General features: G+C 35.5%; 1 long non-coding RNA gene across 1 annotated transcript; it reads right to left on the bottom strand.

Moving 5' to 3' along the window:
• Positions 1-23348: 23348 nt before the first annotated feature.
• LOC136021840 (uncharacterized) lies at positions 23349-66243 on the bottom strand. The gene is made up of 3 exons (XR_010615920.1): positions 66112-66243; positions 32685-32727; positions 23349-23430 (listed from the first exon to the last, which is right to left on the bottom strand). It is a non-coding gene; the product is annotated as an uncharacterized LOC136021840 (long non-coding RNA).
• Between the last annotated feature and the right edge of the window lie 5846 nt (positions 66244-72089).

Genomic DNA, 72089 nt, shown 5'->3' with positions numbered 1-72089 from the left:
GCCTTTAACAACCCACTGCTGAAACAGGCAAAAAGAAACTTGATTGGTCAGTTGCATTAACAATATTGTAAAAACCACATCAAAGAATTGAGCTGACGGACAAGGCACTTTAAAATAAAAAGAAACAATTAGAAAGTAATTTTAGAAAAGTTCTTTCTAACCGTATCTTATAGAGAACAAAAAACTTCTGAGGAGAAATTTTGCAAAAATTATTTTATGGCTTGATTATGGGCTTTGTTTAAAGCCCATTTACAACCAGCAACAGGTTTTCAGCTCACTTCAGCAGTTTCAGAGCACTGTGCATTTTGCTGAAAGAAGAGAGATACAAAAATATCTCCTCTTAATTTCTGTTATTAAATGTTAGAACTGTGGAATGGTGAGTATCATCTTCGGTGTTTGCTTTTCGTTTTTTTTTTTTTTTTTTTCAAGGCATTGGTTTTAATTATCTATAATTTCAACAAAGTAGAATCATTAAGGATGAATTTTCCCATGCAAGTTTACTTTAATTTTTTTTCTCCTTGATTTTAGTAAAAACAGTTTATAGAGAGCATGTTGTTCCCTAATACTAAAAGAAATTCATATTGATGATTGTTTCTCATCAACTAGTAGCTGGAATTCTATAGAAATCCTGTAATTTCCGATCAGCAGTTAAAATACAGCAGGAAATGTTCTTACAGGAAGCATGAGCTAGCCATGCCTGTGGAATTCAGCCCAAATTATATGCTTTTACAAGTACAATATTCATATGCTTAGAAAAGACAGCTTTACTGTAACTGACAAATTTCTTTTGTACTAGGAATGCTTCAGACTGAGGCCAACAGGTATTTTCCTGGAAGCATCTGAGGATCATGTAGGATCCAATTTTACTTATTAACACCAAAAATATTAGCCAGTCTTCTCAGTCTCAGTTATTTTCTTCTTCCTTCCCCAACCTCAGCTTTCCTAGAATAAATTTGGGATTATAGCAACAAACCAGAAACAACCTCACAATTAAAGCAGCTGAAGGAAAATCCATAAATATAAATCATATTTTCATTTAATTCCTATGTGCTAATGGGCAAATCATTTAAAATAAATTGTTCACAGGCAGCCATTAAATACAGATACATAATTAGTGATCATCTGATTCGCAACCTATGATCCTGATATGCAGACATGCCGAAGAATAACATCTGTGACAGAAGTCAACAAGAGTTTTGCTTTAAATTACTATACCACTGAGCTATTTGTAATGCTGAATAGTCTGGAAAGCAAGTCATGGGTAGCTTAGTTTGTGAACAAAATTGAACATCATTTTGACATTAATCTCCATGTATGACAGTATATGACAGTATGTAACTTTCTCATATTACAAGGAAATATGAAAACAGATATTTTTGAAACAAACGTAGCAGGGATGTTTGCCACAGAAAAGCAAGGAAAGATATTGCTGAAAATTCTGGAGTTGGAATAGGTTGATACGATGCAAATGGAAGCAGAGAAAAGTGAAAAGAAATTCAGAACTTCATCTATGGAATGCAAACCCATTTTAAACCTTTGACTCTTCAAGACAAGCGAATAAAATTAAATGCTCTGTGCATTTTTATAATGCGAAGGTGGATTGAATGATTGTTGTGGTTTAAATCCTGCCACACAGTTCATTCTCTCACTCCCCCTCTTCTTTCCCTCCCTCTACTCCTGGAGGGATGGAGAGGAGAATTGAAAACAATGTAACTCCCACAGGTTGAGATAAGAACAGTTTAGTAACTAAGGTATAACACAAATCACTACTGCTACCACCAATAATAATGATGATAAAGGAAATAACAAGGGGAAAGAATACAACACCTCAACACCAGCCAACCGATAACTCGCCCCACCCCACCCGACCAAGCACCGACTGATACCTTGTCCAAACCTGCAGTCCCTAGCCCTTCTGGGTAACTCCCCGTTACATCCTGGGCATGACGTGCTGTGGTATGGAATACTTTGGCCAATTTGGGTCAGGTGTCCTGTCTCTGCTTCCTCCCAGCTTTCCCTCCTCCCTGGCAGAGCATGAGGCTCAGAAAGTCCTTGGCCAGACCAAATATTTGAGCAGCAACTAAAAACATCGGTGTTATCAGCACTGTTCCCAGGCCAAAAATCAAAAACACAGCGCTGCACCATCCACCAAGGAGAAAAAAAATGACTGCTACTGCTGAACCCAGGACAATGATTAAGAATCTAGAGGTTATTTCCTTCCTGAAGTTCACAACTGAAGACACATCAATGAAAAAATTAAGAAAAACAAACCCACAAACCCAGGAAAAAGGTTCCAATTCAACTCTATGTACTGGGATGGGAATGTCTAGAATATAGAAAGAGAACTCACTCTCATTCTTCTACCTCTCTCCAGAGTATAACACCTAGAAGACCTTTGATCTCTATTTAACTGCTGCTTATTCACACATATTTGAACCTCCTATAAATGACTGATGTAAATATGGGATTTGTTACTCTGTTAACTAGTATTGTTTATAGCTATGGTTGTTAGAAACTAAATATGAAGCAGATTCAATATGTCATTTAAAATGAAATTCTAATTCCTGCAGTAATGGAAGTGAATTTATTTTTTTTTTCCTCTCTGTAGTAATTCTGCTCATCTTTTAAATCTAGGCTCAGAGAATTTTTTGTGCATACCTGTCGCTGGGAACAGCTTTTTTTAAAAATAATAAAAAAAAAAAAAAATACAGGTTCTCTTAATTTTCTTTCTCCTGTTCCTTTTACCTTCTCTCGTTCATTATACCCAAGATCCTTTTCTTTGGGGTGCTGGGAAATACAGACTACCATTAAATGTTATTTCATGACTCAATTTACTGAGTTAACTGTAAAGTTTCCTGCTACAGTTCAGATGGCAGTTTTTGGAACTGCAGGAATCTGAGCAGGATCATTCTTCTTGCTCATTGGTTAAAATCAGCAATTGTTGCCCTTTCGTGTCAACAAATCTAAGCTTTCAATTGTTTTCCAAGGGTTTTGCCAGAAGAGATTAATCTAAACTTCGGTCAGCAGCAAAATCTCAGATTACTTGAGGTAGATACAATACTGCGTTTCACAAGAATGATTAAGAAACACCCCAGTCAAGGCAGATGATAGCACATCTGTAATGTGTTCAAAGCACTACGTTTCGCTCTTACAGTGAGTTTGCTTCAAAAATGGATATATAAAGGGAAAATACATAATTGACAAAGCTGCAAATCAAAATTAATCAGGTCATTAGTTCAGAAACCCAAAGGAGAGCTTAATTAGATATAAATTATCTAATAATTGTAAGTACCTCTGATGTACATTTGTTTGGACACCTATTAATAAGGATCCCTATTGTTGTTCTAACCCTACAGATAAATTCAGGAACAGCCCCTTTGAGCCCTACATTGGCTTCCAGCTACCTACATACTGTATTCAAATTCTTAGCTGTTAATGTGAATTTCAACAGAGCCGAGTTCTTTTTAAAAAAAATCTGCCAAATTTCTAGCTGTTGTATTTCTCGTTTTCAAGTAAGTTTGGTTTGAACAACTTTGACTCTACATCTTTTGACGTCTTGCATCAAGGAGATTACTTACTCCTGTCCCTGATTATTTTGGATAATATCAATATCTTTTCATTCTGACACTAGACAGAAAGCTTGTTCTTTCTATGTCTACGCTAAATGCTCCCAGGCATAGCAAAATTTCACCTTATTTTTAGCTTTTCACTAGCACTTCTCTGCCTGACATAAAATCTAACTTCAAACCCAGAATACTGACAAATTTCAACACAGTATATATGAATATAAGATATAAATATGCACAATAGCTTTTATATAGCCAACTAATACATCTTTGCTCATTAGGCTCTGAATTTACCACATCCAGGATCCAGGTATGTCATTAAAAGGAAGAACTTGTAAGTTATCCTTCTATGAAGAGTAAGTTATACACGCAAGCTATGAATTTAGATTAAAAAAACAACTTGGATAACTAGAGGTAGAAATCTACCTCTGTATTTATGGTACTTGTCTAACTAAATGCCTGAATTTCAGCGTTCAAAATTGTTATGTAGGGAAAATATGATAGTGCTACTTACTTATCAAATACAGATTTGTGATCTGAATGTTTAAAAACATTAAAAGCAGCATTTTTTCCTAGAGACAAGAAGAAATATAATTCAATTTTCCTCAAAAGACATATTTATAAATAGATCAGACAAGAACTTGTAACTATAGCAGGCAGATATATAAGACCTTTCAGGGTCTCCAACAACAATAAAATTCAACTTTTTCTAATTTTACATGTATCTTATATTGCAATTTTTGCCTCTTTTTCATCTGCAGGACAATTAAATCTATTGCAATGAAGTAATCAAATCAAAGACAGTGCTTGAACAGTAAGTTTTTTATGGTACGTATAGCACATGGACAGGCATACCAAATGCCTGTGCTAGACAAGTGACCTGTATTCTACCGCACTGAAAATTGAAAGGAGAGAAAGTGAGGCTGAAAAGAAAAACAAACAAACAAAAAATATTTTTTCTTAAATTGAGATGAGATGTTAAGCAGAAATCAAACTGGAACTTAGTTGAACTTTTCTGTCTAAATCAATACAGGAGTAGTCTGTCTTTGCAGTGATAAGATATGAAGATTCAGCCTTTCTATTGGGCCCAAGGCAGAAGTCACTAGTTGAAGTGTAATCAAAAATTATCTCCTAGCTCTTTATACCTCTTTTTATTTTTTTCCCCCCTCCAAGAGATGAAGCTTCAATCGATGGTCTCAGAGCTTCAGATTATCTGTCAGACAGAGAAAAGCTGTCTCAAGCAGCGAGGACTTCTAATCAAATATTGACAGATGAGATGTTCTGGGTGATAAAAATAGATTTAAAAACCAAAGTGACATTTTTTGATTAGAATCATAAGCTGTTGAAGTAATGATATAAGATAAATGATGCAGAATAAGCCTTCCAATCAATTCATTGCATTTCCCAAGCAAAATGCAATGAGATTCCTACTTAAGCCAAGGTCAAACCCCCACAAATTAACTTGAATAGTACCATATTTTTCTCTAGATTGGTAAAAAGACATCTCTTCATGATATAAAAAACTTCTACTTGATTTGAAAAAGTTACGTTTTAAAAATACATAGAGAGAATAGAAAATATTGGTAGAAATGATCATACTCAACAACATTAACTACTATGCCATTCTAATTGAACCCATGGTAACAACGTAGCATTTAACAGCTCACCTAAAGAAATTCCTACAACTAGAAAGCATCAATCAGCTTCAAAGCTCAGTTAAAGCGTCACTTAAATTAATGCAGAAATTACATATTTCATAGGAATACATTAGGTAACATAGAAAAAAACCACAACTAAACCAGAAAAAACCTGCCACCAACTGACCACCAAAAATTCAATAAAAATTAAGACAATTCTATCCACTCAGAGTTAGATGGTTTAATATAAATTCAGTTTGAACTGAGGGACACACATAGCATAAGCCTACTAAGAGATGCTACTAGTGGAGGAAAAAAAGGGAGAAGCATGTCTTCAAATAAACCCTCTTGTATAAATCCAATATCATGCATGAATTAAAGTGGTTTAAACTAATATGAAAATGTTACCCTTAACATGGCAATGATGACTTTGATGCTGTTTTGTTACAAAATTATTCAAGCCTGAGCACGAAACACTTTAAAAGAAGGAAAAAAAAAAAAAAAAAAGAGGCTAAAAATCATACACATTATTCCTATATTTGCCTTTAGAGTCTTGAAGACCACAGACACTAACAAAGGGGAGTTCATAAAATCTGCTTCAGTGTAGGAATCAAGGAGAGGTGGAGAAGGAAGATGCCAGGATATAATTTTTTGTACAGACACATCACATACCTGCACACAGTGTTTCAGTCCAGGAATCATCTTTCCCAGACAAGTTATCATTGTCTGAATGATACATCAGCCAAGGCTGACATAGAGCAGCATATCCAGAAAAGAGTGAGTGTTAAAGAAAAGAGGTAGCTTATGCCTGGAATGAGGACATGGTCAATTGTGTGGTGCAGAGAGCCCAAACAGTGTAATAAGTTGAGGATTTATAATAGGCAGTAACAGCAACCAATTAGGAGGTGTGTGGCACCACACACATACCACAGTATCTTGCTTGTCATTTGATGTACCTCTGTAATACTGGTATACAGGGGAACTGAAAAATGCACAGGCTTCTGTGACTGATTTTATAAATACTGCTAGAAGAAATGAGAGTAACAAAAAGGAATTTCAGGGTAAGACAAAAGTACAATGAAGCTGTGTTCTGGAGTCATGGAACAAAAGTCAGTGTAGATCAATATCTTGAGGCCATACTAATCTGCCAATACTAAGACTAAAACCCAACTGTGATTCAATACAGCTATTATTTTGGTTTTATTGGCTGAATGTATTATAGAGCACAAAGAAACTTAAAATGGAACCTTTTTTTTGGATATATGAAGAATTTTCAAAGCACTGTGGTAATCTACTTCTTATGAGAAAATTCAATAGCAGACTAACTTTCTAGACCATTAAAATGGTATGTAGAATAGACATCTATATTTTCATGCAATGATACGCTAACTCAAACTCAGTATCTGCTAACCTTGGATATAATATAATAAACTTGACCTTTCCAATTTTATCCCCCTAAAATATTTTGGCATAAACATTGTGCAATAAAAATTAAACATTACAAGCAATTATTATATAGTTTGTATCGGATTTATATATCCATTACATGTGTATAAGAATATATAAAAATTCAGCTCAAAACTATATAAACAATAATTTAAATGAAAGATTATTTCAGTTATTAAAGTACAATCAAAAGTGTATAATGAAAATCATCAGGGCTGAACTACTACCGCTAATAATAATCCTATTATGTGACACTAGGGCAGTACCAGCATTTAACAATCCTGAGGAGAAATATATTCTCCTCTCCAGTCTCCTTACAACATCCAAATAAAAACTTACCAAGATAAAAAAAAGCTTTCTAACACCAGCACAGAAGACAGTTCCCTGTTTTTTCACTGTCATTCTTCAAGGATAATATTTTTAATAGTATCAAAATAATTCTGGCAAGGCATGACTTGCAATTTAGTGCACATGCAAAATTTCACTATACAATTTGGCCTGAGATTTCTCCCTTGCAACACTCATCAACATTTTCTCTGCTTTAGCTGTTTATAGGCTTTGTTGTTACAAGAACCTCATGCTCCCTATAAGCAAAATATACCAATTAAGTCTCACAGCATCCATTTCAAGCAGAAAAATGACATCCAGTTTACAGATAGGGAATTTCAGAAGTTCTCCAAAGTCAAATCAAGGTCATACAGCTGTAGAACTGCCACTGAATTCAAGATTAATCGAAAACTACAACAAAGCTCGTGTTAAACTGAGAAGAAACAAGTTTTACTTCAGTTTCCAGATTCACAGTGCTGGGCACTAACTTTTAGCTACAATTGAATTAACATTGGCTTGGTGAGTTGTTTTTTTTTCTTCATATAATTGTTGGTTGCCAACACTGCTTAGTTTGAGAAATAAACCAGTGACTGTAAAAGGATTAAGAAAAAGAAAAATAAAATTAACACAGGGGTTAAACTAAACTACTCTGGTTCTCATCAGAGCAATTCCACAGTGTGGTTGCTTTGACAACTGCATCCATTGCATAGAGATTTATTTCATTTATTTCACTACATTTCATCTGCATTGTATCCGGTCTTATTCTGTCATTTTCCACAGTGTAAACTAGTTAGATTAAGACCAATTGAGGCAGAAGCCTACCAGTTGGATGATCTTTATCTACCCAGGATTCAAAGGACTAATGTTACAGAAATATATATTTTAAACATTTCAAAGTCTATAAATTATATGTTTTCTAAATTTTTTTCATCCAGTGAAGAAACACTAATTTTCACACTTCTGTTATGCATGCAATAAATCACGTGGGTGTGCAAAAGTATTTTGCTGTTTTACTAGCTAGCCTACATCCAGTAAAGAAAGAAAGTTCAGTCTGTGGTCGAAACAAAACAGTTGGTTGGTCTTTTTTCTTTTTCCTGCTTTTTTCGTTTTTCTTATGTAATTGTACTTAAAACATGCACTGTAAACATGCACTTGCTTTTTCCTGCATGAACATTTAGACAGACACACAGTGAAAATTTGCTGATGCTAGTGTTAATTTTCTATAGTTCCAATTTTGATAGTTTTGCTTTAACATGTTACGTTTACAGTCTAAGGTACACCTTTCTTAAAATGAGATGTCATATAAGCAGGAACTTTTTATTCACATTCAGATTCAAAAGGCATTTGTAATTGACTTTAATTCATTCAACAGCTTTAATGTTTTACGCAAAATGCATTTTTATTAAGAGGTGCTAGCAATCACCTTTCTCCAGCATTATTTTGTATTTTTTCCCAAACCATGTGTTTATTTAGAAGGGTGCATTTACTAAGACTTCAAGTAAATGCTAAGAATATAAATTCCTCCAGTGTACAGAAATTGTCCATGTAGTGATCAAAACTCATAATTAGATTTCATGTATGGAAAGTTTTGTAAGATTTTTAAACATAAGCACATTTGGAATGCTCTTTGTTAATAACCCCAAACAGGCAGGTTTGATTAGTCCCAAAACAGTACTGTGTTCACTGTCCCACAGCTTCACTATATTACTGGACCATGCAGACCAGTAAGCTTCAATGTTTCATTATGCTGACTTGTATTATACACTTTAGTTTCTCGCTACATAGTGTCTACACGTGTATACAGGCTATTGACAACCAAGTTTGATACCTGCCCTAGCAGGTATCTTCTGCTTACCTGGCTATCTTCTGCTTATCTTCATTATCTGAGTCCTTATCAGTGTGTTTCTGCTGGAAGATGGCATTTAGACACTTGCTTGTATTCCCATTTGAACAGCAAGCAAACTAAAACCTAACTCCTTTGTGTGGATGATTAGGTTGAGGTAAGTTCTAACCCAGCAAAGTGTCTAGTTAATCTTGCAGTGGAAACATGCTACTAAATATCAGTATCAATAAGAAAGCCACTTGCAAACACTAGCTGATTTTTTCCCACTGCTGATAAAGGATTTGGAGCTGTTCTAACTTAGATCCTGACAGATAGCAGAGTAAGGTAAACAAACAGAAGAAGGTTTTTAGATTTCTTTCAAAGACACACAAAACCACCTCTTCATACCTACATGTCTTTCTGTCAAAAAATTAATTGTGTTATTTAAATTGATACAAATAAATAGCACAGAAGACTGAAAGGACATTCACTTAATTAAACAAGGGCTTGTTTTATAAACCACACTTCAGTTCAGTTTAAGTGAATCCAAACCAATTAGAATTGGTGTATTTCCTATATTTATATAAGAACCTGGATACCTCTGAGAAGCTCCTTACCTACGATCTCTGGGTATGACACATTACCTGATTTAGCTATGGGCCATATTGTTTCAAGAAGTTTTAAGCAGAACGCTGCATAAGCCATTATGAAAAGATCTGCTTAGAAAAAAAATCACAATGCTACCATATGACTGATGACCATACCTTTCATGAAGACTTGAAGATAATTCTTTATTTATTCCTGTTGGACAACACAATACTTATGATATTTTGGCCCAGTCTAGCAATTTCTGCTACAAAGCATTCCTTTTTGTTTCACCTTCATAGATAACTCATTTGCAGGCAGCAACAAACATCTGAATGGTTACACAGACACGGTTTAAGCTTTCACAAGTTAATACAGCTCTTGGGTTAACTTTTTCCCCATGAAAGCAAAGCTATACAATAGTACTACACTTCTATGGGCAACTTAGACTCTTTTCTTTACATGAGCAACCAAGTTGTTTCTTGTTTTTTTTCTTTCTTTTTTTATTTTTTAAGAACAATTTTAAGATGACAGAAGTCAGATGTTCAACAAAGACAATAACAAAATGAAGTTGGCCCATAATTTTTTAACATTTGGAAATGCTGCTCTCACAAATTCAACATGTGTCAAAATACCAGGGTATCCAGAGCTCAGACTGGCTTACAATGATTTATTATAAGCAATAATTCTGCATTCCTAGCAGTTGTTAGGGCAAGGCTGTGCTTGAGGCCTGTGCACGTACATATTGGAATTAATGGAGCAGCAGTTTATGCTGCTGCGAACAGCTGGGGGTGTTTAACTTGTTTTTCTCTAAAGAATTTTTGGATTTCATTTGTTTGTAGCAATTATGGAATGCAATAAAAGGAAGAATGGTGAACAAAGAGAGAGGTATGTAAAGCAGGGAAATCTGGACCTAGGTCAGCAAAATATGCTCCTCTGATAATGCAGGTAAATTTATTTTTATATTTGACACTGTTTTATCTGGTCTTGCCTTCCCTTAAAGTGCTTTATTTGGTGTCAGTAAGATTAAAGATAGCTGTGAACATGTCTACAAAATGCACCAAGCAGCATTCAGACCTTCAACCTCTTGCTGATCAAGTCTGCTCAAAACCAGAAGGAAAATAAGAATGGGCTTTTAGCTGGGACAGTGTGTTGCCAATTTGGCTGTATTGTTTCTAGACTTCTACTACTACTATTTCCAGGGCTCTTAAACAAAAAAAATGACACTGCACTAGGCTGTTAGAATATGTCACCTTTGGAACCTCTTTTCTCCAGAATCCACTGTTACACTTCAATTGTACTCACAACAGCAATGCATTTGTGACAGCTACTTTGCTCAGCTCTACAGGTCCAGCATATTCTTAGGGCAAATTGTATGGTCTTGTTTTTTAAGGTATTAGGAAAAGAAATAAATAAAAAGAAATAAATAAAATAAAAAGAAAAATAGGAGCAGTAAATGTAAAACAGTGCACTTGAAAATGGATTTTACTAGCACTGCATCTGATTGCTGCTGAGCATGGAAACAGTCCTGAGCTGCTGCTCGCAAGCATTCATTAGGATCAAAAAGAGGGAGGCAAAGATGCATGTTTCAGCAGCTGAAGAGAGGCTGAAGGGCAGCTGCAGAAGTGGAAAGTATGTAATGCTTCATGCAGAGACAGCGGGTTCTGCAGCTGCTTAATTCCCTGTGGAACATCCCTTCTATCATGAATATTCCTTTATTCACTGTATCTCCTCCGAAGGGGTTGGCAACACCACATCACAGGATCCTGTCTAGTACTCTTCAGGGTCTAACTTGCTATTGCTTTTTAAGTCAGCCAGAGCTCTGAAATGACTGCTATTGCTGGGGCTCTCCTGTCTTCCTTAGGCTATTCAAATGAAGGCAGCAGCTGCATTTTGCTATTCACAGTCATTTACGCCTAAAGGCTCATGTTTGCTGTCAAAAGCTGGAACCAGTGATTGTATATAATTTTTGTTCTTTAGTTGAATAGTACATCACTGATATATTTTCATAGCATTTCCCATCTAGTAATGACTTTATTGATCCACTTTTCAGTCTTTCATCTTTCCATGCATCTAAGCACATTGTAACAAACTTCAACTGATCATTCTGTACCTTAAATTGCACACAAATATATATTATAGAGCTATTCAATAATCACTCAAAATCAACAGGCTTACTACACAAGGGCCCAGGACAGAGCCAGGCATCCTCAACTGTTGCTGGAAATAACCAGAGCTAAAAAGGAACAGAACTAGTTTGATACCGTCTGCTTGGTCTGTTTCCCATTGCAGAATCAAAATGAAAATAAAAGAAAGAAATGCAAAATTTAAGATAACATGAAAGAAAAAGAAGTCTATGACCACAACAGCAAACTAAAATAAAACCTCCCTTTCTTTTTTCTTAATAAAAAAATTTATGTGCAGTGATTTTAATCTTTAAATTTATGTTTGTCAAAACATATTTTTGACAATTAAAAAGTTTATGCTTTTACATTCTAGACATCCTCATTAAGTTAAACTAATGATATCTAAATATGAACAGTAATATCTAAAATTACTTACTTTTCTCTGATATATTGTCCTTTTTTCCTCTCGTTCCAACGAATAAAAGATATATGTGTTGAAATGAAAGCTTCTTCTACTGCATCCACGCTTTCAGTTTCTATCAGATTCTACTGCTACACAGCCCACAGTGCTGGATTTCTAATATTGCTAATATCACTTCCATAGCAACACACTAAGATATCATAAACTTGGCATTATGGCTTTGTTCCTAGATTAGGTTTAAGGAGGGGCTGATTTCAAAAGACAGCTCTTATTAAAGCATACATGTACATAATAATCAAAAGTATTTGCCAGTGGGGTACAGACAATGGCTTTCAGAGTACTGTATATCAGTCTTACAAAGAAGTTGCCCCTCTTCAAATCTGACCAAGAACAAAGAACATGTTTTGTTAGTGATATTTAGAATATATTTCCCCAGCCTTCCTCAAAGAGAGTAGCATATAATCACAGCTATTCAATTTCTAAGAAAGATAATATTACTGGAGTTTTTCACATGCTGGATTCAGTGCAGTGGGCAGCGAAAATGAGGGCAAGTTTTATGTCCATCTTTTAAGTGGCAAGTATTAAGAATACACAAACAACAGATGAATAAACGAGAAGAAATTCAACTACTAGCAAAATTTTTTTTTCAATAAATCTTTTTACTTTTAAGCACAAATTGTAACATACTAAGTAGAACACATCATTTTATCAGCTTTCTACACATCTTATATAATGACTAAGGACAAATGAGCTCCACTTCTTACTTCCTGGCTGGAATCCTAAGTAAAATTTTAAGAGGAGGATAATTCAGGCAACCATATACAGGTTGTATTACCACATGCTTTGCAAATGGCTGAATATCTCAGAAATAAAAGATGTCATTTTATGAGGAGTTTTACTCTGTGCGTTTTTTTTTTTATTGCCAACAGCCACAATCACAGAGGAAACTGCTCCTCTATTGGTCTCAACAAAGTCTTATTTTGGGGTTCATCAAGAAAACAACATCCAGATGAAGCAGCATATGGAAAAGGAAGATCCAATTGTCTATTTCTAAGGCATTAAAGAAGGTTCCTCACTCAGGTGTAGATTAAAAGGGAAGATTGTGCAAGGATGAATTCTAGTACTAGTATCTGCTTTGTTCAATATATTCACAACTTGTCTGGGAAGGTGAAGAGCGAAGTTTCACAACATAAGGTTTTTAAGGATAGTGAGGGTAGGAGCCAACTGTGAACAATTTCAGAAAAATTGAAAAAAACCCAAATGAAAATCATAACAAAGAAAACCTCAACATTTGTACCATAAAATGGCAGATAAAATTAGGTGTAGAAAGATAGATATAAAGTGATGAATACGGAAAAAATCTCTGAATTTCACATGCAAAACAAAGGACTCGATGCTTTCTCAGGAGTTGTGTCTTGGGATTTTCACTATCTCAGTTCAAAAGCACAGGAGTAGTAAACAAAATAAATTGACTGCAAGGAACAATAAAGAAAAGAACAAAACAGAAAACGTTGTCATGCTGTCATGGAAATGCATGATGCACCAGTGTCTTGAAAATTGTGTACAGTTGAATTACAACTCAGTCAATTTATGGAAGAAATGGGAATAGTCCACAGAAAAGCAACTGGCATGACTTACAGGGATTCTTCAGTCTGGAAAAGACACAGTTGACAGGAAAGAAGATGGACATCTATATGCTATGAAGTAAAGAGAGGTAAGAGGAAAACAATAATTAACAGTATTTTCCAAGAAGTATGGAAGATCAATTAAACAATAATTCAGACAGAAAACAAATGTGGTTTATTTTTTCTTGGTTTTTTTTTGGTCTTTTTTTTGGGTGGGTGGGGGAAGGGGTGTTTTGTGTGGGGTGGTTTTTTGTGTTTTTTTGTTTGTTTGTTTGTTTGGGGTTTTTTATTTTGTTTGTTTTGTTTTTTTAACTGCATGGTCACATTTAACTAATCTGTGGAACTTCTTTTTGTAAAATGTTGTGAATACTAAAATCTTGTATGGGTTAAAGACCCCACAATTGAACAACATGAGGACTTTCAAAAAGCTAAGAAAATAGCATGGCCTAATGACTACCTGAGGCACAAATTGTTGTGAGCTGGAAAAAGTATGCTTCAGAGTTCAGAATAGCCTCCTACATTTGCAAGGGATCTTCTTCTCAACTCTCTCCCAGATGTAGAATGTTAGAATGGCTAGAGCCTCCCCTCGGCTGACCTCATGCAGCCACCCTTTGGTTGTTACAATCTATCTTTTCCCTCCAGCATGCATTTACTCTTACCACATCAGAAGGACTGGAAGTGCTGCTCTCAGAGAACAGAAAGCCCCTAACCTGGCCATACAACCTACGCGCATGCGCAGGGTCCTTAGCCTCCCTCTTCAGCACACCATGAGCTAAATCATCATCTGTTATTCATAATTTATTTATTCATTTGTTTTCTTTCCAATGCTATATTGCAGCTCCTGGGATTTAAATAATCATACCATTGTTGAACCAGCCGTGCCGAACAACTCGGAAAGAGAAAAGGAGCAGAAAGCACTGTGGGAGGGCTGGATGTACAGTTTTACAGACTACAAAAAACAATGGCCAAACCCACGGTGAAAACTCATATAATAAGTTTTTATAACACACTACTCTCAGTGGTCAGTGTGGCTTGCATTTCCAAAGCAATCTAATATATGTTCCCATATGTCATGGGGTGTCTCTCTATAGGCTTCTATGAAACTTGTAAATGCTTTTTTTTTTTTCATATCTGTCTTGAACCTTTTTTCTTATTTTTGAAGAAATCTTCCCCTCTAGAGTGTTACAGCTACTTGTGCCAAGCTCATGTATTCAGTAAGTACACAGGCCAGTGGCCAAGAGCTTGCACTATTGCATGAGGTACAGTGCCAAGCAAATACGAAAGTGAAGAAACACTACAGTTTGTGCTCCTGTACTGCAGTGGCAGAGTAAGGACCACTAGGCAGCATGCTACCTGGAAAGTGGGGTATTGCATGCAAGATCTAAATTTCAAGTTCTGTCTTACAAACTGGAACCAGAGAAATAATTCAGGCATGACAGAACCAAGCCCCATATTTTCTAGCCTATAATTTGTTCCCTTTTGTCGTGGTTTAAACCCAACCACAAAAGTTCGTTCACTCACACCCCCACCCCCGACTGTCCCCGCTCCCAGAGGGATGGGGAGGAGAATCGAGAGAATGCAACTCCCATGGGTTGAGATAAGAACAGTCCAGTAACTAAGGTATAACACAAATCACTACTGCTACCACCAATAATAATATTGATAAGAGAAAATAACAAGAGAAGAGAATAAGATACCACCATCGAATGAGTTTGACACCCCCCCCCCCGAAGAGAGACCATGCCCTTCCGGGTAACTCCCAGTTCCCTCCCTGGGCATGACATGCTGTGGTATGGAATACCACTTTGGCTAGCTTGGGTCAGGTGTCCTGTCTCTGCTTCCTCCCGGCCTCCCTTCATCCCCGGCAGAGCACGAGACCCACAAAGTCCTTGGCCAGAATAAACATTACTTAACAAGAATTAAAAACAATCGGTGACTCACAAAGTCCTTGGCCAGAATAAACATTACTTAACAAGAATTAAAAACAATCGGTGTTATCAGCTCTGTTCCCAGACTGGAAGTCAAAACACAGAGCTTGCACCAGTTACTAAGAAGAAGCAAAACGGCTACTGGTAAACCCAGGACACCTTTCCACCAGGGATGAACAGAACATACAATTCCTTCCTTCTTTCAGGAAAAAGAAACAGTGATTGTTCACATTCAGGGTGTGTCAGTAATTTTTCTCCTTCTTAGTAGCTGGTGCAGTGCTGTGGTTTTGACTTTCGGGCTGGGAATGGCGCTGATAACACCGATGTTTTTAGTTGGTGCTCAGGAATGTTTCCTCTGACCAAGGACTTTCTGAGTCTCATGCTCTGCCAGGGAGGAGGGGAAGCTGGGAGGAAGCAGAGACAGGACACCTGACCCAAACTAGCCAAAGAGGTATTCCATACCACAACACGTCATGCCTCCTATATAAACAGGGGGCAGTTACCCAGATGGGCTAGATCGCTGCTCGGGTTGGACTGGGTATCAGTCGGCAGGTGGTGAGCAGTTGTATTCTCTTCCCTTCTTATTTCCCTTATCATTATTATTATTGGTGGTAGCAGCAGTGATTTGTGTTATACCTTAGTTACTGGACTGCTCTTATCTCAACCCGTGGGAGTTACATTCTTTCGATTCTCTTCCCCATCCCTCTGTGAGTGGGGGAAGGAATGGGGGGAGTGAGTGAGCGGCTACTTGGTTCTGAGTTACGGCTAGGCTTAAACCACGGCACAGGGGAAACATATTTGTTAACCATCAATTAAAACATCACAAATCAATATTTTAAAAGAAACATTTGGCTTAGTATTTGAAGTTTATCTGAAAGACTTGTCATTTGTAACTCACTGAAATAAAGAATAACCTAGAAAATGTCCTGGAAAAGGGAATTTCCACTTATCTATGGTATTAAGTTAGGACTTCGTGTGAGGAGGGAAAAAAAAAAAAAAAAAAAACAAGGAGAGGGGGACTTGGGTTCGTTTTTGGCCAGTGCTCTTTCAAGATGAATATTTTTTGCATGAAAAAGTGAGAACATGAATTAATAAGAAGTCTTTAAAAAAAATATCTTTTTCCCGGTCCCTTATTTCTGTATCCTTGCGATATTAGTTTTTTTTCTTTGGGGGTTTTATAATTTAATATACATGTTACAATTTAAACATGCGTTTAGACAGACGAAAATCTTTGAGTAGTAAAAGTGATTTTCGTCGAATTTCAGATGCGACATGAGAAACACCTTATAGTTCATTATCACAGAATCACAGAATCACAGAATCCCAAGGGTTGGAAGGGACCTAAAAAGATCATCTAGTCCAACCCCCCTGCAAGAGCAGGGTAACCTACAGTACATCACACAGGAACTTGTCCAGGCGGGCCTTGAATATCTCCAGTGTAGGAGACTCCACAACCCCCCTGGGCAACCTGTTCCAGTGCTCTGTCACTCTTACAGTAAAGAAGTTCTTCCTGATGTTAACGTGGAACTTCCTATGCTCTAGTTTACACCCATTGCCCCTTGTCCTATCACTGGATATCACTGAAAAAAGCCTAGCTCCATCATCCTGACACCTACCCTTTACATATTATATTTTATACATTTAGAATTATTATAATTGTGACAGACCAGTCTGAAACATAATTTCTTGCTGAACAGTATTGTTGCTTGGGAAAAGTACAAGTGCATATTCCTGTGCTTTTTTCTTCAAAATGAAATTTAAAAAAATTTTTTTTCCATCTACACATTCACAAACACCTGGATTAACTCGTTTCTCCAGATAAAAGTACAATGTATTCTGACTAGATGATAAAATAACACCTCTGGGCCTGAACTTCATTCTCCACTGAGACGTTATGCCTGATCTTAGAAGGTGAAGTTCCAAGGAAGTTCTCCTTTTATTTGGTTATGTACCAGATCAAGATCAAAACCTGATGTGCATCTAGTACGTCAATCTACTGAACTGCTCCAAATCATCTCACTCCAATTTAAGAACAAGATGATGTGCCTAGATATGACAAAATTTCAGAATGACACAGAAAATGAGTCTGAAAAAGCACTCCAAAAGGTGCTGAGCATCCAAAGTTGACACTGAATGCTCAAAGACTTGTCACTGGTTACCGGTTCTAAAAGTGCAAAATTACACTCCTTTATGTTAACTCTGCAGAAGTGGAAAAAAAAAAAAAAAAAAAAAAAACCCAACCAAAAAAGAATTATGTAACTTTGGTTTTGTGGTTCATTCACCAGAATGAATGGCCTGTAGTAATTTTGAGATAACACTCTGATTATACTTACGTTACCTCCTTCATTTACCACGAGGACAGTGCTGTTCTACAATACTAATTTTTAAATTAAAACCGAGCAAAAAGGAAGGAAAAACACTGCATGTACTTCTTCAGTTCTTTTATCTCACACTCAGTGAAGCTCTTTTACTGCTTAAGGTGCTAAATACTCATTCTAGTTTGGCACTACTCCTTAAGGATATTTCTAGTAGTTTTGTGGACCAAAGTGTTTTTCTTTTGCAGACAAAGACATGGTTTTGCTATGTTTTTGAAAGATGTTTTGAAATGCAAATATCTATTTTTCGTGGCTCTCATACAGGTAACTTCAAATGCACAAAAAAGGACTCTCCTGATCTTCACACAATTCTATTAGCTGTTGTCTCTTGCCCTCCACCAGAAGTTAGTTCCTACAGGATAGTAACAGGCTCAATGTCACACAAATTACCATTTCATGCTTCTATTAAAAATACTGTTTTCTCACCAAGAATAGTTTAATATGACGCAGAAAGGAAGTTAGAAACTTTTCAAACTTTCTTAAACTAATCTGTATTCTCAGTAACATTTACGTAGTAAGCCATGATACGGTCTTTTCCATTAATCTTTACTGGTTATTTGTTGATTCTGCAATAGCCAAGTGGCAACAGTTTATATCCTGTATTAACTTTCATTATTCTGCCTAAAATGGTCATGACAGTCTTTTGCTTAGATGTTGAAAAGTCCACTACAATAATTAACATATCGTAGCATTTGTCACTGCTATCAAGACAGTGTTGTAAAAGCTGATGTATTTGCATCTTTCCTTCTTTTTCCTGAAAAGGTGACTTCCCCCCTCAAATAGCTCAATACCTATTTCCCCTTAGTAATGAAATGAATAAGAAGACAGGTGAGTAGCAGAAATAAAACATCCTATAGATGAAGAATACCCTGACAGAACACTTTATTTAAAAACCACAAGCAGATTTCAAAGCAATGGATTTAAAAATAGACCCAAAGAGGATGAATGAGCTACATATTTCAACTGCAGCAATTTATATTTGTTTTAAATATTTTTACATAGTTGTCAGTTCAGAATGATTTTTCTCTATATCTGTGATAATGGAAATTGTAATGAAATACTTTATCTACCTTAGTAAGGAAGCTCACCTTGTCTGACTGGTTTTGATAAATAGCAGAAGCTATTTACTGGAAAAAATTGAAATAACTAATAGATAAATTTACTTATAGCTAGAACCTTGTATAAATCTTGGAACTAGAAGCTCTTATTGATCTAGTTATCAAAACATCACGTCATAGAAAAAGTTTTTCCAGTTTTCTTTTGCTCTGAACAGTCATTTTTCTATACGTCATAAGATTATTTTTGGTATGTTAACATAGTCATCCCAAAACCACAAATTTCAACGATATTTTCTAAGTCAGGTAGAGTCAACAGCTGAAAAAACCCTGCTGTTTTAGATGAATCTAAACTTCCTAATTGCTTTCTTCCTAATATTGGTCTATAAGAGACACCCTTTGACATGTAGGATAAAACTCTTTCAGATACACCTACTGCAGTCAATCAAGAACTCTTGCACATTGCTGACACAGTATTCCTTAATAAGAGAGTAGTCTTGTTTAGAGAAAGGATATCTCACATTCCTGTGTGTACTGCACACACATTAAAATGCCTGCAGTTTAGTTTTCTTCAGTAGTTCCTATTTTTGTGATAAATACATTATTTCTGCTAAGCATATTTTATGTACTGTTTAATTATTACAAAACCTATGACAATAAGACTGTAACCAAGCCTATCATAGTAGTAAAAAATATGTCTGTTGATGAATAGAAGAAAGCATGGAATGAAGAAGATAAAAATGAGACCAGCCAGCATGCTTGAAGACTACTCACTTTTTCATTTTCTTTTGACTGAGGTCCACTTCCCAATATCAAGGTCCACTCCGTACTGGATCTGCATGCAGAGAGAACTGATAGTGTGCTAAAATGAGAGAGGTCAGCAACTGGGGATGCTTACTGTAGATTAAATTCTTGCATTCACGCTGCCATTCTCCACAGCAGCTTAAAACACGGAGGGCTTATTTTCCAAACAGATATGACTAAACAAGTAAAATACAAATTATTTACCCCATTTCCAAAAATATTTGATATTAACTTCTGTATACTTCATATACCTTTTGGAAGAACAATCAGAAAAACCCACCAACAGGATGAAAATAAAAGTGGATAAATTTATCTGCAGACATTAAATTAATAAATAACATAAACACTGAAGATATAGTAAAAATGGCTTTAATAAAAAAATATATCCACAGCTCTTCTTTTAAGTAGCTTTCCAAATTTTTAATATAGCTACATAAATGAAACTTAAATGTCAGTGCTATATATAATATATGGCACATGACTAGATATGTATCTTTGACATGATAATATTAATGCCTTTGTTTTCAACTTCATTCATCTCATTAATGAAAAATTCTGATGCTGCAATTTATAATCTGTCAAAATGATTCGTGGATTAAACTAGATTTGTGGAAGCTGCCTGTCTCTTGCCTGTTTAGAATAAAAAAGATATTCTCATAAAAAACCTTGTGGCTACTTTACAATAAGTCATAGCTGGTTGTCTTCTACACAGAAGACACTATATGTGCTTTGCAGTACATTCAGAATTTTATTACATGTCACTAGCTGGGACTAGCAAAGACATACTTAGCTCTGAATTATTTACTGGTGGGTTTTGCTTGTGGTTTTTTACTGGTTTTGTTTTGTTGTGAATCTTTGGTTGGCTGTTTTGGTGTTTTTTGTTGTGGGTTTTGGTCGGGTTTTTTTTCTAGGTTTTGCTTGTTTGTTTGTTTGTTTTTTAACAGCTGGAATGCACTTACCTCTTCAAGATTTAAAGTCCATGACCTAAAGAGACACTCCCAGAATTTATATGAAGAAGAGCTACTTATTGCCTACATGATACAACTGTATTTGTGGAATAAGTTTCACAAGCGGAACATTCGGGCTTCATAATTTGTGAATACTTCTATGTATTAAGAACAGTAATGACCATGAGAAAAATGGAAAGAATAAGAAAAGGTGGATTCTCTATCCCCAATAAGAATCTTTATTAACTCCCATATATGTTTCATGTGTCATTGAATTTATCCACTTAGAAAACTAAAGTCATAAAATACTACAGAAGAGGCTATACTCACTGTACGTTTCATTTGGGCAGAAAAAAATTGCAACGAATGCTCACCAGAACATACATTCTTCTAAAGCTTCTTTACCACTCTGGCAAGGTAAATATGTTCACAATGTTAATATCAGAAAACCAGTAAGGTGTTTGTAGCTTTATATAAAACAATGTGAAAAGGAGGTACTTTAGACAGAGCAAAGCACAAGTTATGAATCTGCATGGCTATGATTCAGTTCAGTAAATATCATATAGTACTCTGGACATGAGAATATTTACCATAAGATTTCCCTAAGGGAAGCTAAAATGCGTATACCTAATGTTTCCTACTGAAAGACACAGTAATATGTGCATGACTGTGGAGTGTCTAGTAAAAACAGATTTTGGCTGTGAAACAGAGAATACTTTTTTCTACTAGAAGAATGGTCCCCCACAGAAGAAAGAAATGAGCCGGTGAAAATATAACCATGATTTTCAAATATAAACCCTAAAATTTCAAATATAAAACCATTTAGCTTGGTATAATACAATAAAAACTTGCCAACAACAAAAGTATTTTTATTACTCTTGATTGGAATCTAACCAAAATGTCTCCTGTGCAAGTTCTTCAATATTTAAAGAAGTTGAAGCACACCCTTCTGACCCAAAATTTTAGCCAAAAATGCCATCTGTTCTAGTGAATATGAAAGTATATGTATAAACATCTTCAGTTTCTGAAAATTACTTTGAGCTTTCCAGTGAGTGATTATGAAGTTTAAAGTACAAAGCTCAGAGATGTAGCAACACAACTTTCTTCATGATGAATTCATTATTGACAAGCTTGAAATCTCCCTGATCAGTGATATGCAATCCTAATTTAAAATCATTTTAGACAGAATACGTCTAAAATTGATCTGTCTGAACTACAGTGGGTACTGACATATTTTGGTTATTGAATCCGATTTAAAAAAAAAAAAAAAAAAAGGCTTAAAAAAGCTTTTATATTTAAATTGGATTTGATTCAACTTAATGATCATGGGAATTTTGAGGCAGCAATGACAACACAGTGTTAATATAAGGCCTCAATACAACATACGCTTATCTGCATATCCATACAGTAAATGTAGCTTCTATAATGTATATTAATATAGGAATTTGAAATGTATTTAAAATCCTGCACATCTTCCTGTCTACCCAGGTTTAATGTTAGGACAATGGAATGTCTTTTAGGTTACTGTACTATGACTCACATCCTTTTATATTACCCATGAACAACTGCGGGAGAGGTTTTGTGAGATACCTGGTTAAATGCCTGTATATTTCTACTTTCTCTTTTCAAGTATTATCTTCATACAGATCATAATACCTATTTTCCTACCTATTTCTCTGACAAATATGTCCTTCCTCTAGAACCACAAAGGACTCAGTTCTATTTTATTCTTGAATGACAAGTCATCAATGTTACTTGCATGGTCCTGATTTAATAAGTGGGATCACATCAAGTACAGTATATCCCCCAGGCAGCAACATAGATGTGTCAAGATGACAAAAACCTTATAAAGTTGATACAAATTTAATATCAATGACTAGTATTCCAGATTTTCTCACAGGTATCAGTAAAATTACTCTTTTTTTTTTTTTTTTTTTAACATGTTCTTCAGTAAGCACAGAGAGAAGCACACTTAAATTATAGCAAAGTGCATTCCAATTTATTTTAGAAAACATTTTAAATAAATTGATATCCATATCCTGTAAAACATGCTGTTGACAGCCTTCTTTGCTTTGTTCCGTAACTGAGGCAGAAAATTGTGCAGGATATGGATAAAAAAATGAAGACTAATTGTTATTGAAAATAAATAATAAGCCTGTTATATCTTTAATAGTTTTAATATTGCCTATTCAACCTGCCCCAAAATAAAAATAAAATAAAAATAAAATAAAAACCTAAACAACAAAACCTTAATACAGTAAATAAAAGGAGTATTACAGATGAACACTCATAAAATTAAACATTAGAATTGAATTTCCAAGACCTTAGTGTTCACAGGAAATACAGAAGTGCACACAGAAATACAGAAGTGCTCACAAGAAAGACATGAAGTTGATTACTTTCCACTTTTTTTTGAAGTTCCTGTCATGAATTTTATGGATTGCTGCTAAAAGAGAAATTGGATAGCTTGAAAACACTATAGAAAATGAGGTGTCCAAACAACAGATTAAGAAGATTGTTATTAAAATCAAGAAACAGTATGGTATGTAGCACCTTCTTCAGTTCCATATCAATTCATAGATTAAATAAATAACATAATAAAGGTACTCACATTTACTTTTTGTCTACATCTTTCTTCTTTTTCTTGAATTATGTCCTAAAGTAAAGAATTTTACTAATTTTTTCTCTCTTCACTTTATTTCTAGAATCCAGACAATCAAATAACATCATTCCCAGCATATGTTGTGTTCTTCATGAAACTCTTGCCTGGTAAACGAGATGGTTTATCAGTTATTTCATGATTAATAAGTCTTAGGTGACTGACTACTTCTCGTATCTGAAAACACATAACTGTAGAATGGTGCAATTTTTATCCAAAATTTCTGACCTCCTCAAAACCGGACTTTATGCTCATGATGAAGCCCTGACAGCATGAATCAAGGACCTATACTCCCTTAGATTTCATCAGAACCAGGATTCTATTTAATTTAAATCTTTCTTTTGATGCTCTTTAATTACTATTTAAACATTTTCTTGTCAAGTTTCTTTTGCTTCTCTGATCTATAGGATTGACAGAATATACAGAAACTCTAATGCTGTCAATTTGATGTATCAATGAACTTTTTAACATCAGTTACCCGTATGCAAATACTTAATTCAGACTAGAACCTTTAAAGGAGATTTTTTTTCTTAATTGCCTACGATTGCAGATGTTGCTGAAATCCATTAATATACATATTAACACAGTTTGCTAAATTTTATTATTGTTACATTAACAATTTTTTCTTTCCAGAAAAAAATGAAAAATATTCAGTTTCTACAACGGGAACAACACTATCAATTTTCTCATAGAAAAACAATGGATACTTCCCAGAGGATGAACTGAGTCTTAAAAAAAAACTTAACAGGAAAGAAATTCACGTATAGCACATTGCTTTAAAATAATAGCACTCATCTAAACTGTAAAAGAAGTAGAAGGCAAGTTTCTTCTGTGCCCGTTTCACACTAGCTCCCAGAACATTCTCATTTCTGAGTGCTGTTTGTCTTTCCCACATCAGTGTCTCCCACTGTAGGTGAAACTTTCAGCTGTTAGCTGCTCATTAGCCAGATTTTATTGTATGGGTTGCAGAAACTCATCAATGTTTATATGTCATTGCAAATAGGTTTTGATTGGAGAGTTACCATATACCTCCCGAATGGCAGTAAATTGTTCAGATTTTCATAGGTAACATAGACTGCAGACAGCTTGCAATCCTGAAAATACATCTTCATGCATATACAAAATATTATGTGTATGTTATCTAAATTAGCCTCAGTAACTAAAGTGATTGAAGTTATTAACTTTAATTAACATGAAAAATTAACTAAATATGGGTTATGTTAGCCTAATTATAGTACTATTTGCCAAGGTTCATAATTATAGTAAAACTGCATAAAGCCATGGTTTGTCCTCTGCAAAACTTAATCTAGACTCCAACAAATTCATTAAGGTCCTCCATTAACTCTAAAAGACATTAAACAGCAAAGAATACTATCATCACATAACTCAGTAGTGACATAGGTTCTGACACAGAAGATCAGACTGAATAAGCATTGAGAACTAAATCAAGCACCTCCTCATTAACCACACATTTAAATCACTGGGGAAAAAAAGCACCTTATACTAAACTAAATACTAAACACTAAACAATTATTATAATAGTAATCTGAAAAAAATGGTAGGAATAAAAATGCAGCAGAAAATATTTAAGTTTTAAAAATAAGATTCTGAATTCTACCTATCCCAAACCCCAGGTAATCTAAACTCATCTCTAGCAACATTTCAAATAATTGTCAACGTTGTCCCTTCACAGTCTTTGTCATTTGCCTGCTTGTTTTTAAACCTTCAGCCTCTCAATTTCTTTTCAGTGTGTGTTCTTATTATGAAATACGTAAACAGTCTCTCTTCAATTACATCAATACATTTAGAAAAACTGGTGAAAGAAAATGCTTTTAGTTTTAGTGTCTAAAGAGATAACAAAAGATGGCATTACAACATGAGTGACAATTTCAAGAGATGTTTCCAAGTAAATAGAAGCACAGCATTGAACTGAATACTTGGATCTCTTAAACTGACCACTTTGGATGGTGTATAAAACTCAATATTTGAATGCTACATTGCTCTGCTGCAACAATAAAATGCCAAGAATTGCACCTGCAATAATAATGGGCACAATCCAGAAAAGGTTTAAATGCAAGATTCTATTTTAAAGGATGAAAAGCATTTTGCCTGGCATGTTCAAGCATATGGCTAGGATTTTGGAATCTACTTATATTTGTTTCTTGTTAACTATATTCTGCAGGTGGTTCATCTGCCTCTCAACCAATCTGCATCCTGTGCCTTTAAGTTGGCAAAACAAATAAGTGGCTCATGTTCAAACCTGCAAGGTTAGTCACTCAAGTTCACTCAGCTCCTGTTAGCACTTCCTAGCCAAATCCCTGGAATTCAGTTGTCCTCTAGGGCCTTCCAAGTTTTTTATTGAAAACGTTAGTGGGACTGTAGCATACATGTTTTCTCCATTTCCGTAAACAACGCACCATCAGGGGGCAGCACAAGGAATACTACAAAAAGGACAGTCAATCTTGCATACCATGCAAGAAACCCATGCTGATGTAAGTGTTCATCTCATAAATAAACAGATAATATCAAATGTTTACATTAAGCCTGTGTGCTTATCAGCTTTTCAGACAACAGTAGCCTACTTCAATCTGAAGAAACTTATTCCACTCTAGTTCTACTGACTTACTTCAGACTGTGAAGCTCAATATAATAATACCGTCCTGCCACCTAGGTTTCCCAAGATGTATAACAGTTATTTCCAGAAGGCAACTTAAAGATAATGAAGTGAGACTATAAGAAGTACTTTCAGTAGAGTTTCCATACTCTAAACTTAAATGCAAGAATTTAAAGAATTTGGCCCATAAGGCCAGTATTCTTATTGCGATATTATCAGAAGTGCATGATATTTCAAACTTCAAATTCAAATTTCAAACAGTAATAAAATCAAGAATGAAAATGAAAATATTTTCATTTAGACCAGATGTTTTCCTAAATAATTGTTAGCACACCGATAGGAATATTTAATTACTGCATCACAGTAGGTGAAATGAAAGAAGACAATTTTAAATAATAACAAGAAGAAAGCAATGCAAGATACAAGAAGGGAGATGATGATTAAAGAAGCATGTGAAAGACAATTTAACTACTGATAGTATTTGCTGTACTGATAGTACAGCAGTGTTACTGCCGTGTGGAGCAGTAACTGCTCGATAAAGCAATGTATTGAGCTATTTCATCAAGAAATTCTAATTCATTCAAGAAAAGACGTCAAAAATGAACATCACATGCTTTGCAAGTAAAAAGATACATACAAGAACAATAAAAAACAGTCTGGTTAGGTTGTCATATTTCGTAAGAGGATAAAAAAAAAGGAGAATGGCAGCTGATGAGATTTATGTGGCTTGCATGAGTTGAGAATATGAAGACTGAAAAACAATCATTTGCATACATTGATTGACTGACAAGGAAAAGAGATTTTAATAGTAACTATAGTAAAGACATACTCAGTTTCTAGCAGATGAATTCATGAAATCTGTTAACTTTATAGAACCAAACTCCTCAAGCTGTATGACTGTCCTGGGTTCAGCAGTAGCAGTCATTTTTCTCCTTCTTAGTAGCTAGTGCAGTGCTGTGTTTTGATTTTTTGGCCTGGGAATAGTGCTGATAACGCCGATGTTTTTAGTTGCTGCTCAAATGTTTGGTCTGGCCAAGGACTTTCTGAGTCTCATGCTCTGCCAGGGAGGAGGGAAGGCCGGGAGGAAGCAGAGACAGGACACCTTGCCCAAACTGACCAAAGAGGTATTCCATACCACAGCACATCATGCCCAGGAGGTAACGGAGAGTTACCCGGAAGGGCTAGGGACTGCAGGGTTGGACAAGGTATCGGTTGGTGCTCGGCTGGGGGGAGTGGGGCAAGTTATTGGTCGGCTGGTGTTGAGGTGTTGTATTCTTTCCTCTTGTTATTTCTTTTATCATTATTATTATTGGTGGTAGCAGTAGTGGTTTGTGTTATACCTTAGTTACTAAACTGTTCCTATCTCAACCCATGGGAGTTGCATTCTTTTTGACTCTCTCCGTCCCTCCAGGTGTAGGGGGAGGGCAAGAAGGGGGGGAGTGAGAGAGTGACTGTGTGATTTATGGATGACTTTTGTTCAAACCAGGACAGTGACTCTTAAGTTTGTTCACATATCTGAACTTATTTTTCAGGGTCTGATTCTAAAATTCCATTTCTGAGTTGGACACCTCTATACCTTGCAAAAAAACTGACCATTTTTAATCTGTTTCTCTTTTTCCAAAGCACTGTGAGTTTTGCAAGTTAATTTCTGGTAGCGAATGGAATTCCAATTACATCCAGTTAAACAGGTCAAGACTTATCTGCTCTGATAAGCCTACCAGATGGCTCTCAGCACTTGGCTTGGAATGGTTTACAGCCCATGCTGCTTGTAGACCAGCAGGATCTGGGAGAAATAGAAGAAAAAACAATACCATGCAGGATGAGGGGACCTAGAGGTATTGCAGCAGTCATGGAAGGAGAAAAGACACAGAACTGTAGCAAAACAGAACTAATTATTTCTTGGGCTAATTTTCTTTTCAGCCATTGAAGTTCCTAATCTGCTATCCTGATCTTGTCAATAAGTTAGGCAGGAGGAGGATTTTTTAGAAAAGAAAAGCTAAATAAAGGCAAACACTATGCAAACGTATAGAAAAGTAAAGGATCCACTTAATTTTAAAAGTATTCATCAGTGTTGCCAAATCCTAAATAAACTCACATTACCTGCATTCCTGATCCATAAATTTAGTTTGCCTATGCCTTGACAAAAGAGTAGGCAGAAGGCAAAAACCACTCATTCTAAACATCTTCCTTGTCATGATTAAAAACCCCTTAGCTATCACTGGGGCAGAGAAATACTTTTAACATGGATGCAGCGGTTTGATATTCAATAAAAACTGAGCAAACTTTCACAAGCTGAATTTCCTATCCCATAGCATTTATGAAAAAAACTACACTCTCTTCAGTTTAGCTAATCCCCATTTCTATTAATGTAACAGAAATGAGCATCAGTGTTTTCAAAATGTACTGTGCACCTAATTCACCCTTAAAAAAAACCCAAACCCAACCCCCCTAGTAACAGTAATAATAGTAATTATAGTAGACCACAATGGCAGTGGATGTTAATACTAACATCTTTCAAACACAGACATACCGGAAGAAGGAAAACAAGCAAACAAAAAAGGTCAGATCAGTGGGTTTTCATTACAACTGGAGACTCGAGCAATGGAAGAACTACCAATGATTCCCTTCATATTTTAAGTCATAAAATCATTGTTGCCCAGGAGAAAGTATAAGAGAGCTTTTTGTCTCCCTTCAGTCTATTTTCCTTTCTCCTTGAATATACCACAACACAAGAAGGTCCATAAGGTTCTGTTGTTGAGACAATCTCAGCTATACTTCCTTTCATCTACAAATACAACAGTTAATCTACTGTAATCAATACAATTGCTTACAGCAATGTTAAACTGATGTGAACTGATTAAAACAAATTCCGTGCCTTGTACTAAGGGAAAGTGCAGACACACAGTAATTTTCAAAAATACTTTAGACTGTATTTGCAAACATAAAACCTATGCAGTATTAGCATAGGTTATACATATATATATATACATATAAACCTAGAGCCATTTAAACATTAAGAAACTTCTATATCTAATATTCTTATTATTACAGTGCTTGAACTAGTGGGACAGCTGCTGTATAACAAAGCTGTCACAAAGCTTTCTCTTTCAGCAAGCATTTCTCCCCTTTTGGTAGGTAACTAAAAAAATTATGTGACCCAAAGAGACTAACTAATGTTTGCTCTGTAGTTTTTGAGTTTCTGCACAGTCTAACCTCATACTTCTGAGGTCCAAAATATCATAAGACTCCAAATAAGAAGTATTTTAGGCCAGTACTTTTAATTGGCTGGAACTCAGAAACTGATTACAGATTTACATGAGATTAAGCTTTAATGAAAGACTGTTTACAGCAAAAATAGTGGAAGACGTTTTTCACATGAAACAAGGAAAATGAGTTGCTACTTAGACTGTAAAAGAAAGTAGAAACTTCCAGTTCTATACAGAAGTCAGTGCCAACAATAATAATTAACATAATTGAGCCAAACTATTCCTGCAAATATACTTTCAATAATTTAAACTAATTAATTAATTATAAATAATTTATAAAAAGAGAAATGTGGCATTCTACTTACACAAACCCTGTGATATATAGGATTCCTCTGTTTCCCATCTTAGTTTCCAGGATCAAGCCAAGCATTAATTTAGTTTACTTACTTAGTCTAAAAGCACCACCAACTTTGAATTCTGTCACACTTGAAGTCTATCTTGGAATTCATACACATGTATGTACGACACGTAGTTGTCTATTTGAAACCAACAAGGACAATTTTCATGGCAATATCTAGATTTTTCCTCAATATATAGAAATGTAGGACATTTCTTGGAATTTGTTTCCTCTTTGATCTGACAGAATCTCAAACTTTCTGAACTTCCTGTGACACAAATATCTGTCTATCAGCAGTTCTCACATGCAAGTGCTTTACAAACCATGAATGCTATGGAGAGTGCAGGGACTGCTCAAAACTCACTCGACCACCATTTGTTAGTATTCACTTGAGCTACTTCTGAATTGGTAGCTTGCCTAGAAATAATTGATGGGTACATATGTTAGATGTGGGGAGTGTAAAAATTACCAGTTCCATGTCTGGCTTATTTTAAAAGCTTACCAAGGAATTAGTCATTTATTTAAAAATATAGAAGTCTCTTAAGCACTAAGAAAAACTTTGCAGTAAACTTTAGGCCAAGAGGAATTTATAGCAAAGAAATAAGGAAGCAATTTGGGGTGGAAGAAGGAAGCCTCTCAAAATTAATGTGTTGTTTGTTTTTTTTGTACTGAATTAATGATAAAAGAGGAGCACCCACATGTATGGATATTCTAAGAAAAGGATATAAGTTAAGATCAAGATCAAAATTAAGTGTGTGGCTGATGATAATTATTGAATATTCATTCAAAGCCTTAATAAACTATTTGGGAAGTTTTTGTTTGTAAGTGACAAATGTGTGGATGTTTTTAGTTTTATTAAATATATGGCAATCCTGTAAGATGAAAAGAACAAGCAGGAAAACCTTTAATGCAATTAAAAGATTACTAGAATTAAATTTAAGTTGAAAACCTATAGCTAGGGAAATTAATTGAAATGACAGTAGAGTACTATTTAGGTCTTTCAGATATGATAAACTCAAATATTCTTTTTAACCTTCCAAATCAAACGAAAGTGCTATCACTTGGTATTTTAAATGAATTAAGAGAGAAAATTTTTCTGCTGAAAAAGATTTATGAATTTTCACGATACTTTTTTACCAATTCCATTTTATTTCAGTATATTATTACATATACATTACATGACATTTACATGGAAATATAAGGGAAAATGCAGCAAGGAGCAAGCTGATATGCTATCATAAGGAACAGATTCTGTTCAAAACTGAGAACTGATACTATTTTTTATTGGTTTTACTACAAATAAAACCACTACAGAACAGATCATGTATAAACCCTGAGAGGATTTTTCAGCCTTTCTTTAAAAAGAATAGTATTATCTGGAAATTATGTATGTATAAATGCTATGCCAGAAACCTCAAAATAGTCAGATGAATGTTCCCAAGAAATTTAAATTAAGCCCTGAAAAAAAACCTTTCAATGTTGCCATCAGATATCCTGCTTGAAAATAAACTAGAATTTAACAACTGTCCATTGAGAATCATCACAGGTGACTTTATGAATGTACTGCATTTATGAAGTGTCATTACCTCCTTCACTGAGTTTTATGTCTGCAATGTTTAGTACCTAGGTGACCACAAGAATCTGTCAGGCAGCGCTACTGCTTGAATATTTTTAGTTATAGCCAATGAACTTAATTTGCATTTTCAGCCTTGACACTATTCTAAAAGAAACCATTTCAAGCACCCATATAATTCCACAAGGTCATGTTACAAGGCATCAAAAGAAGTGAAGACACTTACGCAGAGTGTACAGCAATATCTGCAATAAACACAAAGCAACAGCAGCAACTTGAATTACAGGTACTACATACAATTTCCATGGGAGCAAAATGTAAGCCCAGGCTGTGATTGACACCAGTGCCAGAAAATGATATATGGAAAAAAGCATTGAAGCAGTCAGTCTCCTCTACTCTGATTAGAAAACAGTCACAATGTCTGCAAAGGACATTTCTCCGTGAAAGGGACCCTTTTAAGTTAGAGTATTTATGGAAAACAGGGTCTGCTTTTCCACTGTAACTGATGGTCAGTTTGCCATATTGTAATTTGCCCAAATTCTTTGAGCCAACGCACAATATAAAGCCATGATTAGATTTCTACAGTATGAAGATAAGGCAGCTTCATTAAAATCCCCATAGTCTGCATGATTTGTTGTACAACTAAAAGCTTTGTTTCAAGAAAAAACAACCTTAAAAATTCCACCATTCAGAAAAAAAGTATGAGATTCAGGAAAACAGTTCATCACAAAGTCTGACCAAAACTTTGGCAGTTCTTCTAACTACATTAGCTGTCTAATATGTGTTTTTTCCTCTTATTATTCATCACGTATCCTCTTTTCAAAATTACAAATCTTCTTCTAGCATTTTTGCAACACCAAATTCTGAAATTGCTTTTATGAATTTTAATTAATCTTCAACATAAATAATCCAAGGCAGGTATTATTCTTAATTTACAAATGAGGGAGACGGCATACGGAGAAGTGACCTTGTGCAAGTTTGTACAGAAAAAATTCTGTACAGAAGCCAAGTTTACAACTCAGAGGTTTCTCTCATAGTCTACCAGCCATACTTCATCTTTTCATTTCTTGCTTATGTTTTCTGAACTCCTAACGTATTTGTAGAAGTCCTATCAAATCCTGGGTGAGCAGGCACAGACCTTACTACTTCATACTCAGCAAACATTGGTCAGCCTCAATTTCCACTTAATCCCTCCAAAGAGGTAATTTTTTTTTTTCCTGATAATTTCTACAGATCTTCTTAGCATGCATGTTAAAGGAAAGATTAGATTGTCCTTTCTGCTAAGTGCTGAAGCCATTTTGTTGAGCATGCCCTGTTGGTGCATGCTGCTTTCTGAACAATTGAGTTCAGGAATTGATCCAATATCCCTAATGTGTTATCTTGCTGACACAAGATCAGTTTTGATTTTTTAATTCTGCAATGAAAGTTTCATCAGCATGTCAGTAGCTTTTAAGATAATTTTTAGGCAAGAATATATTTCCCCTTCTAATCTAATAGTCTGTTGGGTGCTTACTGTTTCAGTAGTCAGTACACTCTACAGAATTACATTCCGTGTAGTGACACTTACCCACCTGGTCTCATGTCTCCTCTGTGTTTTCATACATACCCCCGCTTCTGAGAAAAAAAAAAAAAAAAAAAAAAAAAAGAAGAGATTTAAAAATATGCTAATAGCATAAGCAGGGAAAATATTATTTCTACACAAACGCCATCAAAATTTTATGTATATTTTGATTATACTAGTCCTAAAGTCAGATTCATGATAATTCTGTTACCCAATTTGTGAAACCTTTTTTTCTATCACTCAAGCCAAATGTTTTTTTTTTTAGAAAAAAAAATTTCCTGCTATGTATCTATGGCTAACCTGCATTTTTCTGGTAACATCAGGAGAATAATAATCAAAAAGTCATCAGGACCATCCTCAGATCCTCAAAAAGACTGCAATGGTCCTGAAAGAGAGCACCTGTGTTACCAGAGCCAGAGCTCCAGATCTGAACTAATATAGTTATAAATTATAGTTCTAAAACGGTTTCATTAAGTTCTGCTTCAGAGGCTGTAATTTACACTCCAACACACTGAAACATCCCTCTTAAACAAAGGACAAAAATGGGGGAAAAATATAATCCCCTATATTATAATGTAGCAATCCTACAGCTGTTACTATCAGGAAAGGTAACCCACATTTCCAATATTCATCAAAATCTTCATGCATTTGTGCTGCACAGTGCAGACGTTATGGCATGCCCTGCTCTAACAATGTGCAGTTCATCAACAGTTGTCACTTTAGCCATCTAGGATGCATCTTCTTCAGGTTCTGAGCAAAAATGCATGCATGCATGTACATAGGCAATACACCAATTTAAGCCTTTTGTAAATCAAGCCTTTCTTTTTCTTGCGCCTTTGTGAAAAAGGCACTTTTGTGTACAATTCAAGTAGTGTTAATTTCAGATAGAAAACATTAAAATATGTCCTCTTTAAAAGGCAGCTCTTTATGATAAAAGTAGCAATAACAGTGTAACTTAGCTAACCTAGGATGAAATAGTAATAAGGTGTGTAAAGTGAGAATAGTTAGCTAATTTGTTGGCAAGGGAATCACTCCTATTCTCAGCTGTGAGATCAAGGCAGACTTCTGTTTAAATTAAAATAAGACACACTTTGATGATGGAAGCAGTGTCAGGCAAATAAACTAAACGCACTTGTTTTAGGCCCCTTAGTCTAGCAGTTTCTCTAGCACCTTCCAAAATGGAAAGCACAAATAGCTCATCAAAAGCTTCAAGATGAGTCAGATTTTCAAGCATATTTTGTTAAATCAGTCCACAGTTTAAAAAGAGAAAACAAAAAATCAATAAAATATTTTTCTTACCTCTGTCAGAGTATATGTCTTCTGCAAGTATTGTTTTAAAACCTACAGCAGCTGACAGCGCTCAGCTCAATTCTCTATTTCATTTCCTCAAGCATGTTGATAAAATTCATTCTCAGTATGGCAGTTTACTAATATTAGTCTATACCCAAATTCTAATTTCAACATGCCACCAGCAATACAGCGAAAATGAAAGCAGACTGCTGAAGGACTCAAGTTATCTCTGTGCCTGCCTGCACAAAGTATTTTGCCCAGACCAGAGAAGTTTGCAACATGTATCTGATGTAATTCAAGGCCACCTCCACCACCGCACTATGTTATTCACCACTGGTGTAAAAATGCAAAGTTCTGGTCCAGTCTTCATGTCAAAACTATTGCCTGTGAATATTATACCTATTTGAAAAAGAAAAATCACTGATTCCCAAGGGAAATGTATGGACATTAACACTTTTGTCAACAAGATTATTTGATTTTCAATGTACTAAATACTGAAATAAATTTCAAGAAGATTGGGTTTGTGTTCTGGTCATGGAAGTCAATGTTTTTCTATGCCTCACGTTTGATTACTGCAATGGATCCTAGAATATACAGAATGAAAAAAAAAAAAAACCAAAACAAACAAACAAAAAAAAATTGTCTGAAGTTGCTCAAACATCCAGTAACACAACACATACATCTAAATATTTATATTTTGGGTGTTCAGGATTTACTTCCTATCTTAAGAAACTGAAGTAATGTACGATTATTTTTTTACCATAGCCTATAGCATAACTATAATCTTTGTAAACGTACCCAAGGTGGTCCAAAATTAGCTGTCTCCTGTAGTGCTACCATTGTTGCCATAGCAGCCTAGAACTCAGCATTTATTAGCAATGCCCTGACATGGTTTTGCAGCCACAGGAAGCCTTGTGCACATAAACTGTACGCAAGCCAAAATATTTTGAAGCTAGGGTTGGCCGTGCCACATATTTAAATGCAATCTTATCATTCCTAAATACTTTAGGATGATTCCAAACTGAATTCCTGTCTAGATTCAGTCCTTGAAGTGACAAGGCTTACTGACTAACTTTTAAAGTATTCTGAACACTGGATGATCCTTATTTTTCCCTGAGTTTTCATACACAATTTCCCACTCTGCCATCTTCCTACTTTTCTAGGCGATTGTTACTAAAAAAAAAAAAAAAAAAAAAAAAAAAAAAAGACTTAGACAGAGTTGGTAGTCTAAATGTACTCCTCCAGACACAAAAAGCTTTATTGATTTAAGCACAAGTAAAAGTAGTGACTGAGCTACATTAATTCTAATTATAGATAAATAGCTGATTCTAGCAGTAGGAGACAAGAGACTAATTTTTATTAGTTATTAATTTTTATTTCCCAGTTTCCAAAAGTCAGTAGTCTTGTGATAACTCGGTTTGTTTTACCTAGAAATTTTAAGAAACTTCAAGAAACTTCTCAGTAACCGGTACTTCATTACAAAAAGTACCCAATCATATGTATGCCCTTGGCAGAAACATGGTACTTACTTGTTTCATTCCACATGAGAAAATTCCAATACAACTGTATTGAATAGAGATGAAATAAAATATATAAAAGCACTTTCAGTCTTACTAATATGAAATCAGGAATACATAAGTAAGATTTAAAATATTTCTTAACAATATCAGGAAATACCTAATGCTGTCATTCTAACTTCAAAAGGCCATTTTGGGAGAAAACACTGCAGCTGATTTTCAGAAAGCAGAGAGAGTAAGATGAATTTCTGATATAGCAATTAAATGGTGCTTCCCTGAAGTAATACCTGCTCTCTCTTCTCCTCTCAACCCTGAAACTACTGCTATTGTATAGTCAACTTGGTAGCACTTAAGCTTTATAAACTTTTGAAACTTTTGGCAGGAGTAATAAATGTTAAGGAGTAAGAAAACTACATCTACCACATCTCAAAATTCATATCCCAGTCTCAAACAGGTCTAGCAAGACATTTGGAAACCTGAAAATATCTGAAAGATTCACAGAATGTTGAAGACTAATTTTGCACTTTGCAAAACTCCCCAAGGAATCTTCAAACTTGCTCCTACATTTTTCTTTGCAGATCTATTTCCTCTGAATTTTAATCTGAAATACAGTTATCTACCTCCGAAAAGAAACAGTACTTTGATTTCCCATCTAACAATAGAGATCTTCACACAAAGGCACTACCCTTCACATGGCAAGTGAAAAACCTGGTAGAATTACAGAGACAGAAAATGATGTGAAGAAGAAAAAAGAGAGATTGCATTGTATTTGAAATTTTCTCCTCTATTACAGACAAAAAAGGGAGTAAGGAAAATCCAAAATGCCCTACAAAACAAGCTTTTACCTGTGCCCTCTGGTGTCTGTGCTAGAGGTTAAAGAAATTATACAAATACATTACAAACACAAAGAAGTAAGATAGATGGAGAGCCTGAAAAAGTCTGGCAATTTGAAAATATAAAAAGCCTATTTGGTATACTTAACTCAAAAATCTTGTAACTTTTTCCTTTTATAAAATGTGTTATTAAAGTTTTAAGTTACATTAAATGAGTTTTATTGATATGATATGAAATACCTTACTTGTTTATCATTCTTTCATTTCTTGTTTTCCCAAGGGCAGGGTATTTTCTCTCATATGTAGCAATAACCATTCGTTTCTGTCAGGTAGTCTACCAGATATTCATTCATTCCTTTATCATGGTATTAATTAAGTGGCTTCCTTTGCTTTGGATAAAAAGAGTTGTCTGACAAGTTTTTATTGTGCTTTCATTCACGTATATTTGGTTTAGATGAATATATATTTTCAGAAATTCCAATTTGAGTTGTGTAATTTTATGCATGGTTATTATGAATAATAGAGCAATAATTAATGTGATAATAGTAGTAATTTGTGTCAGTAACCATAAAAGTGATTATTGAAGTCAGAAAAAAATCTAATGCAAAATACAACCAATGTTAAGTGTGCAGGTGGACATGTCCTTTAGACTCTGTGGAATATGTGACTTCTGTTTGTTAAAGATAATTTTTATACAAGGAATATTTACATGAATCAACAATATTGAATCAATTAGAAATAGTAATAAAAGATCATCACAGTCAATTTTGCCGGATTATATTTTGGGTTGAGATCTTTCAGTTTTAATCTCTTGTTCCTCCCTTCCCATGAACCGGAAATTTCAGGCCTTTATGCAGCAGGAATTGTGTTCCTTTCACTATCTACAGCACAATTCTTTTTCTTTCCTTTAAACTGCAACACCAATCTCCCTCACTTGAAAAATGTTTTTCTTTAGAGGAAAAAGAAGGACTCAAACATATATATGGAATTTTTTTCTATATGGCATTAGCTTCTTTTGTGGATACTTTCTTATGATTTATTTTGAATACAGATAAGACATGAGAGTTTGATTCAGAGATGTTCTGGAATACAACATAAAGAAACCAATAAATTTCACTACAATGTATGTAGTGGCTGTAGTACCGCAATATACTCTGACAATCTATTGCAGTAACAGTCTGGGGTGGTTTGCCCCTTATATCAGTGTAATTTTGTTTTGGTGAGAATGAAATGGAAGAGTCGTAAAGGCTGAACAAAGATGCTCAGCTTCCCAACAGCTTTTCAAGGGTGCTGACATTCTCCATCTCTTTCTTTAAAGAAATGTTTACTATTTGCAAGATAACTGTATATGTGCTGTGAGAACCAATAAAATATTATTTGTATTTAAATATTGGTATATAAATAGTATATTCTTTAACATCATATATTTTTTAAGCAAAACCACCAGTAAACCTGGAAAAGAGACAGAGTTCTAATACACTAATTAGATAACTGTCCTGTCTGGGTAGTTCCAGCGATAGTGTTTAATGCCCTTCATGAACTTATCATATTCCAGCTTCTGAATATCCACGTGTGCCTCAATATGCAGCAACACCTGGACAATTGTAATTTTGAGCTGTGTGTCAAAAAGCAGCAAGAATGTGGCTGCTCCAACATGGAGGACAGTCCAGGAGCCAAAGACCATCACAGCATAGGCCGCTCCCTCATCAGCAAAGTCACAGTCCCACAAACAGGTCTAGACAAGGTGAGGTCTAGCGTCTATTCAGGGAGTTCAAACACAAACAACAGGAGGCAGTGAAAAATGGGACCAAAAACAAAGCTACCTACCATATAAGTCTGTGCTTCATTCAGGAAAATCAGTCAGTAAGCTGGGTCAATTCTAACAGTGCTCGGAAAACCTCTAGGTGCCCAGGAGATATATGGGATCCTAGAGGATGTGTAGGTGGATGCCCCAGATGAAACTGTTCAAGATGGGTACGATCTAGTAGCATACTCATATGACACTATGGCAGTGCCACACTCAGGCGTGGCAATACCATTGCCCAGTGTATCAAGATGTTTAATTTATGTTTGCATATATATTAATTTGTATGATAGTAGTAACTTTAATATGGATTTTGAGAAAAAGTGTCTTCATTCCAAGGTTACGTGGATAGCAACAATATGAAAAAAAACCAAACCAGTGAAAAGCCTTTCCTTGGCGTTTTATGTTTACGGAAGCAGATCTCAAAAGCTTTGTCTTTAAAGAGAGTTCCAGGATTTTTTCCAGCTCCAATGGACTAGTTTGTCCAGTGAACTGGTTAACTCAGTAATATAGACTGTGTAGCATCTCATTAGACTAGAGCCTGTCACATTGAATGTTTGTGAGACTGAAGCTAGTCTAGTATAGGATTCCATCCATTTTTGCAATGATGACTGAGGTCTCAACAGCAGAGATTTTGTAGTACTCTCAACATTCCCTCACACACACTAAAGATACAGGCAAGAATGCAAGGTAGTGAATATCAAGACTGCCTTGAAACGATTTCAGATGTTACTGAGCAATATTCATCCAAGTGAAAGATTCTGTTCTGCTCCCTTTCAATTAAAAACACACACAGTGTTCTGCTCTGATAGTTCCCAGGTTCCAGCTACTTGCTTTCCTGGCTTAACACTGGCAACACCTCTGACTGATTAAGGAAATAGATGTTCATATTAAACATTTGGGACAGACATTGGGATCCCCTGACAGTTGTACTGGAGGCTGAATGGAAGGTAGATCATTCTGTTTCAAGTAAGAACATGTATTTATTTTTCTTCTGCCTCACAAACTCCAGTCTAACTATACTCAGGCATAAACGCAGTAAAAACAAACAGTTATGCTCCTTGCTTCAACTGAAATTTTTAGCAGGCAATCTTCTCTAAGAAAAGATGAAAAGATTTGCCTCACACAAAACATGTAAAGGCTTAATTTTTACTAGGGTCAGACTAGAGAGAGAAACAAAAATGCAGTAAGAGATTTTGCTGTCTGACAAAATGGACTTGTACCTGCAGAATAAAGATAGACTGACTACCGTGCCGACAGCTCAGACATGCCAGTTTGGTCAGCATGATGAACCCTAAGCCACTCAGCTAAACAGCAGGGGACTCATGAATTTTCACTTCCTTCCCAAAGTGCCCATCTCGACTGGACTAAGGGTAGTTCAACAGTAATCTCACCGTTAACAGCCCACACACTCACCACTGCCTGCAGGTTTACATGCAAGATGCATGTGAACTAAATGTAACATTGCGCTTCAATGTTTTTATTTTCAGCACAGGACATTTCCCAGTGTTGTTGTAGACGTGCTAATTCTAAACGTGTTAGCAGAAAATGAATGTACAGTGAGAGAATAATAAAGCTGTAAATATTCAATAAAACTTTAGATCATATAGCAAAACAAGACTCTAACTTAGAGTACCATATTACTATTTAAACACTTTAAAAGTAGTCACCTCAATGTAAATGGTTAATTTCTCACATACGCAAAGTATTGCTTACATTTGGTAGATTTTAAAGTTGACTGCTTGGGAATATATCTCTGGAATAATTTCTTCCTGAGCTCCTGGAATTAATGGATTATAGTGTCATGAGATCTTACATAAGTTTCATTATTTTAATCTAATTTTGGTAAACAAACCAGTCTCAGATTCACCTATACATCTGCCTGTTTGAGACCAAAGCATTCAAAATAACATGCCTATGTATAAAACTTACACTAAAGATGCTAAACAAAGCATCCATATCATAAATGGAGATTGCCTCTCTCCTCCATCAAACTCACTGGTTCCTACTCCTCTGTCCAGCTAGCTCTGCTTTTTCTCCATTTTCCCATTCTCCATTCCTATTTTACTCTTCCAACTTTTATTCCCCTCTGACCCAGCTTTTTTTTATCCTGGGCTCCCAAACCCACAGCCTACTTCTTTCTTTGTAAGTGAAAGTCATTTGAGGCGTATGATTTTCTGCTGCCTCAGTTATTAGCAGAAGAGAAACAGACTTCTGTCCTCCTTGCAGCTGCACTCCTGTCTGGCTCCTCTGTGGTAACAGAGCATTCTCTTGTCTGCAGTGGGAGCTGCAAGAGAACTAAGAGCAGTCACTCCCTGCCAATAATAGAGTACCTCAAAGCTCTTAGCTTCTAGGCAAAGCACATAGAATTTTTCAAAAGTTTTTGACTTACACACGTTTAAGTAGATTCCACACAAGTCAAAAGGCATTTCCTCACAGAAACCACTTCTCTGTCAAGTTTGAAATTCTCACTGCAAAATCACAGATGCTAGAATTATACTGCATATAACAATAGGAAACAATGTAATGAAAATTAAAAGTATATTGCATATAAAATATGAAATAATAAGCAGAACTTCAGAATTTTATTTCTTAGTATTGCAACATGAAGCATTTGCAACATGGTCTTGCTTTCATACTAGTTGAGCCACGTGGGGTTAAGCAATTATAAAATAGTTAATCTTTAGGATAGGTGCATGACATGGAAGACATCAACCCCAATGTTTAGCATTTGGCAAAGTTACAAGTGACAAAATCCCCACAGGCTTATTATAGGAAATTAATGCTAATGGCGAATTACAGAGCCTACCCTTCCAGTAACACTGAGGTGGGGTTTATTCCTTGTAATCATTCCTAATTTACTTTAAAGGTTTGGGAAATATTTATGTATGACTTTCTGTCATGTTAGCTGTTACTCACCAGTAAGTGTCAAAAGATCACACAGAGGTTATATTTGTAACTATTATTTTATCTGGCACAATGTGAAGTTATCAGCCATATGAGGGCCCTTGTCCTCAGGAGCTGCATACACAAAATTATCCTTAAACCAATTATTAATTTACGAATTACTCTGAAACTACTATTTTATAATTGTATGATATTATATTAGCTGACTGATATTATTTGAAGCATAATATGGGAAACAGTGTACTGAATCATGAGAAATTAAAGGAAATAAGAATACAGCTTACCCACAGTGTGTCATCACTACTTGTCTGTAGACTGATTTTATATATGACATGAGCAATAGCATTTTAAAAGTGTTTTTTTCTGTAAGTAATATCTGTTAGGTCAGACAATTATTTGTAACCATCATGCAGGAACATGTATGACATTTAACATGTGATTTAATAAAAGGAGGAGATAATTTCAAGACTCCTATACCTACCCCTTGCTTACATTCTGCCATATCCCTGTGCACCTGGAGAAAAGTGAACAGATGATGAAGGAACAGCAAGAAAACAGCTGTAAAAACAGAAAGATTAGAAGTCTAGAGGAACACAATAAGGAGCAGGAGATGATAAATCAAATAAATTATGTATCAGGGGAAAAACAAATTAATTACTTTGAAGTTAGGAATTAATGTTACAAAGCTGGTATGGTACAGAAAGTGAACTGGCACAGCGACTGAAAGGGGTAATAAAAAATTCCCATAAGCAGTAGGCACTCTGAAGAACTGCTGAATGATGGGGAGGCAGAGAGGTCTAAAACAGATATCAGAAAGCAAACACATAATTCTCTTCACACTCTATGTTCAGACTGGAAGGAAATTGTATTTCAAAACACACTGGCAATTGCCTTGAAAATATATGCATCATATCCTCAGAACATCTTTGTATGTGCCTACGAATATACTGGATTAATGCTTGTATTGTAAATACAAGGTTATAAATTCTCTCTATAGACAATTAAGATACAAACCCTGCTTGCGAATACCTGAAATCTCAAACTACACTTATTCTTAGCATTCTCATTAACTGAACATAATAATAGCCAGCAAGAGGTGAGGGCATTTCCCAGAAATTACTTATCCATACTGTGCTTTACACTGTGTATAAAACTAGTGGCCTGAATTTTGAGGAGTTAGAAGATTATCCTCATAAAAGATAAATAGATGTAAATTTTCATTCAACACCAATTTCAGGGGAAATACCTAGAATAACCAAGGAGCAGAAGAAATACAAAGGTTCTAAAAATTACAAAGGGTCATTAATCTATTCAGAGTCTCCTTTTTGCAGCAAATATTTCAAATTAAACACTGTTGATATCACTGCACATTTTGAAAAAAGAATCTGCAAAACGAGGGCTGTGGTGGCACGTGGCTCAGAAAACCAAACCAATCCAGCTTTGGTGAGAGCTACCAACTTTGCAATATAATAATATACTACTTTAAGCAAAGTAGGATAGTGAGACACCAAGGGTGTCATTTAATTTCCACATTTGAGGGGAAATCTACTTGTTTCTCATAGAGAAATTGCTTATTTTTTAAACCACTTTTAAAAGGATAGCTAAAACCTTGATCACTTTCTTTTTTCCATCAATTAATTCCACATAGAAGAATTACATAAATAGATTACAGTATGTTGACTTGCATGGATTAACACTACTTCAAAGAAGTTGGGTTATTTTGAATCATAAAGGTTCACACAGCAATTATTTGTTTCCTGCAATTACAGATTTTCTAATTAATTTTGCCTGTTAATATGTATGTTTCATTCTTCTTTTCTGTCATGTGTGGCATACCAACACCACTTTGGCTCACTGTCAGAGCCCGTAGCTTACACTCCCTGCCTTCCAGCAGTTCAGTTACTTGTGCTCAAGGACAGCTCTCTGACGTGGCACGCATCTTAATTCACACTACTCTGAAGGAAGAACTGTTCAAGTAAGAGACTTAAAAGACTTTCAGGTGCGACTTGCCCCTGCTTAATCTGGGAGCTGCTTGAAGCCACCTTCTTGGTCCTTGCTCCTGTGCCCTGCCTGTGCCTGGTCACATACCTTTCTGATCTAGAGCCCGATACTGTCTGCCCTGGCACTATAGCGGTGAGTGATCACTGAGCTGTGTCTAACTGTGGTCACCGTCACTGGACCTGCAATGCAGATGCACCCAAGAAATTGCCACAGTGCATAAACTCCATACAGATAAAATTACAGATATTGCACATTTCTGAGTGGAACCTCTAGCACCTTATCCATAAACTAAATATAAAGTTTCCCTGCATTCTTTCTTATCTGATGCCCTGTTCCTTGCATCATCTTTGCCTACCTGCTTCCTTCAAACAGAAGCTGCTACAAAGAATTACCAATGGCTAATTCCCCCTTGTTTCTTTCCTGACAAACAGACATTGATGCCTTTCCACCACAGTGCCTCATAGCATGTCCAGGCTGTTCTTCTAGGCCATTGGAGGGATTACACTCTGGTGAGGTATCCTGGGTTCAGCTTAAGCCGCAACATGTGGAGAGACAGAGATACTGAGAGACCATGAGACTGAGCAAGAGACAGAGAGATAGTCTGCACAATTATCTCAGCAACTAATCATAAAAAAAAAAAAGTTCCTATACCATTTTATTGTTATTGGTATTGCTTAACAACTCTTAACTCCTTAGTCACAGACTTGCATCATACCTAATGTTGTAAATAATTTAAAGATAAATGTTTCTGGTTTATCGTTGTAGCAGTAAAGCAAATTATGTAAGTCACTCTCGGAAACTGCTGTATTTTTCAGTGCAACTTATGTAAGACTTGTGGAATCGCTCTGTCTGAGGAGTGAAATGGAAAAATTACATACAAGTTCTGATAAGTTTAACATAACTGAAGACAGTGACCAACCAAGACTAATATAACCATTCTATATTTTCTAGTCTTTCTCTATCTCAAGATAAATACATGTGTATCTTTAATTTCATTTGTTTAGGGAAATAAAACTGCTCTGAACGCCCTTCCTACTTAGATTTGCTTCCTATCATGTTTTCCTACAGTTCTCTGAATAAGAGACATAGGTGCAGAAGTAGGCTCCATGTAAGCTTACTTCCTTAAGATTTCTTTGGTTGTTCTTTTTTTAAAAATCAGGGTCCTTTTTTTTTTTTCTTTTCTTAGGACTGTAAACCCTCTCTTTTACAACTATTCTCACCCAGACTTTTTGCTACTTTCACATTTTCTGCCATTCCTCCACAATGTTTAGAATTAATTATCTAATATTCTTTTTAGTCATGTGCCTCCCTTCATCCCACCCCCATTTTTTGTATAAAAATAGTCTGGAAATTCTGTACCTTGTTGCATCTATTTGATTAGAAAATAAAATAAAAAAAAAAAAAATTGCTACCATTGCCTGTACAGCTGAAAATATTGTCTTTTTTCATCTTTTTTTCTTCCAGAAAAAGGTTCTCCCCCACCCAAGTATCAAATTGCTAATTTGATCGTTTTATCTTTATGAAAATGTGTATCATCTCTTTATGGATCTACTTGCCATGCAAAGCAACACGTTCTCTCATTTCCCCCCCCCTTGCAGACATTTCTGGAGAAAATAACGCCAACTAATATTCTAATCATGTGAATTATCCCACTGAGTGTTTCACATGCTAGTTGAGACACTGTTGTGATCATTAATCAAGATTTCAGCTCTTCCTGTTTATTTCCCTTACTTCTCAAATTAGTGCAGAAACAATTAAAATATTTGGTGAATTGATATACTACTGTTCTACTTGTCCTTCTTATGATCTTCTTAAAATCATCCCTTAATTATTTTTAGGTTCTTTTCCTAGTCATTATTATTTATGCATAACTTATGAATACTTGCAATCTGTTTTCAATCCTAGTTTAAATATTTTGCAATTACTGGGTGACCAATATTGTGGTTAAAATTCTCAACAGCAGTACCATATTTTAAGGACCGGTATCTATAAAGAAATTACAAAATGCCACAGAGCTATTCCACTGCTCAAAACAAATAAAAACCAAGTCTCCTTTCTGCTACCCATGCACATGCAAGTACAAATGCAGAATATCCAGTCCAAAACACGAAAATGTCTTTCTCTCAAACTTCTTGTCACTTTTTATGACTCGAATCCATGAAGAGTTCAGTACAAAACTGTAAGCAAACCATTGATTCTGGAAGCTTTCCTGTATAAATATCACTTAAATCTTGGTAATTAGGAATTAAGCCTTAGGAACTTCCTCCACTTACTCATAACCCTGTGAACAGTTATCCTGTCAGTGAATATGTCTGCTTGGTCTGTATTCAACTAAGCTCCATTACTGTGAGTGTTATTAGATCTCAAGTATGCACCTGAAAACTTTTTTAAGTGACAGTATGCTACTAGTGAAGATAAGAACTTGTAAACATGTTCTTCTGTGAGGAAAGTGAGAAAATCAACAGTAAAGGCAGCCCAAAAAGGCCTGGGGGGATGAGAATATTTAAATAAGACAATTTGGAACTGCCCCAGTTCAACATCCCTGGCAGTGTTCAAGATAAGGTTGGCCAGAGCCTTGGGTGACATGGTCTAGTATGAGGTGTGCCTGCCCATAGCAAGGGGGTTATAACTTGATAATCTTAAGGTCCTTTCCAACCCTAACTATTCTATCATTCTATAACATCGCATACAGGTCCACTGGGCCATGCTCACTTTGTACAATGGCACTGGCACAGTTCCTGCCACAGCACATGGTGAAAAGGCAGATAAAGGCTTAAACCTAAGGTTCTAATTAGAGCTTTAATTGCTACAAAAACACAGCCAGAGAACCTGAGAAAAATGCAGAGTATTCTGAGGTGACCAATTGCAATAAGTGATGCTGAAAGAATTGCCACAGATCAGCACTTACTTTTAGATTAGTACAACACCACATGAGCACTGTTACACCAATGTTAATAATAGACTGCAATTTCACATATACTTTCAGTCAAAACCTCTTCCTTAGCAAAAAGCTCTGCTCCATATTTCTTTATGCATGCCTTCATTCTTATCATGCACTGAATAATTTAGGCCCAAATCCAAACCTCATTTCATTACCAGCATCACAGCTTCTGAGCCTGTTTACACAGGCTATAATGGCTACTGCGCTAGTCAAGTCTGGCTTTCCCAGAGCAGTTTTGAGAACTGGAGCTGGAAGACAGGACACAACAGTGTTTTACAGGGAGGGAACAGAATGCTGTGAAAATGCAAAGATGGCCTTTACCCTCCAGTAATAAACACACATACTTTTCTTACTGAGCTTGTGCTTAGTATCATCGATCCAGAGACTGTCTGTGTTAATCCACACGGAAGATGCCTGGAAGGTCACACAAAACACCATTTCCTTCTGTAGAGAGCAGTCATCATTTTCAATGTTCTCAGCACTGCCAAGTGTTAGATCTATAAACCCATATTTATGGCAACAGTTCACGCTCATACTGAAAATCTGCAAATCATTTTGCCCAGCATTTTTCAGTACATTAATTTGCAGCACAGTTGGCAGAGCATATAGTAAACAGAGTGGTCATCCAGTTTCCGTCAAAGTTTGCTTCACAGAGGATGAGCACACTTTTGCTTTATTTCTGAAAGCTTGTATAAATGTGTACTTTATAAAATAATGACATTTTACTCTGTACCCAGAAAAAAAACAACAAAAAAAAAAAACCAAAGAAAAACCTAAAAACAAAAGCAAAACCAAACCAAAAACACCCCAATGTCATTTATTTTCTCTTACTGAAGAGTTTTCAAACAGAATAGCAGAGGGTTTTTTTACTTCCTTATTATTAGCCATCTTTCAATATCTAAACCAAGCTCATTTCTTAATCACAGCACTAACAGCTCTGAAAGTTATGGCTAAAGAATATATTAAACAAGACACAAAATGTAGACCACATGCTTCTTTCAAGAATTCTGCAAAATCAGTACAAATTGTTTATTTTCACAATAATGTACTAATAAAAATATTAGCATAAGATATGGAATGGATAAATATTTCTTACAACATCTTGTCTGGATTCTCCACCTTTGTCTGAATATTTGGTGGTCCTAGCAAGGTCTTTAATCAAACAAGTATTTGATATTATGACAGTCTTAACTAAGAGGACAGCAAGCTTAAAATTAGTGTAGAAAGTCCTTGAAATAGTCAGCTCAGAACTAGTGAGCAAGCCTGAAAGGACTCCAGGAAATTTAGAGCACTTGTGCGACAGACCAAGGAGATGAATGTATAAAAATGTTCTCAGCTGTGAAACTAAAGCCTCCAAAGTAGAACTGAAAATGAAAGAATAAACTGAGATGACAGATGCTGGGTCCAAGTTATTGAGGGCTGTAAGTGAGGTAAAACAAAGGTTGGAAAGCACTGAAAGACCACTGTGTCTAGAGTCAAGAAATGAAAACAGTAAACTATTAATTCTGGCATTTGTTTGGAGTGTCGCAGTGAGTCAGATTCCAGTGAAAAGACCGTGTGAAAGACGGCTCTCTGTAAGGGCAAAAGGATATCAGGCAGAGGTCACCAGCTAAGGAAGCTCTCTTAACTGTATGTTGCCATTATGCCACTGAATGGATTGACAGTTCTTCTACATAACTTAAACTGGAATCTGTCTCAAATATAATGAGTTTAATGCTGTCTTTGTCACAATCACAAAAAGGTGAAACCACATCAGACCACATGCAGTGTTATTTCTGGAAATATCAAGACCTTCATTCTTCTGAATAATAAAACACATTTATTCATTTGTATAGAGATGTTCATCATAACTTTTCGTTTTTAGTCCTCAGTAAGGTATAGCATAGTAAGTTCAGAGAAAGGAGAGAGGAAAGGAATAAAATTTAAATAATTTCAAAAATACTGCAGTCAAATTATACTTTTGTTCATCCCTAGTGAATTTCTCACATCTTGGCACACTTGACAAATATGCATTAGCTTAAAATTCCAATTTGTAAAACTGGCAGGTTGTAAAAAAATCTAAAACATTTGTTTACTTGGGTTGAAAGCTTGAACTTAATGTCCTACATTCTCAGCAGAAGTGACTTTTGGATAAAAGGTTAACCCTGACCTTGTCGTATAATCTCTGCTAAAATCAGTGAAATGTGCACTTACTACCAAGCAAAGAAATCAGTTCAGACATAGTATTCTTATCAGGTATTGGAATTAAAATAGCCATATCAGATCTTAAATATCCACTCTATTTTTATGTCTTATGTTGTCCTTTATACTTTTGAAGCTCAATCCAGCTGAGATCAATGAATCTAAAAATTCTTGGTTTTCTTCAAAAGCTGTGTGCCAGCTTACAGCTCCTGACCAAATCATATGAGGTAGAGGAGATACATTCTGACTGTTGCTGAAGCCATAGAAAATACGATAGAAAAAGAATGAATGTAGACTCTATCTAATTTAACAAGTTTCATGGCACAGTGGGAGTGAAATTTCAAGAATGAACTATTCACTGCAGAGGACCACCAGTCCGTATTATATATATTTGAAAGGGCTATAGTTGACTAACTCCTGTTTGATCCTGGTGAGCTAATGCCCTTTAGGGATTAGAGCTCATTAGCTGTGTTCTTACAGGACAGCACTTCTTACGAATTCACAGTCACCAGGAAAGAGTTGAGAGAACTCTGGAAACACTTGGAGGTAAACCAAAGCACAATTGTAAAGAGATTCCTTATATAATATAGAACACTAAAGTGGACACACTTACAGTTGCCCTAGATATTGCAGACCAAGATCCCCTGACAAATCACAAGCTATTCCTGAAATTTGTGATAGCAGCGTATGACAGCAGGAGGACCTTAGGGCAGCTGGGCAACAAGAACAAAAAAACAAAACAAAAAACAAACCACAAGAAACAAAACAGTGGGATAATCCACTGATTGGGCAGTTTCATGCCTGAAAAAAATCCCTGTGGGATCACACTGTTTGTGGCTGCACAGAGAACTTCCTGGATTATAAATCTAAAACCTCCAGAAGTTGAAACCATTCAAAACAAAAATATTACACAGCCATAACCATAGGCAACTTTCTTCAGAGTTGTTAGAGCTACAATTATCTTCTCCCCTTCATTTCTGCATAGAAGGAAATAGCATAAATCCAGTGTAAATATTCTTTGTATGTACTTGTCTTATGTATTAAACTATATGTAGCAGATTTTGAGTGGAATTTAGAGTATTTTGCTCATTTCAGATTTAATTTTTTTTTCTGTTTATCATTCAAATGAGCTTTTAATGTATTGTAACCCTGATTTGTGGGTGTTTTTTCTTTGTTTTGGCCTGTTGGTTTTCTTTTTTTTTGTTTCCCTGTTTGCAGAATTTGAGGCTTCATTATATGCTGTACCTTCCAGTTCATTCAGGAAGAAGTTGAACTTCCACTGTGTTACATAAATGCATACAAATTTTATGGGATTTGTGACTATCAAAGAAGTAATTTTTTCTGAAACAGTAGAAAACTTGACTGGAAAAACTATAGACAAAGATCGAGCTATAAAAGACATGCTAATCCCACCTGGCAAAATCAAAGCTGAGTACTCATACTTGTTTAATTTGAAACATCTAACTTCCTTTCTCATGGAGATAAAAACAAGATGCTTTGGAAAAATAAATAACTAACAAATTAATAAAATTAATCGTCTATTTTCACATAAGAAGAAACCTCAGAAAAAAGCAGAAACACAGATAATTTATTATTAACTCCAGTCTTACTCTCATCCCACAATGCATTTCACTTAAGCTGTTTCAGGGAGGCTGATTATACCCTGGGTTATTCATGGCAAGGATGGTAAATAAATTTGGGGTAAATCATCAGGAGGAGAGAGGGGGAAGAATAAAAGTGCTTTGCAGCTCTAATTGTAACTGAATAAAATCAATAGCAAAAATACAAAAAAGTGAAAGCTCAATAATAACAATTAATAACACTTAATAAAAGAGTAGATGGCCTCTACAACTAAGTGGATGCTTACCTCTCTGCTAACAGTATGAAGTATAGAAAAATATTATTTTGATGTGGATGAGATTTCTGCAAGCTCTCTGCAATATCAGTAAGCAAAAGTTACTTCCATATAAATCAAGCTATGAGCAAACGGGCTGCATAAGACTACTTTAGAGATAGCATGATAACATAGAGTGGGTCTAGAGTTAAAAAAAAAGGCACCTCGGGTCAAGGACAAGACATCTACATTATAAGCATTTCAGTGTCTTTTGGCACAGCTTTAGTCTGATCTCAACAAACTGAATAACTATGAGCATCTAGATCACATCAAGCATGTTTCTACAGAAAGTTTTCCTTTTTTATTTTTATGTAAAGAAAATCTACTTTGTGTACTGAAGGACGACTATGCAGTATACCATGCTGGTAAATCAGGGTGATCAGAATATTCACCTCAAAAGTGTATTTCTGATCTGAGTTAAAATATTAACACAGATGAACCCATAGATTCCAGAAAGTGCTTCAAGTCGTTTTATACACACGCCACTGACTAACAGGCTGGATACATTATGCAAATACCACTTAGTCTTGTTTAGCTATATCATACTTCAATTAATCCAGGTCAGATTCACACGTTTTTACTGCAGTTTCACATGTCTTTACTGTTGTTTAACAGTGTCTTCACTGGATATTAGGTAGGAGCTAACTTGGCAACTGTGCAGCAATTACCCCCCTTAGAGTCCTGGGTTCCCTGATCACTTCTGAAGGAGTAGGTGAGGCAATAGGAAACTCCAGTTCCAAAACTCTACCATGACACAGGTGAAGTGGAGACTTGAATCGGGCACTTTAATATTCCTCGACAGAGGTGCAACACAGAGTATAGAAAGGTCACCTCAAAGTTCAGGTTTGAATGTAACAGAAACATTGAAGGGTTACATTTACTTCCCCTTATGAAATGAAAGAGAGCCTGAACCTTAAGAAATTCACAGCATTATCATACTCCAGGCCAAACCAAATCCAGCATGTCTGAATTACATGAGAAAGTAAAAAGGATCAGAGGAGCAGAGACTTTTTTTTAAGAATATCAAATAATCTTCAGCACCCTTTCTTAGGAGACTTCTGATCAAATGCTGCAGACTAAGCTTAGATATAGATAAGGATCTGGTTTTCTGGATGGATTCTGAGTTACCCTCATTCAGTGGATTAAGGTATAAAAAACCAAACTTACTTAAAACTATATCCATAAAAAGCATTTAGTATCACAAGGTGTGTTAAGATTTGGTGCATTTTTCTTAGGTGTTTCAGAGATACATCCTCCATATTAAATAAATAAACCTTATTTAAATAATACTAAAAATTAAAAACAAAATAATAAAAAACTCAGGCGCAATATCTGGAAGAATTAAATGTCTTACGGATTTACTACTTAATAAATCTGTGTTAGCTCTGGAATGGTATCCTTTCTGACTAAGAAAATAAAGTAACACAGAAAACACTTTATGAAAAGCAATTTTTTTCACTGTCTGTGGCTCCAAGCATGTTACTAGCCTCTATCTCCCTTCATGGGAAGTCCATTCTCTCTGTCTCTTCCTCCTTATCCTTACCCATTCATTCAGGACCGCAGAAGCTATAAAAGCTAGGATATTCTTCTGAAAGAAAGAGAAATTTTCACTAAGCAGTCAACTCAGCCAGCATTTATGTTAATGTCTACTGGACAAGCTTAGCAGCTATCAGAGCTCCAAACAACCCTGAAGCTGCTGTGGTTTGTATTTTAAGGAGAAAGATCCCTGCCAGGCACAGCATCTGTTTGGTATTAAAGCTCTACAGAGAAACTTCCTTTGGGCTGAATGAAATTCATTCAGACCTTAAAGTTCATAACTGTTCATCACAAAACAGCAGAACATTTTAAAATACCCTTCCCTAACAGAAATCAGCATGGTACACCAGAAACTCCATTTTTTGTTCTTCCAGTTGAAATCTATCATTCCAGCAGCTTTTGCTGTACCTACCACATCCCAGCGTGGAGAGAGGCCCACTAATGCTGCTGCTTCATGGCAGGAAAGGCTGATCTGTGTACATCAGTGGTTTTTTAATGGAGAAAGTAACTTGCAGGCAGTGAACATTGAGAGGAGAGAGATGCCTGTGTGGTACTGGTAAGCTGCTGCTTACTTAAAGAAATAAAACATCTACATTTCATACAAAGGATGTTTGCTTAGGGAGAAGTAGGTTGCTGCTGCTAGGGGCAGGGGACATCTGGAGAGGAGAAAATGCAAATGACCTGCAGGATCCAAAACCTAGAATCACTTCCCATGGCTGCTGAGGTAAAAACAACCTGAAAAATACAACTCTTTTTTTTTTGAGTGACAACACTAACAATTCTGCTAAAATGCTCATGCATCTTCCAGGTGAAGATTTCTTTTATGCTCTGTGCCTGTAAGAATGGTAATCTGCCATGTAAATTAGTACCAAAATTCCCTGATTCCTGGCTGTGCCACAATCAATAACAAAACCAGTAATTATTTTGGATGATTCAGGGTGACATCCCCAAGAAAAAGAGATATCAAAGGAGAAGAATCCCACAGACAACATGCTATCCCTAAATACAGCAAATTTAGTAGAGAGGATGCTTCTTACCCTTCTCCTCCAATGGTTCACACTGATGCCTTCTGAGAGCAATCCTCAGCAAGAATTTTCCCCAGGAAAGAAAAATTTCAAGTTGCTGAGGATTGAGGAAGGACTGAAGCCACTATGTTCAGCACTAAGCTCCTGCAACAGCAGGGCTAAAAATAGCCAAGAATTACAAAAAAATGCTCAGTACCCATTAGATCACATATAGAATACTCCATACAGTTCTGGGACCCCCAGAAAAACATGGATCAATAGGGATCAATAGGTACAAGTTTAAACAAGGAAGGTATGGACTAGTTTTGAAGAGGAAAACAACCAAGCAGTGAAACAAGCTGATCATAGAAGTTGTGCAGTCTCCATCCTTGGAGGTTTCCAGATCCAACTGGATAACGCCCTGAGCAAACACATCTAACCTCGCAGACCTTGCTTTCTGTAGAAGGCTGGACTAAAGACCTCCAGAGAGCCCTTCTGAAGGGCATCACCCTATGAAACAATTTAATAACTTAAAGGTTAAAGATGGACAGTATCTTAAACTCAGATTTCTTGAAAGACCTAGTTCTACAACATAGTTACTGACATTAAGAAAAAGCATTTCTTAGGTTAATATAAGCACACTGAACTACTCTGCTCTATAGATCTTAGTTTCTTTTTCAGCCTTTTTTTTTTTTTTAGTACAACAGATAAAAAGAAACTATAATTGTCTTTGGAATAAACATTTCAACAGCATCTGAGCAGAAGCAGCAATCAATCATGACAGGATTATTCAATTTCTAATTTCCAAAATTCTTGTTCCATATACCGAGACTGGCACAAAGGTGCAAATCCATAAATACACATTGCTGGCATTGCGATAGACACACGTCAACTAGGTATTAAGACCGACTATCAGTACACTTCAGCAGTGACCTCAAAGCTACTGTTAAAGTGTCTGCACTACTGCTACTGTGAAACCTGGGGAGATTCAACCTGCAACCTTATAAATCTTTTTTCCTGACATTTTTTCAGGGGTGAAACTGTAATTATCGATTTCTTCACTATCAAGGCCAGGTAAACCTTCTACAGATAAAACATAACAAGGAAAATGAGAGGAAAATACATGCAGATATTTTGATGCTCCTGTGAGTTTCCAAAGCAAAACTTGGATAGGCTTTTATTTTATTTTTAAATCTTGATTTCCACACCAAAATCTGTCAAAATTTCCGAGATTTATTTCCCAGATGAATTTCAGTTCCAGCTAAATTTCCAAGTAATTACTTCCATAATTACTGATAGATTTCATGAGTGATATTAGCAGAGCACAATACAGACAAAGGGGATAAATGATGTATTAAGAAATATGGGTAAACTAAATCAGCATTAAGCTAAGAAAATAGAGAATTTGATAAAAGTATGAAGTGATCCTAAACACGGTTACAAAAAAGCAGAAACTAGGACAGCAGTCTTGATATGTTAGAAATTAAGAGAGAAGTAGATGCAAATTAGCAGGTATGGAAACAAAGAGTGATAAAGCAGATCTACCATTTCATCAAATAAGCCTAGACCACTGAAATTTCACTAAGAGCAGGCTTTCCTATTTCAGCTCCCTCCTACCAGAAAATAAATGGGATCATGTAGAAAACAACTATTATAAGAGAACAAGAAGGGTTTTTTGTAAAGAAAAAAAAATACTGTATGAAACAGGAAAACTTAGCTCCTCTGTATAAAAAGGATGACCTGTGGTATCTCAAAAGCTTTCAGCTAGTAAAACTTGTTAGACTGAAAAGCTATCCTACAGCCTTCCAATTACTTGGGATAGATGAAACGAACATAGACACAAAAATAAAGTATACACCAGGGATAAGTTCTGCATTGATAGAGAAAGACTAGAAAGATTTTATTCTTGTGAGTGAAAACTGAAGATGACCCAATTGTTGCAGCTGACTCACTTCCTCAAGTATGCATTTATCTACAGAGTACCTGCAAAAATAGCTTTCAATCAAGTATACAGATTTTAGGTCCATATGTCCAAAATCCAAGTGAAGTAGTTAACAATGTGAAGTTGTTAATAGTGTCGACATTTAAGCAACCTGAATAGGAATTCAAATTAAATTCAATAGCTCCAAAATATAAGTGCAAAAGGATCCCTCTTGTGGCAGCTTCTCTGGGAGCTAATTCATTACTAGGTCATACTCTATGTAGTATACCCAATTTCTGTAAAGCACAGAGCCTGGTTATATGACAACACATGTGATGGACATTCTTTACCAAGATGGAAAACTTTGCTGTGCTTGTAGTGGTCCTCTCTCCTTGATGATAATTTAAGACTCTTCCAAGAAAGTACAATGTAACATACATATTTCTAATTACCATTTTCTCTAATAACATGTTTAGCTTGTTTTATCTGCCAGCCACATCCCATTATTATTTGAGAGGAATGCTGATTTGGGGGGGGGGAGGGGGAAGAAAAGAAAAAGACAAAATCCTGACAAGATTTCAGATGGCGTTTAGTCATTGAACATCATTCCATAGGACGTCATGTCTCAGCATGAGGGAACTTTTTTTTATTTTAAGACATTTCTCATTTTGCACTCTTACATAAATGAAGATTTTTTTTTTTTTTTACCCCATATACACAGGAGAGTGTTTCTAATCAGATTTTTTTTTATTTATTTATTTGGACTAAAAAGATACTTGCTGTCATTAATAATTTGATTTTATTTTTCTTTGGCAGGTACAATTCTGAGATGTCAAAAAAGTTGTCATGTCTGGAAAAATAATCACTGAAAGATGCCTATTCTTCACAATTTGGAAAGCTTACTAAAGTGTCTTATAAATCATCTTTTTAAAATTTCAAACTTTATTTACTGTAGTTGTCATTTTCCATCTGTGTTTTATTGCTCCCTGTATGGTAGACAGTATGAAAATGATATTTGAAAGATTTTTGTGACTCTGTATTACTGTAGGTATGATTTTAAAATAATTTATTAAATTTTATTGTACAGATTATGTACTTAGATATATATTATAAATTGATAAAAAAGTAGATTTGGTTTTATATTATCACAAATTTCACTTTATTAAAATTCAGCAGTGGCAAATTTTTAGAAAACATGTTATTTTGCCACAGTGATTTCAGAGTCAAATGCCAAAAACTAGGTGACAATAGAATCCATGATTTGTAGTAGAACCTTAGTGATGTTAGATATCATTTTTTCCAGAGGATCCTGAAGCGTAAATGAACTACTGTTCGTCAGATTCTGAGATGACATCTTAACCACTTCCAACTGCTCTATCTGACCCTGCCACTCCTATGATTCCCCATCACATACAGAAGTCTCTGCAGATCTTATGACACTTTCCAATTTTCTACCCTTTCCTCCTGCCTCTGCTGAATACCATTAATCTGACCCCTCACTTGCTGCAGTATCGTTTATGTACCACAGCTGCCTGTGAGAGCTGTAGCATAAAAAGTCTGGAAAAAACACTAGTAGATTTCTCCCAGCTCCACCCACACCCAGTCTTCTGTTTAAACAGTTTTACACACTTCTGAAGTGCATAATCCCATCAGTTAATTAACATTGCAAAACCAATGTCCATTTCCATTCTTTAGATTGTGTTTAAGCATCAAGATAACTACAGCATTTCTCTTCCTTTCATTACACTCTATTTTGGCTGTGCTTGAATCAGTAAAAAGCAGAAAACTGCTCAGATGGCTAAAGAACAGAGCATTATCCACATTCAGCTGCTGTACACAAATCAATTCAAGCGTTGTACTTTGGGTTTGATGTTCATCTTTCAGCAGCATTCACATATAAGCAAACCTCTCTTTAATGTTATTGACACATAATGTACATGTATTATCTCTTCACCTGCTATCTCTGGACAATATCTGATCACTTCTCTCTGGAAAAAAAATTCTTTCACTTTTCTGTACCTTGGAAAGCATATACAGCTCTGAAAGTCTCATGGAAAGCACATGCACCTCTGATATCCAGCTCCTTGATGGCAAACCTCCGTAGTTATGATGCATTCTGTTACTAACACGTTAAATTAACTCCTTCTACTTTGATCAACTGCAAAAAAAATTAATGGGATGAGAGCCAGATACAATGGTTAAAATGGAAAAATTAAAAAAAAAAAAAAAAAAAAAATTCTACACTTTAAATCTTTTAAATTGCTCCAGTTCATGCTGGTGCCCCTGATACAGTATTATTAAGACTTTAGAAAAAAAATAATTCCGTTGAAATGCACTTCTGAGTGGATTTCAGACAATTCTCCAATGTACTGATTTAAGCATAAATAAAATCTAATTTAAGCACCATTAAAGACTGAAAATATTTAGATGCAAGAAAGAACACTTGTGGGTTTTGGGAAAAGATAATCTTACATCCAGAAAAATATTCACTCTGACTGTTCCAAACCCAGCTGAACACTTATTATTCAGCATAATATAATCAAATTTTCCTACATAAGCAATTTAATTACTTTTGCATTAATAACTCTGGAAACAATGGTAGGTTCTCTCTATACAGTACAGTGAAAAATATACCAAATTACCCATTAAGGTTGGACAAGATGATCCTAAAGGTTGGACCAGTAGAGGTCTCTTCCAACTAGTTATCCTATGATTCTGTTCTTCACCTGAGCTTATTTATAGAACATTTAGCAACATTTAGGCCTATGAATAAACCCTATATCCCCAAAAGTAATTGTGGGGTTTGTATTTAGTTACTTTATGTGGGAGGAGGACAAAAGTGTTTAATGGGAATGCATAAACAATCCCTCTAACCTCATTCCCAACAGGTCATTCAGAGGTAGTTTATGCATCTCCTTATAGTAATACTTGTACCCTAATCAAATAGTATTGTATAGCATATAAACCCAATTCTGATGACAGCAAAAAAATTGTGCAAGCTGTCTTCCCCTCAGTCTATCCAATTTTCTTTTTCAGTAGCCGTTCAGTTCCCTAGTCTAGCCTTCTTTCAGCTGTCCCTCTAGTCCTGACTTGGTTTAGTTTTTGCTACTTTGGACTCAGCTAGCATTCCAGCCATCTTAAGGCAGATCACAGTGAATTGCTCTTCACTTGTTTTGAGTGACATTTTACTTATTTATCTGCTGCAGAAAAAGAATTCTAGTACAGTGAATTCTGCTTTACACCTGCCATGACACTAAAATGTCTTACCACATTACTTCAGATGTCTAAATACAGGTTTAACCCCAGCTGGCAAATATGCACCACTCAGCCCCTCATTTACTGCCCCAAGATGTGATGAGGGAGAGAACTGGAAGGGTGACAGTAAATAAACTTGTGGGTTGAGATAAAGACAGTTTAATAGGTAAAGCAAAAGCTGTGCATGCAAGCAAAACAAAACAAGGAATTCATTCACCTCTTCCGACTGGCAGACAAGTGTTCAGCCATCTCCATGAAAGCAGGGGTCCATTACACATAATGTTTACTTGGGAAGAAAAACATCATCACTCCAAACATCCCCTCTTCCTTCTTCCTCCCCCAGCCTTACATGCTCAACTTCCTGTGCACCCGCAGCCTCCTTACTGGTGGGTTGGGGTGAGAAGAAGGCCTTGACTCTGTGTAAGCATTGCTCAGCAACAACCAAAACATGCCAGAATTATCAACGCACAAATCCAAACTATAGCCCATACTAGCTACTATGAAGAAAAATAACTATCCCCGACAAAACCTGCATGTTAGTATATTTCTTTTCTATACAAAACTGCAAGGAAACAGCAGTAGTAGAAAAGTCAGTGAGAGAGAGGGAACCGCCACTGAAGATGGCACAGTACAACCAGGTAGGGAAGCTAAACACAGCAACCTTACAACTGTGCTGATCATAAATCTACAGCTTGACACAGGGAGATCCACAAAGCCAATAAATAGGGAGAATGAGAAGACAAAAAAAAAAAAAAAAGTATAATTTAGATCCAACAGAAGTAAACATTTCCCACAAAAAACATGCTTGAAGGTGGAGTAAAGAAAATTATCTCCAATTAGTGTAGAACTCCACAGAACTAAGGTTTTCATTGGCTTTCCTATTTTCTGGGCAAATAATCTATACCGTAGTTTGCTTCATGAAGCACATCATCACAGACCTTCCCCTGAAACAGAATAACTACAGCTGTATTTCCTGAGGAACAAGATGTCTGTGATTAAAAGGTGTAACAATTAGTCCTGCAGAAAATTTAAGATGACTGTCATCTGCTTACTGGATTCTGCTAGGGCTTAAGCAATGCTGGGACTATTTTCTGTACAGTCAAAGAGAGATATTTAAACTAATCAAGAAGGAATCTAAATACTTTAAAATTGCCCTGAGCCATAGCATCAACAAGTTTAGGATTTCTGACTAACAGTTTTGGACTTACATGCCTAAAACACACTCTAAAGCACCTAAATCCTTTAGTAGGTTTAACTTTCAGTCTCACCCATTGCCAATGAAGTTTTGATTAAGTCACTCAGACTCTGAAGAGCTGAATAAGTACCTTTAAGAACAAGGTCTTATGCAACTTCTTAATAAGCAATAAATATGCAGTCGAGTACATATATGGTGCTCCTTTTCTAATAAATATATTGCTATCCTCTTCATCATTTCACTGACTTACCTGGTCTGGCTTGGTCTGGCCGTTTTTAAGTGGATTCATTTCATTAGTTCATACTTTTACCAAAACAAGCTTGATTTAAACCAAATCAAATCCAGAAAAATAGTGTGCATAGAGGGGCAATTTGCATTCGCTAAATGATGTTCCTATTAATTTCCTTATAGTGCTGCAAACTAGCTTATTTGAACTCATTATTACACACAACACTTAAATTCAGTCCATGCACCATTTAGATGACATCTTCCATTTTCATGATTGCAAAAGAGGAAGTATTTACTTGCTCAGTAAATTTTTGGGTGTAGCCAGTACCAAACAGCAAAACCAGGCCTATCACACAATGCATTGAGCTAAAAACATACCAGAAACTTCCCCAAAAGGAACTTTCACTGTTTGGAAGTGATACCTGTCAGAGTTAATGTGTGTCATCATTATTGTTCCTAAGTAGTCTCCATAGATTTAGTAAGGACAATGATGTGTATCCTCTGTCATTGTTTCTTCCCCATTTACAGAGCACTTTTGACAGGATTTACAAGGTCAATTTATGTCCAAGGAGTTTTTATTATCTCTGTTCATATATAAAGTGGAGAAGATTTAGGACTCAACTATTTTTGTCCTTGATGACAGTTCAAGTAGCAAGAGCAATAGAAAAGATATGAGCAGCAGTACTCGAGGAAATACAATTGTTCCAAGATCTGTCTCCAACTCAGAGGCTGGATAGTTTTCACTTTGATTCTCATAATATTTTATTTCATCATTTGGTTCCTGATGAGTTTAGCAGGAGATAAAATAAAGCCAGCTCAAGAAACTGACACACTAAACGCCGATTTCTTTGCACTCAAAGGTGTTACTGGGAGAAGTTAATGTTCAATCTCAGAAACAGTACTCATGTCTGATATTCATCTGCTAAGGCTCTCATTTATGTCTTCATAGTTCCATTTCAAAATGCCACACCAAAAATACTTACACCTGATTTACTCTTTTTGTAGAATAGTGCTGCTGTAGAAGAAAAACTGACTTTAAATTAAGTAAAAGCTGAACTTGCTTTGATTTGCTAAACAAAATAAATGACATTAAATGAAAGGCTACAGATCAAATTCTCAAGCTCTGCAGATCAAACTTACTGGGGGAGAAAACAGTCTTTGGAATGATATGGTATTGCTGGCTAACATGGACCAGATCCTCTAAAATGTCTCGTGAGACCACAAAAGAGAAAGTTGGTAAAATATGAGGTCACAGTTTTCCTCCCTTCTAAGGAGCATCTAGTGGCACTTAGCAAAGAAGTACTCTGCTATTAATAAATTGTTTTCATTTTCTAGGAATGCACAAACCATGCCCAAAGAAGAAAATTTAGGATGAATGTGAAAAACAAAATATCCTCTTGATCAAGTCTGGTTTAGGCTCCCAAGCAGCCTGACAGAAACGTTTTTTGCTGTATAGCCCAACAAAGCAACAGCAAATGAATGCTCTCTAGGAAACAAACCTTTCTTGTAAATTTGAAAAAAAAAAAAAAAAAAAAATAAAAGAGTTGTTTGCACTTTTTGCACTTGCCATTACTGTCTGCACAACAGTTTCCTTGTGTAGCTCAACAGGCAGACAAACATTAAAAAATGATTAAACAAGACACAGTCATCAATCATTATGCAAAGTAATTGTGAGCAATTTATTTTATCTTTCATAAAAGGAATGGAAAAAAACGCAGTGAAAATGAATGCCAACAAGGCTAGTAAACACTATAAAAGAACTGAATAAAGAGGAAAGTTCATTAAAATAAGGCACTACAACAAACTGAGACCTGAGCTTGATAGATATTAACTTTGTTTTAATATTATCTTCAAATGATTCTCTGAGGAAAAATTATCTTTCCAAACTTGTTAAGCTTTCCAGTCCATGTATTGTTTCAACTTTTAGTCCCTTTTTACTGTGGCTGTTCTTCCACTTTGAGTTCTGTCCTTATATATTTCACCTCAGGTTAGTCCTGTTATAATCTGGATTTACTGAGACTACAAGAGTTAAGATCACAGAAAACTTTCAAGAAATCAAACCCCATAGTCACGGGGATATACAGATTTGGAAGAAAAGGCATTTTCTACTGCTCCCTCAACCCCCGCCATTCATAGGCTCTTATGTATGAGACACAGGTTCAATGGAAGACCCTTATTCAGTAATTTTACCATAAAATATGCTCTTCAGCAGACACTGTCCAAAGCTGTGTTGTCCTAAATGAAAATAACAAAAGATGCTAAAGGAAGACCAATTTGTTGCTAATGCAGAAGCTAGTAATCTGTTCCATGCTTTGTCACTCACAGGAAAGCATGTTTGAGCCCAAATCATAGAAACAGATAGACTCAGATGTTGTTCTGACTTCTGAATATGAATATTTTAGTCACCATTAATAGAGAATACTCATGTTTTTATAACTGTATAAACAGGTAAGATGTCTTTTGCTCCTTTCCTCATAACTCTATCAAACAACTATTGCAAGATACCATATGTTTCAGATACCCATCAGCTCCAAAAAAGTATAGCACTTCACAAGTTTGAGCCTCAAATTATTTTAACCCTGACTCATGTCATCCTTTATCAGACACTGTTACTCATACAAGTGAAATATCATGTTTACAGGAGAGAAATGCTACATAGTCTCATTTTATGAAATTATATCATTTTAATCAAAGTGAGGTTCATGCCTGAGATCTTTATAAAATGTTAGCATGTTTGATTTTTACAGTATTTATGAAATATGCATTTATTTAAATGGCTGAACTTTTCAGTTACTTTCATATGCTACATTAACATGTAAATTTTTATTAGTCTCATTGAGCGTTCTTTCATGTGTCTCTCTAGAGACTACAAAAATCCCTGTAAAGGAGGAATAGTATTGACTGCTGTAAAGTTTTATTCTTCATTAGTTTTCCAGGATGGCTTTAGTAAGAACACTTTGCACTTGTGTTGTCATCTTAATTAAGCTTATATTTTCATTTCTTTGCATTTCACTTCAGCAATGATTTAGTGCCAAAAATCTTTGTAAGTATTTAACACATATACTCTCTTCTTGAAACTCCTACTGTCACTAAAGATGAATGTTAGCAGTCAGTGTTTCAGTCATAAGAAACAAAGTATATTCTGATGCTTCCTTATTTTTCAGACAAAAAAAGGACAATAAATTTAATTCATGAAGCATCACCTGCAGTGTAGTCAAACATTTATGTCCAGCATTTTGCTTGCCTGAGTTTTACAGGATATGACTGATGCAATGGCTTAAATAACCTTTAGTTTTTCAATTCCGTAAAAAACTCATTCTGCCTCCGCATATATAAATTACACAAATTTATGATGAATCCATGGGACAACAAGCTTTTCAGGTCACTCTGCTCATAATTACAACTAATTAAAATGTGCCAAAGAAAGGATAGAAATTTATCACCGCTCATTAAACCTGTAAAGACTGTGTTAATTAGATGTCAGACTCAGTAATTCACATAAATGTTTGCTGCCAGTCTAAATTTAGTGAAAAAATAAACACATTTATAGCCACTGCTGCAAGAAAGGACATACATATTCATGAATTAAAAGGGTTAAAGTATCTCTTACAAAAAAATTCATTCTTTATCTATATATATTATATCTATATATTACCTATATGCTTTTTATCTTGAAAACATTGTGCATGAATTATCTGTTGTTGCTTTATTCCAAAACTTAAATATTCCTTTGATGAAAGGGAAAGGTAATGCCACGTCATAACTTTTGTAACATCATATTTTCAAATATTGTTTACATTCACTCACATTATTTTATAAGAGTTAATTAAAAATCAATATTTACTAGCAGTTATCACACTCCAGCATAATCTATGTTCTTACTCAAGAACATTATATTTGTATTGTTTGATCACCCACAACAACCCTTAAGGAATTCCATTGTGCTCCCCAGTATTTATAACCAAATCCTCCAATGCTTCAGAGTCTTCTCACAGGACAACTCATAGAAGTCAAACAATTTTAGTAGGAAGCACTGTATATATTTTGATTAATTTGAAAGCAAGTCATCAATTCAAGACATAATTAATAAGTCAAAATGTAATAACATAAACTGTGTTCTTTACAGATTAGCTGCATATACAGCTTATTATAACAACTTCACTAGACCCTTCCTAGGGCTTTTCATCGCTGAGAAGACAAATCATGGTGATATGAACCAAGAATTTTCACTTATGCATTTCTAAAGTGGAAAAAATGTCCCAAGTGCTGAGGTGCCTAGAATACTGATATCCTAAAGGTATGTATTTCATATATATTTCAAATATATAAGTTGCACATTTTAATCATTCAAGTTCCAGATTGTATTGATATTTTCTGAGATTTATTGTTTCAAATACCTGCAAATAAGCACTATTAGAAAAAGAATAAAGAAGCACATTAGTCTGTTTAAGGAGTCACAAATTTGTTTATCTGTGTTTATTGATTTGAAACATGGCTCAGAGTGTTACCTTGCATTCCATTATTGCCACTGCTTTAGGGCCTAAGGTAACTTTTGTGCTCAGCCTTGTGCCTGTAGTTAGCCTTAATTTCCATACTTTCCATACTACTTACAGAATCACAGGCTGGTTGAAGTTGGAACGGACCTCTGGAGATCATCTAGTCCAACCATGCTGCCAAAGCAGGAACACCCAGAGCAGGTGGCCCAGGAACATGTCCAAGTGGGTTTTGAATGTCTCCAGAGAAGGAGACTACACAACTCTCCTGGGCACATAATACACAATAAATAAGACCTCATCATGCAGTTCTTTCTCATCTGAATAGTACTACCTCAACAGGGCCATTTAGACAAGCACAAGTCCCAGGATCGGGACGAAAGCATCTCAGTTAAGACTTTATAAAACAAGGGAGCTATATGAAAAATCTTGTTAGCTTCAGGCACTCATTTATCCTCTAATTCCAGTTAATATTCTTAGAGACACATTGCTGAAGGAAATGTTCCATGGCAATATATATACTCATTAACAGCACTTCAACTGAAGGATTTTTTAGTCTGTGATTGGATGCACAGGGAATGTCAGGACCATGCTTGTTTCTGAAAAAAATGATTAGGAAATACAACTCCACATAGTCCACCTCTCCTACAGATATCGGAAGAAACTCTCAATATCTTGCTAAATATTTTTTCCTGGAGAAATTACTACCTAAGTGACAATGTTTCAACCAAGTAGCAAGAGGAAAAAAAAAAAGATTCCTTTTACTTTTCCTTTTGCTGCAAGAAATTTTTGTGGAAAGAGAGACCATGTTAACGGAAAGCTTGCTGTATGGAAACACTATATTGAAAATAACTTGAAATTTCCTCTGAAGGCTGAATTTTCTATTAATCTTCACAAGATTTTGCTTTGGATTCTAACAGCCAGTATGCAACGCAGCTAAATTTAAGAGAATAACTATATGGTTAACAAGAATAATAAAGGAATAGATTATTTATTAATCCCTCAGTACTCAGTTAAAATATCAGAGAAAAATAACATATATTAAAAAATGAAGGAAGAATATCAAACACTCAGAGGAGGGGTATTTTCAGGAGCTTTAGCTGGTACAGAATGTGCTGCTTCTACGTTTACAACTAAATTAGCTTACTATAGCCTCAGTGTTATAATTGGATTCACACGGACAGTCACCTCTACCTGTGAGCCTGCAAAGGCTCCTGGGGCAAGAGCCTATTGTGAAGAGCCAACAGGAGTCTCACCCAAATGTTAGAAGGTTCAGCTTCTAAAATTTTAGATGTTTTATTACCATTTTCAAATAACAGTTGCATTTCTGCCTTGCTTCTATCATAAAGGTCTATATGAAGACATGGAGCTTTGAGCAACCTGGTCTAGTGGAAGGTGTCCCTATAGCAGTGGGGTTGGAACTATATGATCTTTAAGATCCCTTCCAACCCAAACCATTCTGTGATTCTAGCTGTAGAAATAACATTCCCTTAAAAAACAGAACCAAAAAAAACCCAAACAAACCAAAAAAACAACAACCAAACAACACCATATTGAACAGCTCCGTACTGTTTCACCCCTCATAACCTAAATCTCACTAAATCTCACTAAAGAAAAGCAAAACCTTATTTTCTGGGAAAGTCACCACTTTTCCACAGGGCAAAAATGTGACAATGTAGCCAGCAGTCACCAAAATAAAAAAAGTAACTTCTGTAAAGTTTTACAAAGAATGACTTAAAGAATGAGAATTTGAGTTCTAACAAGAAGAAATAGTATTTGCTTTTTACACAGATCTAGCCTAAACCTGCTCCACTTTTCACCCCCTGGCTACTTAAAAAGGAGATAAAAGTTACTGCCTTACCCAGTGCGCAGGCTGTGATTGTGATAATTCAGGACTGCTTCAGGATAATAAAGGACTACTATACAGTCCTGAATTTATTTAAACCTGTATGAAAACTTCATATGGAATTCAAAGAGACAGACAAACCCCAAGGCACACCTAACTGAGTCTTTGCTAATCTGATAAAATAGACACTTTGTTCTCTTGCTTACTGGTATATATTTCTTTACCATCTTCATTTCCTTTGACTTGAGCCAGAAGAACTATCTAGCAGAACAGTGACTACTCAATATCAAAACTGTAAATGCCATGAGATTAATAGATTTAGAAAGCAGCATCCTACTTTGAAAACATTCCAGCAGAGGTGCCTTATATAACACGCTGGGAGAAAAAACCCAACACCAATCCGGCCAGCTGTATTAGCCTCCCTTATTTTAAGTCCTGTCCTGTCTGGGTGGGGAGGTAGGGGATTTTATTACTGTTTGTTAAGATCATTCATTGGCATTCCTTTCATATTTTCTCCTGGCTAAGGGTTCAATTAAAACCTCAAAAACACTGTTCCCATCCTAAAAGAATTTAATTTATTCATCTCCTTACCTCTGAACTGCTGAGCCAAGCAAAAAAATCCAAAACACTGGGCTAACTGGAAAGAGAAACAATTGGCTTTTAAAAGCAAAAAATTACATATAAAACTTCAAAGTGATAGTATTATCAGGTTTAAATAACATATCTATTCTGCCTCCCACCCCCCAAATTCCCTAGTATTCTTTCTTTGCTTCTTTCTTCCCATCCTTTCCTCACACATTTAAACAAATCTGTAACCCACAGCTCTTCTACTAAATCTGTGGTATGACAGTGGCAGATGTTTTGGTTTTGAGTTGATTTTAGCTGATTGCTTGTGAGAAGCAAAGCACCCACAGATGTCAGCTGCTGTGCTATCAGGCTTATTGAGACAATCAGATAAGTTTGGAACAGACTGTGAAAATCCAAAAATATGCTGAGAATAAGGCTAGAAATAGTATGAAACCTTGTGAGTCTGATGTGAACATACAAGGTTCCATCACAACAGCAACGGAATTGCATCGTCGGTCAGCCAGCCAGCCAGCTCTCATTTCATCTGTCACAGTCTCAACCTGTGTAAATTAAATGACTGTTTATACTGATAACTGAACTTTATTAACATTGCTAGACTATGAAAGTCAATGAAAGTAGCCCTTGGTTTAACAATCACCACTCAGAGCTCCTGAGAGCTGAAAAAAGCATTAGCCAGACACACCATCCAGTGCTTGACTGTGCAGGGAAGCAACGAAGATACAGGTGTTTCTCATGGAATTTGCTCTTAAATGCCATTTCCATTATAGAGGGGAAAAACAACAATAAGATTCTGATGCTTTCCTCTATACTTTAACCACAAAGAATGTTAGAGTTCATATCAATCTGTTATGCAATGTAAAGCTATAGCTTTTTCTTTAATTGTGTAACTAATCCTCTACCAGCTGATGCTACAATATTGCAACTACCACAACCGCATAAAATATGTGGACCTTGTGAAAATTTATCACAGTAACATTAAGGCCATTCTAGCCAACATGAACATTCAAAACCATAAAGAGATGTGACATAAGAGAATAAAATGCACTTCATGCATTTCACCCATGCACATGCACTTCACCCAGAAAAGATAGATAAAAGAAAAAACATCAAAAAACATACATTAATTGGATTATGACTAAACAGTTTTAAAGTCTCTGGGATATTCTGAAATCCTAAAATGTTTTATAAAATTATATGTAGTAAGCAAAACACAGATGACGTGATCTCACAAATGTATCAATCACTTTGGAATCAAAAATAAAAACTGTAAATCCTTGTTTGCTCTAGCCTGATACAGGTGGGATAAAAGGAGTGGCCTAAACAAAGACAATTTTATACAGGAGGGGAAAAGAAGAGGGCATGGACAACCCAACATGAAAGGAAAAGTAGACAAATACAGGAGGTTAAACTGCAAAGGGCACAGAATACTGGAGATGTTTCCTCAACAATGAGCCAGAAAAGACTGCAAGGAACCCACTGCTAGTGAGCTCCCCTTTTCAGAGGGGAAACAGGAGCAGACATTCCTGGCAAAATAATCTTGAAAAGCAATTGATTCAAATCCCAAAGACGGCTTCCTGGGGGCATAGCTTTGTCTAGGGCTCTGTACTTCCACTCAAATTGCTGGGTACTTGTTTTTAAATCATCAGCAAACTCTGCTATACAGATCAGATACTGTGTGTCCCTGAAATGATGATCTGTTGACTGGCATGCCCTGGAGATGTGGGAAAAGCAGCTCACCTAGGTGAACTGACGCATTAGGAAATCTTCAGAGGTCAGAAAAACTGTATTGTTGAAGTTCATGAAACGGTAGCAGTTTGGACAATCAACATATACCAATGGAGTGAAGGATAAAAAGAAGTCAGCAATTAGAAATCCCCAGGACGTCTAAAAGTATTGGAAATTTTTCCTCAAATACTTTGCCTTTGATGAAATTTTTCATTATTTTTTCCAGTCTCTCAGTTTTCTTTCAAAAGTTTTCAAACCCCCTAACTTGGTGGAATTTGAGAAAAAACAACCTGATTTTCAGGTTTGTTGGTTTGTTTTTTCTTTTTTAATACTAGTCTCCACATAATGAAAAATATTTTTAAAATCTTACTCTTTTATCAAAAGTACTTTGTTGCAGGAGAATCCTCCTGATAGCTTTAGTTTACATCTGTTTGTGGTAACTTGGCTTTTGAATTTAGTACTTTACTACACAGGCAAACAAGAAGAACCAGAATCACCTGGTCAGCCTTCTTGCAAAAGAATGTCTCATAATCTTAATTGTGACACTTTTTGTAACACTACTTCTATATGCAAAAACATGTCCTGTACCTTGTGAAGAAGAAAGCTTTTTTCTTTAATCTTTTTTAAATGAAAGTAAAGTGTTCCAGCCAATCCTATGCCCAGCATGTACTCCCACTACCAAGAATGGGAGGGAAGCACTAATAAAATATGAGATTAAAACTATAGTCAAATAAATATAACTAAAACAAAGCTCTGGTCCTGGAAAACAAGACATGTGGTAATGTTGCTTCAAACCTTAAATGTTCTTACAATATTACATTATATTTCTTTTGGTTTTGTAAAACTGAGCAAATAAATCAAGGTTTTTTTCAATTCCTTTGTTCTGCTTAATTACAGCAATATTTTTTATTATCTCATGAGAATACTTGAAGTTTATAAAGTGATTTTTCATTACTCTATTCCCAAGTTGAAAGATTTAAGTAAAAGGCCATTTGCAGTTAATACTTGCTTTCACTCATATGTTTCAACTAATGCAATATAGACTATATTAAAAAAAAATTACAACACACGCAATAGGAAGTCATTATGACTGTATGTGAAAAACATGCATTACATATCCAGATATAGACATGATGCACTGTGTATCCTTCTATGACTAACACATGGGAAGTTCCAGCACAATTTCTGGAATCAGCCTGCACATTATTTAACAGGTCTCCTTCCCATGGAGCTCACTTTTGGCGCCCATACATGAACCAAGTATCAACTGAGGTGTTAGAAGGTATCCTTCCTGCTTTCTCGCTGTCGTTTCTATAATGTCATAGGTCACCCATAACTGAAGCATTATATATTCCAGCCCCATGGAGATATTTCTGGAGCTATAAAGACTGGCTCTTACCAAGCTTTGTTTAGAAATTATGGCCACGGTGTCTGTAGAGAGTATGCAGTACTGCAAGGTGGCACAGTCTGCTTTGCATATGCTGAGTGGTTGCTCTGCATATGCAGTGTATCCAGCACTAAGGATATAGCAGATTTAATGGGTTCAAGTTTTAGCATACATCATCTAACTATATGCACAGGTGTCAATCTGATGCTTTTAAAAATAACCTGTTTTATTAAACATGGCTTTGCTAGATATGGCCATAATACATAGCATTTCCAGGTAAGCTGTATCCTGGCTAGTGCCATAAATTCTATTAAGGCTACCAGATATACCAAATTCGCAGATAAATGTAAATCTTTCAAGTACCTCAGGACAATCATCATCAAAATGTGTAACACAACCCAGACAACAGGGGTCAGAGAAATAGGGTGGGAAGCCATTTTATTTTGGTGCGGTTTTCTGAGTCCCTGATAGAACTAGAAAATGCAGCTGCTTTGAACCTTCTCTCTAAACCACATCTCTTCTACAAATAGGTTGTTTAAGATGAAGAGACTAAGCTTTACCTCACTGAAATAGTGACACTTGTGCTTAAGGCTACAATCAAATACCAAATGCTACTCTGCACTAAAGATTAAAAAGCTCCTGCAAGGAAGATGAAGGCTGCAGATATTTATTAGAGGTCAAGAAGCAGAAAGAGGTTTTAATATATATTTTTTTTTTAAGTACAGGGTATCTTGCCTCTGAGATCAGTTTGATTCTGTCTGATGCAGCCCAACACTTTCACAAAATGTTCTGCCTTTATTACATTGTATTGCTTATGAAGTAGATATAAATAGGAAATCTAGAAACCATATAAAAACTAAGTGGACACTGTACTATTACCCATACACTGCACAAAACTGTAGCTAGTGTTCCTGTCTTTCACTTAAAAAAGAAAAATACGCCAAGACCTACGAAATGCTAAAGCTATGGTCATTTACCGCTAAGGCCAATAAATATTTATATAGACTTGAAAGCTATTTGGTGTTTTGAGCCTCCTGCAGTACAATCTCATTTTGTAACTGAATCATGGCTGTAAATATTTAACAAATACTCCAAATGAATAAAGCAATCTGGGAAAATATTGCTTTTATTTCCTAAGAAAATGAGGTCAAATATAAATATTTGTTTTTTCTTCTTCTACGTGCAACTTCCACAAATGGTTTCTACTTCTCTTAGTAATACTTCAAAATAACAATGGTTCTTATTTTTCAAGCTATATGATTTCTTTCCCTTATTGCTGTCTTTGGATACAAAAACTGCTTTTAGAAAAAAAATAATTAGCAGCAAACAGGGTATCGCTAAAGGCAAATCAGAAAATAAACAGCTGTAGAATTTAATAAAATACACATTTTCACAAAATTCTGGCGTGTTTAGCATTTTGTTTAAAACATAAGTGTATATAACATGCTTTCACAATCAAGTGGACTGGAAATATTCCATTACTAAATGACAAAATATTATTTTATTATTTATTCTCTGCACTACTTCAAAAATATATTGAGAGTATATTACAAGAGTTAGCTATCACCACTGACAATTGTTTAATTACTTCAAGCCTCTGGTACAAAAATAACCTTTCAAAAATCCTACCTAGCAAAGATTATATATGTGATAAAATGCAAAATCAAAAAGCTTGTTGTCCTTTCAATATGCATTAACAAATGCTAAGAGAAAAATGCTATTTCTAAATCAAATATGAAGCAAGGACTACAACTATATTGTTTGTTTCCTCCTAATAACTTCTTTGTGTGAATACTAATATCAAGAAAACCATAAATTAAAATTTAATACTATGACTATAGTAACAAGCCTTGAGATTTGCAAAAACTGCACTGAATGATTCAAATTATGCTGTCACAGTGAAAAAGGCAACATACTCAATATATTAATACTTACTAATATTTGATAATAGAAAATATAACTTTCTGAAATAGGGTTTTATTTTCCGTATTTGACAGTCTGCTTTTGTTTCCTGACTTAGGAAGTGTGTATATACAAGTTAAAAAATGTCATAGTCTACTTTTCAGAAAAGATACTAAATCAGGCCCCCAAAATCAGGTTGAAGCTCTGTTTTACAGGCTACTGATAACTTCACTGGTTTATTAAATAGTAACCCTGAATCCTGAAGAGCCTGTACGCAATTTTTATTGTGTGGTTTGTCTAATTATACATTTCAAAATAGATAATTGCCTACAAGAGGAGAAATGAACCTCCTTTTTAAGGATAGCATTGTAAGTCAGTAAGAGAAATGGTATTCATTGATCTGGCTGTATTCCAACATTAATTCTCATATCTATATGGATAAGAACAAACCTATGTCATCAGCCAAAATGCACAGGTAACCAAAACACCATTCCCATAAAAGATACAAAAGTTAGGTAACTAGCATCTTCATATTATTTTGTCTACTATGGTGTTGTATTTTATTTTCTATTACTCATTTGGTGTCAAATCTTTTACATATACAACCTTGAAAAAGTCTGAGGCATTGAGCAGGTGGAAAGATGGAACCCAGGTGAATAACCCAGAGACCAGAAAAAAGACAGGACTTTCTCTGTGACCCTGGAAGCTCAAAGAGCTCACACTTACAATAAAAAATTAATGTGTGTGCAACTGCTATGGCAGATTTGGGGCATATAGATAATATTTTTCCTTTTTTCTTTATTTCTTTAAACAGAAGCCTGAGAATGCTTTGGTTTAAAATCCAATAACACTGTGCTGTTTTGAATTACTCCAGAAGAATGACAGGATATTCAGTTTAAACCTGACTTGGTCCTTGTTATTATTCCTGACTTGGAATTACTTGGTAATAAAATATTATTTGGTTATT

The sequence above is a fragment of the Lathamus discolor genome, chromosome 1 (assembly GCF_037157495.1).
Source record: "Lathamus discolor isolate bLatDis1 chromosome 1, bLatDis1.hap1, whole genome shotgun sequence".
NCBI classification, from domain to species: Eukaryota; Metazoa; Chordata; class Aves; order Psittaciformes; family Psittacidae; genus Lathamus; species Lathamus discolor.
Note: the sequence above shows the minus strand (reverse complement) of the source record. Positions and strands in the feature narration are given on the sequence as shown.